This window comes from Coptis chinensis, chromosome 9, assembly GCF_015680905.1.
Source record: "Coptis chinensis isolate HL-2020 chromosome 9, ASM1568090v1, whole genome shotgun sequence".
Lineage (NCBI taxonomy): Eukaryota > Viridiplantae > Streptophyta > Magnoliopsida > Ranunculales > Ranunculaceae > Coptis > Coptis chinensis.
Window position 1 is genome coordinate 54,373,313 of NC_141464.1, and position 60,948 is coordinate 54,434,260.

Consider the following 60,948-nt stretch of genomic DNA (forward strand, 5'->3'; position numbering starts at 1 on the left):
TATCAATCACAGTAATCCCCCCAAAAGGCTTACTATCAGTCAACCAAATTGGCATCTACGATCATAGTAACGCCCCCAAAAGGCTTACTAATCAGCCAACTCAAAGGCATCTACGACAACAATAGCGCCCCCAAAAGGCTAGCTATCAACCAATCAGCTTGATGCCCTGTTAAAGATCAAGTTCAAATCACGCACTACGATGTCAGATCGTAAGCAAGGATGCTCAATGGGAAACAACCATAGTGACGCCCCCAAAAGGCTAGCTATCAACCATAGTGACGCTCCTAAAAGACTAACTATCAACAAAAACTCCCCCAAAAGGCGTACAAATCAACTTAACACTAACACCATGGTTAAGCTTGATTCAACTGTAATTACCACTCAAAGGCTAATTATCAGTCAAATCTAATTCACGGTACCTCCAAAAGGACTACAAATCAACTTAAAGCCTCTGATAGGGTTAAGCTTGATTCAACTATAATTACCACTCAAAGGCTAATTATCAGTCAAATCTAATCTACGAACTACGATCTACACACTATGAGCTACGACATACGATTTACGATCTACACACTACGAGCTACGATTTGCGCATTACGATGTAGGACCTACCACATCAACTCCCAACAAAGCTCTAAGCAACAAACGACATCCAGCCTACAAACACAAAAATTTTAATTCGCAACAATCTCCATTTTCAACAAAGTAAAACACATGGTCTCTTTTATTATCTTTCTTTACACCACTATTTTACAAATAGTGATATAAAGAAAATAGGCTATGTCAGTACCCTCCACTCTCAACCACTCATGGTAGACCACGTGTCCAGACTACAAGCAGGTCGTGCATGCGACCTAAGGTTAGGTCGTCCAAACGACCTAGGAAACGTAACCGCTGCAAGCTAGTCAACAACATCATTAATGACAGATCATTACTTTGTGACAGAAAGAGTAAAAGCAATCATCAAGACAGTGCAAAAGGGGGATCTACGCCTATAAAAGAAGGCGTCTTCTCCATTTTCAAGGAGAGGCTGACATTCTCTCCATCTCCAACTCAATCACTCAAGATGAACTACGTCTAACTTGATTCCAGTTCATCAGAGAACTGGATACGTAGGTAGCTCAGAACACCGACCTAAGTTCAGTCAAACATCTTATACAAACCCTATTCTCCGAGATTGTAAGGTCATGACTAAATTGTATCTCTAAAAACACCAATGAAATTTGGTGTTTTTCCATCTTCAGGAGAGACACATGTTAATGAAAACACCAACCAAACACCAAATCTACCAAAATTTGGTGTTTGGTTTGGTGCTGTATCAAATCTCTCTTGTGGTTTTTCCGGTTTTTCGAACACCGCATGGGCTTAGGCTAGACAGTAGGCTTCTATGGCATGGTTTTGCGAAAACCGCATGGGCTTGAGCTTCTATGGCGCGGTTTATCCAAAACCGCGAGTGTGATATGAATAAAAATGATAGAAATTAGAATGATCCAAAATGATAAAAATTAGAAATAAGAAATTAGAATGATCCAATTGTATCTAATAAGAATGATCCAAAATAATAAAAATGATAAAAATGATCCAAAATGATAAAAATGATAAAAACCCTATGATTATGTATCTAATAAGAATGAACTGTGCAATTGTTTGAAAATGAAAATGATACTAGAAAGGAATTATACTCCGCTCATGTTACATATTCTTATACATCTCATATTACATAAAATTTATTTATCTATCTTCTTACGCTCTTTACCACTCGATGACTCTCCTATTTCTATTTGGATCTTCCGAAGCTGCTCCTCTAAGTTCCTAACCTGAGAACTAAGATCTTCTCTGTCTTCACGAAGGTTAACTACCTCAGCCTGAAGTTTCTCATATCCCTGATGTTGTTGCGTGTACACCTGCTGAATATCCTCATACATTTTTTGAGTCTCGTCATACGCACGTTGGGATTGCTAATATGTTTGAGAATACGCCTCCTCTATTTCTTGGCTATAATGATACATAAATGTCCTCATCCTATCAAACATACGAATCTTGTTCTCATATCTTTCTTGAACTTCAGCTTGAAAATCCAAGAAAATACAGTGTGAGTACATATTATATATATATAATGAAGAAGATAAATAAAACAACTAAACTCACCAGGGTATACTGATCAATCTGCGGCTCTAACTCATAGAAACGAGCATCAGGCACCTCAGGAATGGAAATGTAAGTAGCTTCCCCATCAGGTCCACACACGACAAACATCTGAGGATTAGTGGCAGACACAGAAGCTGGATGATATGCATTCACAGGTTGTGGGTTGTAAATAAGCTGTGGCGTATAAGGAATACGTATCTCACGTCTCATCCCTTCTAGGCCCACAAACTCGAAGTTGCTAGCCCAACCAAAAAAACGGACCCATAGTCCACAATCTATAATACTGATCAGCAGTCTGCTCAACAACAAAAGAAGACACATCTGGCCAAGGACCACAACTGGCATGAACTTCATAAATTTGAGTTTTACTCCATGACTTAGCATCACTAACATCTGGTATGGGAGCACATGGAACTCCATAACGTCCATTCAACTGTCCAACATCATCCGTCCCCACAAGATTAAATCATACTGATCCGCGTCGCGGCAAAAACAACTCTGTGACGTGACAAAACACAAGCATGCTACACAACTGGATTGTCAAAGGCAGTAGACAAACGCCAAGGTCTCCACTCAATAGATAACAATGATCTAATATCAATCTGAGCACGAGCCATACACACATTATTTCTAATCTACCCCTTGTTACGAGTCAAGTGAGGCCCTGACCAATTTCCAAATCTAGGACGAGTATCAACAATCATGTCTATGTTAGGACAAAGACAACGGAATACTCATAAAACCAAATCTCCAAAAGTCTTGTGAATCCTGCAATCTGAGGACTTTTACTTCCAAATGTCTGTGAAAATTTGTCTAACGCCGCTATCAATGTGGCATATACTGAGCTACCAAGGTCATAATCTCTCATATTATGCAACTCAGAAACATAAACATAATATCCAAATCGTACTGTAGAATAACCATTTGGAAACAAAACATGCCCAATAAAAAACATAAAAAAAAGCCCTAACATACACATCAGCACCCTCACTACTAGGTAGAACAGTCAAAGCTAACTCCGCTCGTGTATTAGGATCTAAGAGAGGTTCTATGTATGCAGTCTTAATATGATATAGCTTAATACCAGAAGAATCATAAGCATCCGCATCCAAGCGAGGAAAAATCATAAGCATACTACCAATGTTCTTATAATTTGTATTAAAAGGTATTGGTTGGCCTATACCGATACTCAACCCAGAAATCTTGGTGAAGTCTAGTGGTGTGAACTCCAACTCCGCACAATAAAAATGAAATATATGAGTTGTATTCTATCATCTTTCTACTAAATCTATGAATGCTGTCCAATCAGCCTTCTCATAATCTACATCAACCAAAAGACCCAAAGGTCTACACAAAATACTATCTCTAATATGTACGAACTCATCCAAACTCTTAAGAACCTTCCACCACTCTCTAACACCAAGTAAAGCTGATTTAACTCGGTAGTCAATAACTTGCTGATATTATGAAAAAAAAAATGCATATAAGATAAATAATTAATTGGTCCAACTCAACTATAATTAATGCATAATATTCAAAATGTTTAATCAAAACTAATTAATTACCTGAGAATTAGCCACTACACTCGACACGTGTTTTGTATCACGTATAGAAGACACAACTTGCATATCAAGTGTTTCATCGGGATTAAATTGCCAATCGAAGTCGTTCAATTGATACTCAAGTACATAGAGATGTCTATTAGTCGGCGCGACATCCTCGGTTTCTTCTCCCCCACCGTCTTGTACATCCTCGGGTCACCGTCTTGTACTTCCTCGGGTTCTTCTACCTCTATATCATCGCCAATGTCGTTTGTGTACTGCCAATACTCATCATCATCACCGTCGAAAGTGTTGAAAAGGTCTATATAAAATTTTAAGAGTTTAGATAGGTTTTTATTTTTTTTTACTAAAGAGAGGGTTTATGAATTGAGAGAAAAGTTAAAAATGAATGAACTGCGTGGTTTTGGTCATGTTTATATAGACAACACACGCGGTGTTTCAAACACCGTGCGGTTTCTGGAAAATTGCGTGGGCTTGGGCTTCAAAGATGGGCTTCAGTGGCGCAGTTTTGAGAAAGCCTCGTGAGCTATATGGCGCGGTTTATCCAAAACCGCGTCATTTGATGTCAACTATTTGATATCGCTCCTGAAATTGGTTGGTGTTTTTTTAGTTTGCTATTTGGTTTGGTTAAAAAATTTGGTGTTTTCTTTATTTCTCTCCTAAAGATGCTCTAACAAGTGGTATCAAATGCGAGAAGCTGAAGGAGTGGCAACACATTAGCGAAAAATTGATTCATATACGAAGAAGCAATCGATTCATATATGAAGAAGCTTAAACTTGTGCAGTTTTGTGTTTTTTAATCGAGTAGAAGTCTAGCACAGGTCATTACAAATTAGTCAATATTTTTTAAGTAGTATTATCCTCCACTAGATGAGCCAATTAGGATCCCCCCAAACACAAGGTCAACTTAGTTTGACTGTTAACTTTTAAGTCAAATAGTTGAAAATGACACAATTGACCCCACCTAATTAAAATTAAACATTTGTTTTTTGAAAATAATGAGAGTATTTGTGTAATTTTCAGTTGCTTGACTTGAAATTTAACGGTCAATCCAAATTGACTATGTGTTTAGGGGAGAGACCCTAATTGACCATCTAGTAGAAAGAAATCCTAATTGGCTCGTCTAGGGGGTAATACTCTTTTTTTTTTTCTTCTAAGATATCACTTTTCATACTATAAAGTGTTTACTGTTGTACCTTACAAAAATGCATTTTCTGTGTGAAAAACTTCGTTTAATGTGTTTATCTGGTACGCCAAATTTCGGCAGACTTGCATGTTGATGAGGTCTTGAACCATTCAACCCGTCAAAGCTTGTTCAGGTCTTGAAAATCGTTTTTGTATCGATGAAAACAAATTGACGATGTGATTTTCGTCATTAACAACTTGTTTTTATGATAATCTTGATTACAAAAGACAAAACAGGTTTGGTTCAAGTTCACAATACAGACATGGGTAAGATACTGGCTCAAAGTTAAGATCTATATTCTATGCTTCTGTGATATTATGAATTTGAGAACAGCTAATCAAGGCAAGTGTGTTTGGGTTCTTGTCCTCAAGCATCTTCTTCCATTTTCTTATTAATACTTACACATAGTTCACTGCACTTAAATGAAAGCTCAATTAAATATGAACCATGGAGCTGTTTGTGTCCATACTATATATTAATATATGGAATGAGAGCATACACGTAAGAGATCATGTATATCATTTATTTGAATATTATCTCTAATAAATCTGTTCATACAAATAAGTCATTGCATGGCAAAGTTCCAGTGCAAATTACAATAAACATTACCTCTCTCTATATTAAAGTGAAGTACATATGAGATGGATTTGAAATTACTATGTAGCAATTTTCCAGTATTTTGTTCTGCAATGTAGATCCATATAGACGTATGACCAATAGAAAACAAATTAATGTTTTTGCATAGAAAGATATGACTTTTGCATAGAGACATATGACCAATAGGAAACAAATTAATGTTTTTGCATATAGAGACGTATGACCAATATGAAACAAATTAATGTTTTTGCGTAGAGACGTATGACCAATATGAAACAAATTAATGTTTTTGCGTAGAGACGTATGACCAATATGAAACATATTAATGTTTCTGCATAGAGGACGTATGACCAATATGAAACAAATTAATTCTATTCGAATAGATCCCAATTCTATTAGCAATAAAACAGATCAAATTAATGTCTTTTTCTTTTTCTATTTTCTATATATAATGCCCCGAGCAGGTCAGATTAGTGTGCAATGAACCTCTGAAGATAGTCTGTGGTATAGCTACCTTCCTCCACCTAGGTCTTTTGGCGTTGATTCTGAGAATATTAAGGTATGTATCAGATAAATTAGATGGGCCTTTCTCCTCCTTGAGATAACAGAAGTACAGAAGGTAGTGCACTGGGAAATAACTCAATGCCTTAGATTTTTTTGTTATAAAGTTCCATTGTATTTTTCAAAAAGGATTTTCAACCTTGCAGCTCAGAAAAGAGCAAGGAGAATGGGCTCAATATCATCAGACAAGATTCCAGCTATAGTTTTCTACAGAAAAGACTTGAGACCGGGAACACCTTCTTGGTGCGCTGTCAGAGATGAGATCCGCCAGGCACTTGAATTATATGGATGCTTTGAAGCAGCGTTCGGCGGTACTCAGCTTCACCCAGAAATGCTAGGTGAACTGGAAAAGTTGTTTGGTCTCTCTTCAGAGACCAAGAATAAATACACTCTCAATGACGTCTTCGAAGGTTATAATGGCTCCTATTCTAATATGCCTCTGTTGGAAAGCATTAGTTTTGATGATGTACCGGTTATTGAGCGACTTCAGAGCTTCACTGATCTCATGTGGCCTGAGGGCAATTCTAATTTCTGGTATAGTCACAATTTTAATCCTCACATTTTTGCCTTTTTATATCTTTTCATGATTCTTTCTAAGAACCTCTTGATACTTGATAGTACTCACTACTCAGTATACTTTCAAGACGAGTTGCAAGATACCCAACTCACGAATTGCAATATAATAATAAAACTTAAAGAAAATGTGCTAGGCAACCTTCCGGGCGTTCAGTCCACCTTCATTGAGTGAGTAACTCGTCAGTATCTTGATCCGCACAGCGAGCCCGACAAATACTCAAATCGTGTGGTGCAAAATACAAACGAGTTACCTCAAAATGCAAATGGGTTTGTTCCAATTGGCCAGAGTCCCACACTCACACTCACACTCACAATGTCACATATACATAGTTATTTACTGGTACAGTAGTAGTATAACAGTACTCATAGTGTGTTATTACTTGTGATTCAACTTGGTCATATGTTTCTTGGTTCAGTGATATTCTTTGTTCCTACGTAAGACAAGTATCTGAGTTGGAGCTGATGGTGAAGAGAATGATCTTCGAGAGCTTTGGTTTAGAACGTGACTTCAATGCCACTGAAAAATCAACAAGTTACCACCTTCGAGCCATGAGATACATGGCACCAAAGACGAACGAGCCTAATTTGGGGATAGACACGCATACAGATGCAAGTTTTCTAACCATACTCAACCAAAATCAAGTCCATGGACTGGAGGTACAAACCAAGAAAGGAGAATGGATTAGTGTCAAGCCAGCGCCTTCTTCCTATGTTGTCATGATCGGTGACGCCTGCATGGTGGGGTTGCATGCCATTATATCTTTGAATCAATCAAGTTTAATTGCATATTATATATCAATTAATGTTATTGAAAATTTTAAATTATTTGATGAATCAAGATTTATATGCGCTAATAGTTGGCAATGCTGTCTCACTAGGCATGGAGCAATTGTAGATTACACAATCCTATTCACCGCGTTATGATGAGAGGGGACGCTATAAGATACTCTATAGGATTGCTTTCATACGCCAAGGGTATAACACAAACTCCAGAGGAGCTGGTTGATGAAGAACACCCCTTGCTCTTTAAGCCATTCAATCATCTTGGGTATCACCAATTCATAGTGGGAGAAGACAGAAAAGGCCTAAAACACGCTTCTGCCATGAAAGCTTACTGTGGCGTATAAAGATCACCTTTCCACCCTAGAGAACAATTTTATATCTGATTTGTGTGTGCTATGTATGCTCTGTGGAAAATAATGGTCTCTATCGTGATTGTAAAACATGAATGCTGTACTTGCATCAACAATTATTTCTTCCTTTTATTTATTTTTATTTATCTATAATAAAAGGGTAAGGGTTTTATGAACTCTTCCTTCTATTCAGGATCCTGAGATAGTGAGATGTCAATACAAGTTCAGAAGCGCACCTTTCGGATATTTTTAATAGTGCTAGAAAAAGAACCAAGTACACTCAACCTTATTGGCTATTTCTATTGCCAAATTGTGTAAGTGTCATTCTGATGTTTGAATAAATAAAATATAAACATAAAAAAAAAAAAAAAAAAAAAAAAAGAATTCACAGTGGTATGTGATTGAAGAATAAATAAAGTCTAATAGGCTGATAGCTAATAAAGTTATCTGATAAGTAAAAAAGGAAGAGTGGTTCAAAAATCATACTGTAAAGCCTGTGGTCGTTAAGAACTAAATTAAGGGGGCGCTATAAAAAAACACTAACAATAACGACAAGATGCGTCCTCCCTTGTTTAGATTCTTAACATGCACCCAACCTTAGACAATTCCTGACATTACATAGGTGTCACACTAAAATCCTATTTAGTGTACTTCGAAGACACCAAATTAATGACATTTCCGAGATCTTCATAACACTGTTCGTGTTTCTTAAATTAGAGGGAGCAGCACCCAACTTTCTTAACAGCTGATACATCATCTTTGCCAACACTGATGGTCTGTCCCTTTGGTAATGCAGCTGGGTCATCCCTAATATCAAGAGCTTTCCGACTGACAACACGATAGATCTGAGTGAGCACTTCCGTGAAGGAATTCTCCACATTCAAAGATTCCAACGCAGAAGTCTCCATGAAGAAATTGTTCTCTCTTTCAGCAAAAGACTTGGCATCTTCAGTGGTCACAGCCCGTAGGTGGCGCAAGTCTGCCTTGTTCCCCACCAACATGATCACGATATTGGAGTCAGTGTGATCCCGAAGCTCTTTCAACCACCTCTCCACATTCTCAAAAGTAACATGGCGAGTTACGTCATATACAAGCAGTGCACCAACTGCTCCACGATAGTATGCACTTGTGATTGCACGATATCTTCAGTTTTAAGAAAAATAACAGAGTGAGAAATTAATCAAATATACATGGAAATATGTAGTTCTATACTGATTATATTCCACAATTAAAATTCAGCAGCAAAGCTATCAAAGACAAACATCAACCACAAATCTTATAGTAGGCACAGCGAACTAGCCGTTAAGCAACTAAATTGCTAGCAGCCCACGCTTTGATAAGGATCAGCACTAGGTTAACTAAAGCGGAAAAGTTGTCCCACAACCGAAAAAAGGAGCATTAGGGGCGAGAGGGGTCTTGTAAGTTTGATGTGATATAATTCTTATTAATGATTGTTGAGTGAACCAAGTTAGGGGTTTCAGAATGAAAAGAAGTAAATGTTTTGTGGGTACACCTAAAACCTTAACTGTCTGCGTGTCTGGTATGGCACCTAGAAGTAAAATCAAACAAATCTTCGTTTGACATCAGACTCTTACATATTGTATTCCAGTCATGAAATCGTCACTCTCACTCAAATGTAAAATAAATTTCGGTGTTGATGTCCACGAAACCTACCAATATACATGGCAAGCCCATATCAAGCACATCAAACTGTAACTTTTCCTAGAAAGTGTAGTGTTTGTTCTCTCCAATAACCTAGGGTCATCCCTACCTCTAATAAAAACACCACTAACATCCTAGGTCTCAAGTCTTCATTCCTCAAAACGTTAACAATAACAATAATTTAAAAAAAAAAAAGTGGCCCCACCTTTCTTGACCAGCAGTATCCCAAATCTGAGCTTTAACAACTTTATCATCAACATGAATACTTCTCGTCGCAAATTCCACACCAATGGTTGATTTCGACTCTAGACTGAATTCATTCCGACTAAATCTCGACAGTAGATTGGATTTACCGACACCGGAATCTCCTATTAATACTACTTTGAATAAATAATCGTAATCATCGTCTGCTCTATATGCCGCCATTTCAATCAAATCAATTAATTTATTTCGGTTTTTGGAATTTTGAAATGTAAAATATTGTAGCGATATTTTAGGAGGTGTTAATTAAACAAATTTTCACATTTGGGCTTGGGCTTGGGCTTGGGCGTTTTATATTTTTGGGCCTGGGTTAGGTTGTGCTAGTTTGCAGTTGTCATTAGCAATATGCCAATATGTCCACGTGGAAGTAGGGTTGTCAATGAATGGTTTCGATAGCCTGATACCCATAAAAAACAGTTTGGGTTTTGGTCATTTGGTTTGCCCTCCGCCGACCCAAAATTAAATCGAACCGAACCAATAAGATATTAGTTTGGTTTCGGGTTTGTCCTCCACCGAACCGATAAAAATGACATTTTAGTAATATTTATGATTAATTTTGTATATATATGTTTATCAATTGTGTGGTTGAAATTAATCGATTTAATTGATTTTATAGTTTTTGGTTCGGGTTGGTTTGGTTTATAATATATCTTATCGGTTTGGGTTCGGATTTTCCAGAATCCGGCCCAAACTGATCCATTGACAGCCCTAGTCACAAGTGTAAGTACAACTTGAAAGTTAAAACTTAGGGTCCACTTGTTTAGCCCGAAAACATGTCAAAACTTTGTTTTAGAAAGTTTTCCAGTGTTTGCATTATTATCATTGTCACCAAATTCGGTGTTTTTTTTTTTTAAAACGCATTTAAAACCCGAGATATTGGCAAGACGTCTTGTTCTAGTTTAAAACTTGAGTTTTTTTTTTAAAAAACGTGTTTTAAACTTAAAAACAGTTTAAAATGGGATTTTTATTATTTATTATTTTTAATAATAATCTAAAAGAAATTTATTACCTTTTTGAAGAGTGGGCTAACGATTGACTTATTGAGACAGTTCTATTTTGCTTTGGACTATTAATAATTAGAAATTTAAAAGTTATTAACTTATTTGTAGTACTTGATTATGTCATTATGGTTGGTAACTAGTAGTATCTTATTTAGAGTCATGTTTTGGTGCTAAATCTAAAACTTCTAGTATTTGGATGAGTAATTATAATTTGATACTTTCATGTATTTGAATTTTTTTTCATTTGTATTATTATTATTTTATTTTATGTGCCTATTTTTTTTTCCACTCTTATAAAAAATCAAACTCTTTATCTACTATATTCTTTATCATCGGTTTTTACCGTTTCTTTTATGTATCATACGTTTTAAACCCGTTTTACCGTTTTAAACCCGTTTTTTATGCCCGACATTTTTTTACACTTTTTTTTTTATGCTTTTTTCCCGACACGTTCCGTTTAAAACACGAACTAAGTTTTTTTTTTCAAGTACACCGTTTTAAACCCATACCGTGCTTGGTAACAATAATTATTATGGGTGCTTGGTTTAGTAGTTATAAGGTGGGTCCTGCTAAAAATATTTCTAAAATGTATTAAATTGTAGAGATAATTTTGCAATCTAAAACTAGCAACAAAACTTTCTAGAAACCCTGGGCTATCTTGTTCTCTGTCTTCTTCCTCTCCACTGATCTCCCATCTTGTTCTCTGAATATATTATAGCTAATATTATTTACAAACCAACCCACCAATGCATCACAATCACAATAATAAGTTAATAACAATGCCACGTAGGATATTTAAAAATAAAAAAGTGGCCACACATTTCTTGACTAGCAATATCTCAAATCTGAGCTTTATTAACACCGTTATCATCAACATGAATACTTCTCGTTGCAAATTCCACACCAATGGTTGATTTTGACTCGAAACTAAATTCATTCCGAGTAAATCTCAACAATAGATTAGATTTACCAACACTGGAATCTCCTATCATTAATCAATCGAAATTTTGATAAACGAAATTTGAGTAGGTACTATAATTGTTTTGTTGTGTTGTGAATTTGTGATTAGTTGGCAAATTCTGTTTGGGTTTTGGGCCACAAATTTGGTTGGGTATATCACACCAGCCAAATTTAAGAGCCTTCTAATAATCCCATTGGACTTGGCTATTAGGCTTTGTTGTGCTATCTTGCTCACCAGTTTTTTAAAAAAATTGAGTTTTCAATCACACTATCCAAAAACGATTTACAGTTAAGAAGGCCACAAGACTGATTTCAAAAATCATCTCTTGTGCTCGAAATATACACTAAAACTTCTTAGACATTAAATCTAATGAATTCTTAAACTTACACTTTTCAGTGTCCAAGACAAGTTTGTCCCGATTGCTCATCCTACCAGTTAGGAAGTCATGAGAGTGTCTGCTCTAGCGATGGACCAAATGTTGATGTTGGCCATACTGCATAAAGTAGCCCACATTATTGCTATCATTAGACAAAGTGCATTTGAAAAATATGTGTTGATTTTATGTTCCAAAGTCGCCCAATACACTGATACATTTTGAAGGTTAGAAATCATCTTCAATCCCATTGTCAATTTTCTCCAACACCTTAAAAACATTATCTTGCATTTTATTTGAATTGAGTAAACTAATACCACTAAAGCACCGTTAGATGAGAAAGGAGCGAGAGAAGTTGATATAACGATCATGCTAACTGTAAAGAAGGACATAATGTGATAGTAGCAGTAAAACAAGCACTACCTTTTGGAGCTAAATACAACTCTTCTCTGCTTTTGTTGAGGTTTGCTAACACATTTTGTGTGTTAACAGTCACATGAAAGTTGTTTTCTTTTTGTATAACAATCATGATATGTAGATTGGTTATTTTAATTACAAGTTACAAGTGTAGGCGGTAAAATTATGGGTGAGATTAAATATTAGGAACGGACCAAAAGCCCATTGTACGTTGTGATTTTTAATTGTAACGTTTTACAACATTGACATTTTAATTTGGACTATTGTAGATACCAAAGTGACTCTTTTTAGGACTCATCTTAATATTACACTAAATATGTTTATAACTAAGCAGGGCCGATCCAGGATTCACCAATAGGTAGGGGGAATGGTGCACAACAACCTCTGAAGGTTCTAGAAGAATCCAAGTCAGCAAGTCAGCTTGAGTCAACATTAGTTGGTTAGAAGTTTGTTAGAAGTTGTTAGAAGTTTGTTAGTAGTTTGTAACTAATTGTTCCACGTAGGCAGAGTTTGTTGTAACTAACTCAGATGAGTATAAATACAAGTGTAATAGAGAACACTAATTCATTCAATAAATTTTAGATTCATTTCAATAATTCTTCAGGGGTAGCACTAATTCTCACTATTATTTCTTTTTTGGGGGTGATAAGTAATTACCATTGTATTTATGGTTTTTGAGCAAAGTTAAGGGGGCTACAACCCAGGTCATCCAACTCATAGATCCACCCTGTAGATGTGTCGGTTTCTACCTACGACCTGATGTTGAGGTTGAGGGGGAATGACTGCACTCTTGCTTGGGATAAGAGTTGCATGTGGAGTTATATATCCCTCACATGAGGAGAGAAACTGAAGTTTTGTTTGCGTGAAGAAATCGGAGCGCGCACGCGCTCAGATTGGTCTTGCCCAAGGCGTGCATGCGCCGATGCCGTGAACAACTTCCAGTACTTTCGGTATCCCGCCGACATTGGCCTTTTAAAAGCTACCGCCTTCATGCCTATATTTGCATTCTAATTCACTACAGTAACCGCAAATTTGGAAGGGCAGTATATAAACAGAAATAAGATTTTAGAAAACCTAAGCAACACAATTGAAACCCAATTTTGAGAGCTATTAAAATTGAGAGATAATCTTTACAGAGAGACAAACCTGTAAAGAGAGATGAGTGATCTAGTAAGGTGAGAGACTGAAAAGGAGTGATTGTAATCGTCATTCCCGCTTTATAAAAGGATTAACTCTTGTGGAAGTAGGCACCATTGGCCGAACCATGGTATATATTTATGTTGTGGTATGTGTTTTACTTATTTACATTATTATCTATTGTTAATAGTTGTTTAGAGAGTTGGGCATGTTATTTTGGTTGTAGGGAATATTTAGAATTGTCAGGAGATTGTTGTTGGTTCAAATACAAGTTATCTGTGTAGTGGGAAAATCGATTGGTATCATATTAAACCCCAACAAGTGGTATCAGAGCCAGGTTAGATTAACCTAGGGTGTTATCCAAATCTTGGTCGGAAGGTGTTTGACGAAATTCCTGAGAGAAGATTTGAGTTTTGGGGGGTAGCACTAATTCTCATTACTATTTCTTTTTTGGGGGTGATAAGTAATTACCATTGTATTTATGGTTTTTTAGCAAAGTTAGGGGGGCTACAGCCTGGGGCAGCCAACTCATAGATCCACCCTGTAGATGTGTCGGTTTCTACCTATGACTTGATGTTGAGGTTGAAGGGGAATGATTACACTCTTGCTTGGGATAAGAGTTGCCTGTTGGAGTTATCCCTCACATGAGGAGAGAAACTGAAGTTTTGTTTGCGTGAAGAAATTGGAGCGCGCGCGCACTTAGATTAGTCTTTCCCAAGGCGCGCATGCACCCATGCCGTGAACAACTTCTAGTACTTTCAGGGCGCGTGCGCTTGACATTGACCTTGCCGAGAGCGCGCCCGCTCCCATACCTATATTTGCATTCTAATTCGCTACAGTAACCGCAATTTGGAAGGGCAGTATATAAACATAAATAAGGTTTTGGAAAACCTAAGCAACACAATTGAAACCCAATTTTGAGAGCTATCAAAACTGAGAGATAACCTTTATAAAGAGACAAGCCTGTAAAGAGAGAGGAGTGATCTAGTAAGATGAGAGACTGAAAAGGAGTGATTGTAATCGTCCTTCCCTCTTTATAAAATGATTAGTTCTTGTAGAAGTAGGCACCATTGGCCAAACCACGATATATCTTTATGTTGTGGTATGTGTTTTACTTCTTTACATTATTATTTGTTGTTAATAGTTGTTTAGAGAGTTGGGCATGTTAGTTTGGTTGTAGGGAATATTTAGAATTGTCAGGAGATTGTTGTTGGTTCAAATACAAGTTATCTGTGTAGTGGAGAAATCAATTGGTATCGTATTAAACCTCAACAAGTGGTATCAGAGCCAGGTTAGATTTTTTTTTTTTTTTTTTTATTTTTTTTTTATTTTTTTTATTAGCAAGCTTGTTTTAAATGAGATCAGTAACTCTTTGATGCTGGCGGGGTTCGATCCCCAGACCTCTGGTATCATCACCCAAAGGTTTTACCGACTTTGCTAGTCGGCACCTGCAAACCAGGTTAGATTAACCTAAGGTGTTATCCAAATCTTGGTCAGAAGGTGTTTGACGAAGTTCCTGAGAGAATGTTTGAGTTTAAATAACTTGTAGAAATGGACCATTCCGTAAACACTCGCATGATGAGTTTGAATAGAGCTAACTACACCATCTGGAAAGCCAAGATGGAAGACCTGCTCTATTGCAAGGACTTGGCACAACCTATTGAAAATGGAGGGGAAAAACTGGAAGAGATTCCTTTGGTTGAGTGGAGCAAGCTTGATAGAAAAATAATAGGGTACATTAGACAGTGGATTGATGATAGTGTCTTTCACCATGTATCCCAAGAGACTATTGCTTTTGGCTTGTGGAAGAAACTCGAAGACATCTATAAGAGGAAGTTGGCCATAAACAAAGTGTTGCTCATTAAGAAGTTTGTCAACACGAAGTACAAATAAGGTTCTTCAATGTCTGAGCATCTTAATGAACTGCAAAATATCATCAATCAGCTGCATTTGATATAGATTAATATGGGTAACGAAGTTGAGGCTTTGTTCCTATTAACCTCTATACCTGAAAGTTGGGAGACGTTAGTAGTTTCTCTTAATGGAGCCACAAAGGATGGAGTTATTTCCATGGAGATGGCTACCAGGGCATTGTTAAATGAGGAGACAAGAAGGGGTTCTAGAAGCAGCTCCTCTCACTCAGATATACTTGTTACAGAGAAACGGGGGAGAGGTAAGAGCAGAAAACCATCTCATTTTAGAGGTGATGACATAACCAAATCTAGGGGTGAAACTAGAACTTCTAAGGTAGAGAGGCAATGTTACTATTGTGCCACCAAGGGTCACTTCAGGTATGAGTGCAAAACATTGAAGAGAGATGAGAAGAATAATTGTGTACATGAAGACATGGTACAGAGGAACGGAAACATAGGCAGAGATACTACCGCACTAGTCGACGATCTAGTGGAAATTGTGTCAGAATGTGGTATATGCTGTCTTAGTACCTCATGCCAAGATATAGAGTGGGTGATAGATACAGGAGCATCCTATCACATCACACCGCACAGGGGATTTTTCACTACCTACAACTGTGGTGAGTTTGGTGAAGTAAAGATGGGTAACACTGGAGTCTCAAAGATTGTAGGCATTGGTGATGTTCATGTAGAAACCAATGTCGGCTACACCATGACACTCAAAGATGTAAGACATGTCCCTGACATTCGGCTAAACCTAATTTCGGCTGGGAAGTTAGATAATGATGGCTTTGTAAACTCGTTTGGTAATGGGGTATGGAAACTGAGCAGAGGTTCCATTATAGCAGCCAGAGGGAAAAAAATTTGCTCTCTTTACAAAACACATGCTAGTTTGTGTAAAACAGAAGTGAATGCGGCCGAAGAAGAAGCTTCCTCCGAACTATGTCACAAGAGACTGTGTCGTATGGGCGAAAAAGGCATAGAAGTTCTTGCCAAGCAAAAAGCCTTGCCAGATATCAAAAGTACACATTTAAATAGATGTACTCATTGTTTGGTAGGAAAGCAACACATGGTGTCTTTCCAAAGATTCCCGTCTCACAGAAAGGGCAACGTCCTTGAACTAGTGCACATAGATTTATGTGGTCCTATAAAAGTAAAGTCCCACGGGGGAGCTTTATACTTCGTGACCTTCATTGATGACGCATCGAGAAAGGTATGGGCATATAGTCTAAAGACCAAGGATGAAGTACTTGGCGTGTTTGAGACTTTCCATAGCATGGTGGAAAGAAAGACAGGGAAACCTTTGAAGTGTATTCGCTCATATAATGGGGGTGAGTACATAGGGCCGTTTGAAGAGTATTACAAGAGTCATGGGATTCGTTATGAGTAGACCATTCCCAAGACATCGCAACAGAATGGAATAGCAGAGAAAATGAACCGGACCATTGTAGAGAGGATGAGATGCATGCTGTCTCACTCTAAGCTACCTAGAAGCTACTGGGTAGAAGCAATGCGTACAGCCGTGCATGTGATCAACCTATCGCCATCAAAGCCTCTGAATAGTGATTATCTAGAGAGAGTATGGTCAGGCAGAGATGTTGATTATGGATACTTGAGGGTATTTGGATGCAGGGCATTTGTTCGTATTCCAAAGGATGAGAGATCCAAGCTTGATGATAAAGCCAAACAGTGCATTTTTCTGGGTTATGGGGATGAGAAGTTTGGCTACAAACTCTATGATCCGATTAACAAGAAGGTAATCCGAAGTCGAGATGTTGTGTTCTTGGAATACCAAATCATAGCAAATTTCGAGGAGGGTGAGAAGCTACATGCTTTCACTAATGATTTTGATGATTGAGAACCAGAAGTTCCTACTGTGGAACGTGCAGAAGGCATTGAGAATGCAGAGACCCATGAGTTTGAAGCTCATGATGAGAATCCTATTGCTCATGATGGGATAGAACCTATTGGTATAGAAGATGTAGATGAAGTGATGAACCACCACCGGATAGCAACCTATTGGGGTATAGAAGATTCAACCGTATCCACCACATAATGATATTTTACTATTTGATGGTGGAGAACTTATATATTATCAAGAGGCTCTTGAAGGTACAGACAAAGCGAAGTGGTTGAAGGCCATGCATGATGAGATAGATTCTTTGCATAAGAATCACACTTATGAGTTAGTTGAGAAACCAAAAGGAAGAAAATTTCTCAAAAATAAGTGGATCTACAAAGTCAAGCATGAGGAGAACAATCCACACACAAGGCACAAAGCTCGCTTTGTAGTGAAGGGATTTGGTCAAAGGAAAGGTATTGACTTTGATGAAATTTTCTCTCCTGTAGTGAAGATGACTTCTATCCGGGTGGTATTGGGTATGACCACAAGTATGAACCTAGAGGTTGAGCAACTAGATGTTAAGAAAACTTTTCTTCATGGAGACCTTGAAGAAAATGTCTACATGGACTAACCATAGGGGTTTGAGGTCAAAGCTAGGCAAGGACCACCTAGTATGCAAGCTGATAAAGAGCTTATATGGGTTACATAAAGTTTGATTCCTTTATGGCGAAGCAAGGATACAAGAAGTCTGCTTCTGATCATTGTGTGTTTGTTCAAAAATTTCCAGACAGGGATTTCATAGTGCTATTGTTGTATGTGGATGATATATTAATAGTTGGCCTAAACATCAACAAGATATCCAAGTTGAAGAAATACTTGAGTAAGTCCTTTAAGATGAAGGATTTGTATCAAGCAAAGCAGATACTTGAGATGCGGATCACTCGTGACAGAAAGAGTGGGTTGTGGCTTTCTCAAGAAAGCTATATTGAGAAAGTGTTGAAGGGATTCAACATGGATCGCGAAGCCAGTCAGTTGTCCGCTTGGTGGCCAGTTCCGCATGACCAAGGAGATGTGTCCAAAGGGTGAGCATGAGCAGAGTCGATGGAAAAGAGTCCTTATGCATCCGCAGTGGGCAGCTTGATGTATGCAATGGTGTGTACAAGACCAGATATTACTTTCGCCGTTGGTGTTGTAAGCTGATTTCTGTCAAATCTGGGTAAGGAGCATTGGGAAGGTGTTAAGTGGATATTGAGATATCTCAAGGGCACTTCCAAATCGTGTTTGTGTTTTGGTGGAAGTCAGCCCTTACTTGAAGGCTACACTGATGCAGACATGGCAGGTGATGTTGACTCGATGAAGTCCACCTCCGGTTATCTGGTTACTTTTACAGGGGGAGCAGTTTCTTGGCAATCTAAGTTGCAAAAATGTGTTGCCCTCTCCATTACAAAAGCCGAGTATATTGTAGCCACTGAGTATTGCAAATAGATGCTATAGATGAAGAGGTTCTTCGATGAACTAGGGATAAATCATAAACAATTTATAGTTCTATGTGACAGTCAGAGCGCCATCCATTTGAGTAAGAATCCGAGTTTTTATTCTAGATCCAAGCACATACATGTGCGTTATCATTGGATTAGAGAAGTACTCGAAGACAAGCATTTGTGTATCAAGAAGATCCATACCGACAAGAACGGGTCGGATATGATGACCAAAGTTTTACCGAAAGGTAAGTTTGATGTTTGTTGTGCTACCGCCAGAATAATAGCACACTCCTCCTATTGATTTGGAAATTACATGGAGGTATCCCCCCTCACTATTTGGGAGGGGGAGATTGTTGGAGTTATCCCTCACATGAGGAGAGAAATTGAAGTTCTGTTTGCGTGAAGAAGTCGAAGCGTGCGCACGCTCAGATTGGTCTTGCCCAAGGTGTGCACGCCCATGCTGTGAACAACTTCCAGTACTTTTAAGGCGCGCGCGCTCGACATTGGCCTTGTTGAGAATGCGCCCGCACCCATGCCTATATTTGCATTCTAATTCGCTACAGTAACCGCGAATTTGGAAGGGTAGTATATAAACAGAAATAAGGTTTTGGAAAACCTAAGCAACACAATTGAAACCCAATTTTGAGAGCTATCAAAATTGAGAGATAACCTTTATGGATAGACAAGCCTATAAAGAGAGAGGAGTAATCTAGTAAGGTGAGAGACAAAAAGGAGTGATTGTAATCGTCCTCTTCCCGCTTTATAAAAGGATTAGCTCTTGTAGAAGTAGGCACCATTGGCCGAACCATGGTATATCTTTGTGTTGTGGTATGTATTTTACTTTTTTATATTATTATCTGTTGTTAATAGTTGTTTAGAAAGTTGGGCATGTTAGTTTGGTTGTAGGAAATATTTAGAATTGTCTGGAGATTTTTGTTGGTTTAAATACAAGTTATCTGTGTAGTGGGGAAATTGATTGGTATCGTATTACACCCTAACATTGCCTATGTATCAAGTTTCTTGGGTAAACTTGAATTAAACCTTACATAGTTCATCTCTCTCTACTTATAGATGTTTGGTCTGACTTTCCTTATTGCTTCAGGCCGTTGTCAAGTGTAGATTCATATGTGCTGTCTTGATGATTCGTCATTACTTCTATTGTTACAAAGTAAATGTCTCATTCATTGGTGCGTTGACTGAGTTTCAGGATCATGGTAGATAATTTGTTTCCATGTATGGCTATATTTGATATTTGGGATGACCCGAGTTTGGGTCGTGGTTACGTCCTGGTGACGTGGTACGACCTGGTGATGTACGAGCTGTGAAGATACAACCTGATGGATTGGACACGTGTGATGTAGTGAACGTCTGAGAACGGAGGGTACTTACACACCCCTAGAATTAAGTTAAGTGATGATAATTAGAGAAGGTTTTGAGTGTTTGTTAATGGTTGTTCTTCTTGGTCTAAGATGCCTACGTATTCAGTTATGAGTAAGGATTCGGAATCAAGCCAATATATGTAATTATAGGGTTGGCTTTTATAGATGTGCATATATGGTGAGAGTCATGATGATAGTAGGGGATGAGTCATTCATATATGGTTGAAGGCATGACGAAATAGTACAATTGGTGGAGAAGCATGATTGTCGCAGTTGGTGGAAGATTGTGATGATTGTAGTTAGTGAGACTGTGGTACGCTGCAATGTAAAGATAGCAGGTGATGATGTCATATTGTTATGTAGGTAGGCTTTGTTGAGGACGTTCGAGGTTTGGAGGCGTGCATGAAGCTAGGGTAGGCCGATTAAGTGCTCAGGACGTCTTCTATTGGTAGAGCATCTTATAGTATAGGACGTAGAGTCTATACTTAGAGAATTATTGGTAACTTATTCCCTGCCATGTGTCACTTTGTGATTGGTTGATGAGTATGGATGTACTTATAATTACTAAAAGAATGATAAGTTGTTGACTAAGCTAGGTAACCTGGCAGCGCCATGGTGTCACGGACACGCCCCGAAGCATGTACTAAGAGGGGTTCGTGTGGCGTACATGATCGTGCAGCTCGACCATGCACAAACTTGATAAGCATTCGGTGCTTGAGTAACTCACGGATAATCAAGACTGAGAGTTACCGTACCCCATTTGCCCATAGTCGAATCCTCGAATATGTCCGAGAAGACACTAAGCACACTTGTCTCATGTCTTGAGAATGGATAGTCGATACTTCATTGGGACGAGGGACATTACAATGCACGACCAAGCAGCACAGCGTAGCACAATGCACGCTAGGACGTGGTATTTGGAACCTCGCTACCCCAACAAATTGAAACCACGTAGTCAGGCTCCAACTGAGCTATGCCTCTAGACCCGTCTTAGAGTCATTGAGGATTTATGACGCACCCTTGAGTGTCATCATGAACTGGCCCTAAGGGTGTCAAAATGGCCCGACTCTTGTAGGCCCTCATTAAGCCTTCACTAGGCCTTCAACATTTATAACATAGATTTATTGATATTTTATGAATTGATTTAGTTAGTCCTAATTGACAAATGTAACTTTAACAAGTTTTTTAGTAGCTTGAAATTTTACAAGTAATTGGGCTGAGAGCCCAATTTTCCCAAAATATTTTCGCCCTAAATCCACTTCAATTTTAATTTCGCCGTAAGTCCTATGTAAATTTAGATTTGCATATGAAAAAATTACACAAGCAAATTTAAATTTACATATGTAATTTATGTAAAGTTAAATTTACATATGCGTATGTACATTTATATTTTCATATGCAAATTTAAATTTACATAAGAAAATGAAACTATGTAAATTTATATTTGCATATGTAAATTTATATCATCGTATGCAAATTTAAATTTATATATGAAAATGAAACTATATATATTTAAATTTTCAAATGCAAATTTAAATTTACATAGGACTTATGGCAAAATTAAAATTGAAAATGTGTCCTTGAGCCAAAATTATAAGTAAAAAATGATGACGTCAGCCCGGTTTGGGACTTATGGCGAAATGAAAAATCAATGTGGACTTATTGCGAAATTATTATTGGGCTTTGTCCTTAGGCCATAATCTATGGAAATTTTGATTGTGAAGTAAGTACAATTTTATCATTTTTAACAATTTTTTATATTTATTTTGTTAAATAAATATTCAAATATATGGCATAGTACTCGGCGCTCCAAGCCCGACCCTCTCGAGAGGGTTGAGGGGCGGGTAAGGGCTTTGAGATTTAAGCATTGGCCTAACCGGGCCGGCTCTCAAAACGTGAAGGTTTTGGTGTTTGAGGGTCGGGCCGGACCCGACCTAGCCCATTTGACACCCCTAACTACTTCTGGTATTACACCTAAGAAGTTCCTAGCTAATGCTCCGGAGAACATGAGGAATGATTGGAACTCATCCCTCCCTAATATAGTCAATAAGGATTTTTCACTAAAACCGAAAAAGAACATAAATCCAGGTGTAAACTTCCTCCATGCATAATTTCTAGGTGCTCCAATTTGAGTGCTCTTCATATTGATTTGGGGGGTCTTGAAATGCTCTAAAAAATAGGTAAGAATTGGGAGCAACCGACTTAAGGTTTGACTAGAAGTTGATTTTTGTCGGCCGTAATGTTTTGGCTGGTTTGGAACTTCAATTTGACATATATAAGTTCATATTTGTCACCCCGTGACACCAATGAAGTATTCATTAGACACATGGCCTTTATCAGGAGCTGCAAAAGCAAAGAAGATTATGCATAGGTGTATTGCAAACAAGGTTTGAACATTAGGGAATCAACTCCTCTATCTCCAAATAAACCCTAATACAATTGTCACAACTACGTTAAGTGGAAAAAAATAATAATGGTACACTATAATGTTAACCTGTTTTGTTTCAATATCGGACAATATATATGTTCTCTGTATGGAATGAGGTCTATGGGTCAATTTAAGGCTCATTGTTGCATGTCGACATCAGACCTTATAAACAGACAATTACATAAGTACTGAAGGATTAAATCTGGGATGTAGCATGTCGTATTCTGGATATTTTTCCAGCAAATTCAGCCAACATGATGTAAAATCATTGAGAGATAAACTCTCTGAACCATCACTATAATTTAGGAATACGTGGCCATGGATATGATCAAGCCCTCCCCCCCCCCCTACCCTTCATTTTCAAAAAAATTAGGGTCACTCTCCCATTTTCACGTGCCGTCCAAGTCAACACGTCTTGATTGTTATCTCGAAAGTCAACTGTAGTGAAAAGACCACACTACCCTTATCCACGAGTAATGACGCAAATAACCGCTTGACTTTGAGTCATCAAGTAAGACACGTATCACAATCTACGACGAAAATATCAACGGTCAGAAGTGATCCAAAGAAAAAGACATTCACTACCCCTGATATTTTAATTACTCATTTGCCACCATACTATTTACCATGGTTTGAATAGATAGACACGTGTCATCATCTTGTGAAATAATCCAACAATCATGATAAGTTACTAAAGAAGTTACAAAATAGTGAAAATAGATAGACACGTGGCGTCATCCAAGGCATTCTATCCAACGGATCAAAGCTAAATAGCAGTGTTATGTCCAATCACTTGTATAAAGAGCTAAGACTATTTTTTTTAATAGGAAGATGCTCCATTGTTGTTGGAACATCACTGATCTAGTGTTTGAGCATGTTTGAGTGACAACAACACTTAAATATGGTTATATAACTGTATTTTCAAAGTTGTAGGCGTTTTAATTTGTCAAAGGTGATGTAGTTTTATATACGCTTTTCGGTAGAACCATACAAGCGTCATCAACTTCAAAGTGTTATCAATTGCAAAGCATCATCTTTATCTTAGATCCGAAGGTAATCAAGTGAAATTCACCATTTATTAATACTTTTAAACTTGTTTGCTTCGAAAACCTTATGATGAACTTATAAAAGTTAGGGCTTTGTAGTACATGAGAAACAGTTGGTTCCTTCTAAAAGTCCATACGTAATTTGACATGGCTATAACATTGTTATGGTTTTGTAGTACATGGAAAAAGTTGGGTCTTTTTAAAAGTTGCATATGTAATTTAACACGAATATAACATTAACGTGGGAGGTTTACCTTAATTTTTGTTTTTCAGGGGGGGGTGGTCTACCTAATTATATGTTTAATGATAGCCCAAATTGATTTGTTGTTAAAATAGTTGTTTAATAGTGATTTTGTTCTTCATTCTGTACAGTCATGGTCAATGATGAAGTGAGAAACTTGTTGATTCATTATAAGAGCCCAAAACTATAGTTTTAACCCCTTAATAATATTACATTTAATTTAGACCAATTATGTGTATAATAAATAAGAGTTAGTACTGTTTACGTACTTTTGTATATTTCAGGTATTGGAGTCAAATATATGAAGAAATATATCACTTTTGCAAGAGAAATGAGCAAAGGTTGGTTGCTAAGAAGTTTTATAACTAAAAGCCAAGATTCAAGAAGAAAAAACCTTTTTAAAACCCGGTCAAAGCTGAAAAGTCAAAGTCAACGCGGGCAGAAATAGAGCATAAAAGTCAATAGAACTTCCGCAGGCCGTATCTTTGGACTCAAACCTCGGAATTGGGCCTATTATATGTCAAAACGACCGGCTCGAAAAGATCTTTCTAAAGGTCTAAGCCTTGATCCAATTAGAGAAGTAAAAGTGGACGAAAATAGTATTGCAATAATTTCCAATAGAGAAACCCTTTTTGGACTTGGTTTAATGGCCCAAAACATGGCTCCAAAGCCCATGCACGAAATTGTAGACCTAGCCCTCTCCTATATAAAGAGGACTAAAGTATAACTATCTACAACCTAGTTTTAACTTAGTTAATTATTCAATACTTAGTTTTTAATATAGTTTTTAAGTCTTAAACCCTCTTCCATTAGATTAATAAAGCCAAGTTATTATTATTATGATGTCTTCTTTCTATTCTTCTATTAATGATAGTCTAATGAATCTTAGCTAAACCTCCATTAGAGGGGTTTGATGAAGCTTTGATGAAGACTTGATGTGTTAGTTATATATAATTATTGTTTATTCAAGAGTTTCACTCTAGAGATTAGTTTATTTACCATGAGAATGGATTAAATTGTCCTCTCATGCTAATTATTATTTGGTTAGAGATGTCATGAATAGTTAGGGATCAAATACTTAATCTTTATTGGTTAGGATTGCAATAATCTACACTAGCATATTAGGAATCAATCAAGGTGAAATCAAATCCCCCTAATCTCTTATTCCCATAAAATCTTCGTATTAAATTGCTTTAGTATAAACTAGATCATTAAACCTTCGAAATTAGTTATTTTTATCATATTAGTTTAATTACAATCCATTACTCTCATTGATATTGTTAGAATTGTTAAAACTATCGAAACTTAACGTCTAAACAACTAGGAGTGGAACGAATTCTCTACTCCACATATTGCATAATAAACGAGAGTAAAACTTTGATTATAGAGTAAATTCATGCGTTTTCTTATTCCTAGCATAATTAGTTAAGTCTAGGTAAACGATTGTTTTTATGTTTATCAATTCACTATGGGGGTTTCTTTAAGACACCTCATAGAAGGTTAATAGTGTCAAAAAATGATTTCACTGGTAAAAAGGAAGTTTGGATGATGAATGTAGATGGTGATAAACTAAATATGTTGGACATACAATCAGACTTGAAGGATTTATTGGTGGATGTCAACATGGAAGAAGTCAAGCTGGCTTACATTGCTGGTGGTAAAGTAGTTCATGTAATGACTGATGCTGATTTATTAAAGCTGAGATGTGGAGACAGTTAGTTACCAATCTGGATGGGTACTGTGATATTTATGTTGAAAATAAAGTTTATGACATGACTGAAGACATTGCCATACCTGGAGTAGAAGTTGAATACCCCATAGTTGAAGAGACCATAGATGCACAAAGTTGGTAGTCATTCTTAGTTGACATTAGCACACATGAAAAGAGAACTTAAAAGGGCATACAATGAAGCTTTGAAAGCAAAAAGAAAAGAAGTTGTGCAAGAAGAAGTTGGTAGGAAAGGAAAAAGGAAGCAATCCACACAAGCAAAGAAACAACCAACTAAGTATGCCAAGTCTGGAGAGACAAGTAAGAAGAGAAAGGGTGGGAGAAATGTCAAAGGAAAGGGTGTTATTGTTGATGAAGATGACCCTTTTTGGGTACCCTTGTTATTTTGGATGGATGGCTAGATTGGAAACTCTGCAAGATTGTTACATTTTGGGCATGTAATGACTTCTTTTATGTTATTTTGGTCTTTTTTGGATGGTACTTGGACAATGTTTGGTTTTGGACCTAATATATTATGAATGACTTATATATTTCTAATTATGTCATGTTTTATCTTATGTTTTAGGGAATACTACCTACATATTTCTGTGTTTGCTTATGATAATAAACTTAACCCCAATTAATAACAGTCAACAAACCACAATTTTCAAACCACAATTGATTGATTAATAGCTATGAAGACAACACAACAAAATAATACATCAAGTCCATGCACATTAACATGCTAAATTTTTTTTATATGTTCCTTTCCTTTAAGAAGAATCTTAGCATTAAATGCTTCAGATAAATCTTGTATTACTAACTCAATATTCAATTTCAAATTGGAATTGGACTTAGAAGACGATGACTCCTTTGCCTCTTCTTCAAAAACCAACTTCTTTGGTTCAGACTTCTCCTTCTTACAACCTGCAATTGCAACTTCCAACCATTTAAACTCATCACACCTTGGGCATTTCAGAAACTTCTCTCCTTTGCTTCTTAGTTGAGTTGAAGTCATCACGTCCCTAATAGTAGTACACATCTTGCACGGAGACCACTTCCAAGGACAAGTATATGACCAATGGTCCTCTGCTGTACATACAAAGCATCCAGTGCCTTTCTTGACTGCAGCTGGTGGAGTACCAAGATCGTTGGCTTTGTCACTTGAATTTCCCATTAAATCATCTAGCCATTGTGCCAATTCACATTTCTGACATTTGATAAACATTTTTTTTTGTTATTGTCTTCAAGCAAGTCACATTCGTTGTTGCAATTCTTACAAATTACGTGCATCCAAGGGCATTGAGCTGTTTTATGTGTCTTTTGGCCACACAATAAACATGAACAATCCTGAAACATTATAAACATAATTTAGACATATCACCCCACTGTTATAACATTAATTAGTAATAGCCCCCCAAAGTTCAAATTCACGATAAACTAAAACGGTCTAATGTCTTACCTTTCAAAAGCAACAGTAAGAAAATAAAATATTAAGTACCTTGTAAATCGGAATGCAGTTGGAGTTTGACTTGTGACTACCACCCATCTTCAATTTGATGAAGTTTGTTTTTTATAGTATTATTAGACTTTTTTTTTTGGTAAACTTGTTTTAAATGAGATCAGTAGCTTTTTGATGCTAGCGGAGTTCGATCCTCAGACCTTTGGTATCATCACCCAAAGGTTTTACCAACTTTGCTAGTCGACACCAGCAAAAGTGAAATGCTAGACGGTTAGTTTTCATTTATCTTCGATCTGTTGGATAGAATGCCTTGGATGACACCTATCTATTTTCACTATTTTGTAACTTCTTTAATAACTTATCATGACCGTTGGATTATTTCACAAGATGGCGACTCGTGTCTATCTATTCAAACCATGGTAAATAGTACGGTGGCAAATGAGTTATTAAAAGATCAGGAGTAGTGAGTGTCTTTTTCTTTGGATCACTTCTGATCGTTGATATTTTCGTTGTAGATCGCAACACGTGGTCAAAGGGTTATTTGCGTCATTATTCGTGGCTAAGGGTAGTGTAGTCTTTTTACTATAGTTGACTTTCGAGATAACGATCAAAATGTGTTGACTTGGACGGCACCTGAAAATATGAGGGGGGTATTTTTGGTATCACTAGTTGTAACTAACCCTAAATATTTTGTGAGACCTCTAATTAAACTTGAATGAAGTTCCATTGATTTATATGATTTGCGAAAATATTTTCACCCAAAGTTTAGGCGGTCTGTCTCCTTTGCAGCTTTGTCCCCCACATAGATGGTTGGATAGTTTTGATCCATACACATCAATTTTGTCAGAATCGCAAACATTTCGATGAAAGTTTTGGCTTTCAAGAATTTGAGAAGGACTATACAATAGTCTAGCTCTGTGTCTGACAAGTACACTCTAATTACCGGAATTCCTTCAAAAGTTCCCAAAATTTGGTTAAAGTTCACATTTTCTAGCTTGATGTCAAGATTTCGATAATTCCGAAAGTCATTTCAAAGATACTTCTCAGGAAATCGTGATAGATATCAGAAGTTCCTATGCAAATTGGAAATGATCACGAGAGAAATAGAAGCAAGAATGACGCCTGCGCAGTCTCCATCAAACATTAGGAGGAAATATGCAGAGACATGCTGATAGATATCTTTCAGACTTTCAGTAGTAACTCACTTTGCCCATACATAGACATCACTCATTCACTCTTTTTACTGTTCGTGTAGTACATGAGCACGTAAAAGTATTCTTTCTGTCCACACTCAACCATGTATTGACTCGTCAACATTACCCAATCAAAATGTACTCCTTACAAGTTACAAATCCAGGCAAGGAATGACTAATGTCACCTTTCTAACTCAGTTCCTGAACATGGATACTATTGACAAAAACTTAACTCCTCTTTCTGTTTTCAAGTCAGAGTACAGTACTACTCTATTTTTGCATATGTACGGCTATAAAAATATTCTTCTTAAACCAAAACAGAAACGATCTACTTAAAAAGTTCATTAGTCTTCTCTACCTTTTCTACTAACTGATTCAAAAGTTTAATGAGTTGCACTGTGCAACTCAATCTTACTTAACTTTTGATACCTAAAGTGGTTGGGTCCAATAATTATTGATATAATTGACCATCCTAGGTGTTAGACTGTTGAAGGCCATGGGAAACTATACATTTATTTATACTTGAGCATCATATGGCATAAATCGGACCACCATACACAATAGGATCATTGGTCATTTAAAACAAGAATGGCATTGGTCATTTACCAAAAAAAAAAAATAGGTATCGAAATTTAGATCTGGGATACGAAATTACTTCCCATGAATGTCATTCTTTCTGTCCACACAAAAAATCAAAATCAAAATCCCATACTTTGTAGAACTGAGTGGCTAGTGCTTCACTGCATCAGCAAGCAAGGTCTCTCACCTCAAAATCTGCTGCCTGTTTTTACCACATAAATATAATTATAAGACCCTGAGTCCCTGACTACCCCACTACCATACATCAAGAATGTTTGGTCTTGTCTAAGCCGGACCTACATACCATCAAAGATGTGATCCAACAAGAAGTTGGACATATATATATATATATATATATATATATATATATATATATCAGGTTATATTCATGTGCATGCATGACATTTCAATCCTTCAGTTCTTGTACGAGGTACTGAATTTCACCACCATCAAACTTCCTTTGCTTCAAGAACAAGCTAAGTTGCATGACCCTAAAGGACAAGCGGTAGCAGAATCATAAGAAGACAACATGACTAAGATGAGCTAGTATAGATTTGAGTAATAATGCGCGTATTACACCAATTGGTAGCATTTGTAATCTATCAGGCGTTACACTTAATTTCCCTAAAATCAGGATAATATGCTTCATATATATTCCATTAATCAATTAAACCAAGCAAAGATTGTTTGTCCAGAATCCAGATCTTATATCATATAAAAACACACATAAAATTCCAATTAAAAACGGAAAGCCAAAGACACTATCAACCAAATCAAGACTGGATTCTGGAGATTCCATTTGGCTTTTCTCTTTCAGTTTAGCACACCTGCAACCAAAGAACAAAAGAAACGTATATCAAATTGGTTGGGTACATCAGGACATGATTCAAAATTGCCTTTCAGATCTTTTTTTTTTTTTTCGATAATCAAATTGCCTTTCAGATCAGCTATTGATCTATGTAATTTATTAATAAAGATCAACTCGTATATTAAAATGCACATACTTTTACAAAACGTTCTGAAATACATTAACTTTCAAAGATTTGTACGTACGTATATTTTAAAAAATCAATAAACAAATTTTGTTTGCCAGATCTAAATTTCGTAAACAATCAAAAATTTAATTCAAATGGTTGCACAAAAACTAGCTAGTTTAATGTTTCCAAAGTAGATCATATATACAAGGAAGGCTTTGATTAATTGATCTTGGTGATCGAACCTACAAGTCAATATGCAGAAAAATTGAGTCGGCAACTCGGCATGTAATAATGTAAGATGTAGCATTTTATGCATGAAGTCAAATAAATATGTTTGATGTGCACACCAGATAATAAACAGCGCCTGGTTGGAGGGATTGCAAAGTGACACCCCATTCATTGGTGAGAACAGGTTGACCAGAAGAGTGAATGAGTACCACATCATTTCCAAATGCCTCGCGCACATTGAACGGTTCAATTGCCACCTCAAATGCCACATTGTTAATATACACCGTTGATTTCGCCACAGCTGCCGGAGCACTCATTGCACCAACTCCTGCAACCATACAATCATTTTTTATATATCAGAAAAACTGATTACGTGCTTCAATTGTCAAATTTTGCAACCATGCATACGTCCTATCTTTTGATACGGTTGACAAAATTGAAAAAGTCTAAAACACCGTCACAATTTGCTCGTCACAGAGCATATATTCTCGTTCTTTAGGCCACTACTCCATAGTCCACTCTATTTACATCCCCTCACCTCTCGTATCATCACCCAAAAGTTTTACCGACTTTGCTAGTCCGTACTTTACCTATACTTGCATTAATGTCTTATTAAACATAAGAGAGAAAAATGTTCATAAATTTGAGATTAATTACTAACCTTGTATTTGATTAATGTTGATAGAACCAACAACACTTGTAGAAGCAGAGGGTACTGTGTTAAAAGTTGTGGTACTAGCAGTGGTACCATTTGTTGTTGTTGTAGTAGTAGTGCTACTACTAATAGTGTAACTTAGCTGCTGCTCTAGGTTCAACTTCTCCTCTTCTTGTTCTCTCTTTGAAGCACCATGAGTACTCAATAATTCACTAAGAAGAATGCCAGCTGTACAAGGACCAATTACTTGTTCATGAGGAATTTGGACGATATTTGATAATTCAGGGAAGCATAAGCCATGTGATATCAAATTGTTGTTACTAGTTTGTTGCATTGGATAGAAAAAAGGGTCAGCTAAGACATCTCCATGACTTTGAAAATAGGTCTGGTTCACAGAAGCAGTAGGAGAATTTGATGCATCAAGAGAGCTAAGACCGCCTATTGGTAATAACTTATTAGTCCTTTTAGGTGGAGATTTTTCAGATGAGGATGAAGAAGATGATGGTGCAATAAAAGTAGTGGCAGAAACTGGGGAAGAATGATGAGTGTGCGATTTTGAAGTATGGAGATGCCTTTGCTTATGCTTGCTTCTTGATTTCCTGTTTTGGAACCAGTAAAAGACATTGGCATCGCCGACTTGTCCATATTCTTGTAACTGTACCCTTATCCTCCTTATTTCCTCCCTCGGAGGATTAACCATTCCGGAGTTGAATATAGCTTCGAGTATGCGTATTTGTTCCGGTTTAGGGTTCCACCTAGGCTTTGGGTCCGGGCTTCGCTCTTCGCTACCTGGAATGAATTGAACAACAGTATTAGAGTGACAATTTTGTAAACAACTCGTGATTCTTTTTTCATTGTTTAGATACATGTATACTTCTGTGTGCAAATAGGACTGTTTTTGTTGATTAAGATTGAAGAAAACCCATGATGGTGTTATATACTTATATAATTGTATAGAACTACATGACTAACAGCTTATGAGTTACCATGAAGAATGGAAAAATCTAACAATTTGAAAACCATTTCTGACTGAAATTCAAGTGTTTTTTCACACTCATGATCCAAGAAGTGGAAGGTGTGGGCAATTGGTAGACAAGGGTACCCCACACTTTCCAAACTTGACAAGGGTTTCAGGCTCAAATATTATGAAAAAGAATCGAGTGAAATCAAAAGAAAGGGAAACATAAATGTTGATTGCTGTGATTGTATCTTAACATATAATCATTACCTGATGCATATGGCGCTGCTCTTGGGCATGATGAAATATGCGCTGGAGGGTTGATGTCATGTTGCCATTGGTGGTGAGGGTTGCAAGGTTTGGATTTGAACATGCTAGGCCAGTGTCTGTTTGATGAGGCCATGGTGATGATAGAAAAACCAACAGGAAAAAACTTAACTATATAACTAGGTATCAAAGTAGCCAACCAGTTCAATTACAAGGAACAAAATGCCTTTTTTTAGTTTGCAGATGCTAAGGAAATCTAGCTAGGCTTGGTACTGAAACCTCAAGGCAGACTTAGAACCTCTTCTTATAGCCTCTTCACCTACCCCTGTAAAATAAGTACATATATCAATTAATAAAAAGTTAAAACAAACCTTCCCATCCCCCAAAGAAATTAAATAAAATAGAAACCAAAATAGATATATAAAAACTGCTAAGTACAACAAAAATCTCCTGTTAACAATAGTGAATAATCAAAACCATATAGAAAAAAAAAAAAAAAAAAAAAAAAAAAAAAACGGAAAAGGATATAAAGAACAACCCCCATTCCTTCCTTACACTTTTGCATTAAAACGCAAACACTAGTGCCCACTACTTCAAAGTCCAAGTTAACCCAAAGCATGCTAAGTAAAGAATCCATGGACAAGCATACATGTCGGCTCTTAATCAGAATTCATATCAGAAAGCATTAAATTCTTGGTTCAGACTTCAGAAGCAAGAGTTTGAGAGTGAAATATATAGAATGAAGTCATGAACTATGAAGAGAAGAGAAAGATTGAACGCTTTAAAAAGGTGAGTTTGTGTAGGTCAGTTATCTTTTGTTTTTTAACTTTTCTGATTTCTATGAAGATGATTCTCTTATTGCTTTTGCTTGCAGTGTGTATTAAAGTGATAGATTATTCTAATAGAGAGGTTGTTGTAGAAATAAATAAGGGTGTTTGAAAGTCAAGAAGGTATGAATTGAGGTTTGTTTTGGAAGTGGTGGTGGACAGTAATTGCAACTTTGGCTTGAAATTTTGTAGGCTTTGGATTGACTCGAGGGTTCTATTCAACTAAACTCAGTCTTTCACTTTTCTAAATTAAAATTGTTAATGAACTTAAATAATTAGATAAGCTCGCTAGAGTTGATTTTGATGTGTTATAAGAAGGAATAATTGTTTGGAAGGGGGATGTCTTTCACATAGAGGTCTTTCCCAAGCACCTATCTTATAGTTCACAACTTTGAAGTGCATTTTTTGAATTTCGATCAATGTATGGTATATAATATTTGATCAAAATTTAGCTAGCTTCCTTAGACAATGTAGTACGAAATTAAGAATTTCATGTTTTTTGTGGACGTATTTAGAGGTTTAGGCCGACCTCCACCTGCATTAGTTGAGCTCTTAAAAACAAGGTGCCATTCCTGTCCTCAACAAAAGATGAAATTTCTAAGCTATGGCCAATATAAACAAGAATTTGATGTTGATATATTCCTATATACCATACATGTCCACAATATGGCCAATATAATTCTTCCCATAGTTAGCTAGATTCGTATACCTATCATCTTATATATGCTATGCTATAATATTGACAATCATCAACACCAACAAATCTGATATCAATAATGTGAATCTGTTATCAATGGAATTTCTAATGGCAAGGCCCATGACGTAGCAGCTAGTATAGTGGGCGCCAAAATTCAAAGCTATTGGATATTTTCCACCTTGTACTGTGAACTCGAAATCAGCCTAATATCCAAGTGTGCCAACAATCATGCAATTTCGTTTATATGTTTCACATTTTCTAGATTCCTATGAAGCATTGCCTCAAAACTAGATTTGAATTAATTCGTAGAAGGGTAACAATATGCAATACCATTGGTATGGTTAAATTGTAGTGTGATTTACATATATGCTATAAACATTGTAGTTTGTAAACAATTACTATATATTCAGGTTAGGACAAAGAGAAGTGCATCTTTTAGAAGAAAAATTGCATTAAGGAGTGCATCCTCAAATTTTCTTTTTGTGAATTATGATTCTTAGGTATCTCAATAGTATCCAGCTCCAAGAGAGGTGGATATGTTTGCCAAAAAAGAACACTTAAAAAGGGTATACCAATGATGTTATTCTTACACCCAAATACTGAACCTTTGCAAACAGAGGAAAATATCTAACTAAGATCCCTTTTGATCCAATCGGACTTAAAATGGGTCTGTTAATTTGTACCTTTTACTAAGTAGAAATTAAAGAAGACAATATATGGAAGTATAGAAACTGAAGAAAGGTAGGGTCTCTGAATGGCATTTAGTGAATAACATATAACAAGATCTGTCTCATTTTAATTGAATAAAACAACAGAAACTCCAGTAAAAGTTGAAAGCAATTAAGTTAGAGAGATGAGTTCAGATTGCCAGCAAAGAAGCAGTTTCAGTTTCACACACTTGCACTTTGAGTTTGAGCTGTGAATGGTGATCAAAGCATACTACAAAAACTTCTCTTTCTTTCTTCAACTCCCCGTGCAAAGAGACAATTAAATTGAGCTACGTGGTGTCGGTGCAACTCCGACATGAAATACTCTCATCATTTCTCTCGTGTGTGCCATCTCATCACTCACTCAATTATTTAAATCCACTTTGTCCCACCCCCATTTCCTGCAGCACTTAAATTACTCATACTTTCTCTCCCCCTCAATGTGTCCAAGACTCCAAGCAATGCTTACTCTAAGAGTTCCTATGGTAAAAAATGTAAATGATTCAGACGATTTTGCTAAAAGCAATAATACCACTAAGCAAATTAATTCCATATATTTGCTTGGACACGCATAGTACCAACAGATGTATATGTTTCTTATAAAACATTAATCAATTTCATCTTGTTCTCTAATACCGGTTGTGTCTGTAGGCAATTGGATTTTGACTGGTGAATGGTGATATGATGTTACGCCGGCCGGTCACCATAAAAAAAAAGATGTTACACCGGCGGAAGACAATTTGGGGTCTAGGCGAAACTGCAAAAGTACAAAAAAATAAAAGGCCCCTTCTAGTAGTCTAGGCTTCCAATGTAGGCTACAGTATACATTTTTTTGTATTTTTAAAGGATAAATGAGCCCTTTCACAGGGTTGCTCATCAAATGGGTGTTAATTGTGCATTATATGAATGAATTAATGAGTAGAAAACACAACCGTCTAATGGGCTTAGGAGATAAAAACTAAAGTACTCAAACCAAAATTGGGCTCTAAAATTACTGAGCCCCCCTTGTGATGAGGCCATCATAGAATTTTGGAATTCCGTCAAATATGTCAAATATTTCGTTCTTAATACCAAGCTTGGTGATTAATAGGCGCATAGGCACTATAAGCTACTTGACCGATACGATTAGTAGAAAAAATCTCGATTTAAGTGGGATCAATTAATAGCCCGATTTATGCCGATTAATTGGGCAATTTAGTACAAATAGGTGTTAAAAAAGCTGCAATTAATAGGTCTAGGGGTTTGTTGTTTTATGTTTTTCTCAAAACATGATTTGTATATATAAAGTTATAGAACAAAAGGCATATGATATAGAAAATCCAACTTAAACCAACTTTTCCATGATATAATTTTAGGAGTCATTGATGCTTTTGTGTTTTTCATATTTTATATGTTTTTTATTTGACTTATGTTGACCAATAAACTATGTAATGAGGTTATGATTACATTTTGGTGATTGTTGGATATGTTTTTTATTTTCATTTCACTTCAATATGCATTTAGCTAATAATTATTTGTGACATGTGTTATAGGTTATCTATGGGAATGTAAAATCTTATTTAGAATTATTATCCAATTAGTTTCCGATTAATTCCCGATATATTCCGATTACTAGGCCTAATCGTTATGCGCTTCTTAACCGATTAGCTACCGTTTAACGCTTAAACTGCACAGGGTGCTAGATAAAAAAAGTGGTAGTTGGAAGAGCACCTCGAGATTTAGGCAATTAAAAAAAAAAAAAAAAAACAACAACAACAATAGGGTAGGGAATCGGGTCGGGTAGACTCTGAATCCAACCCGATTACCGAATACATCGGGTTCGGGCCAATTTTTATATCCGTTTATGTATTCGGGTCGGATTTGGGTTCGGATTCGGATATAATTTTTGGGTTTTTTTTTTGAATTTTTAGTCGGATTCGGATATTAAATTTTGGATATAATCGGGATTTAGGTTTGGGTTCGGATACTGTGAAATTATTCGGATTCGGATATAGCCATATCCAATTCGAACCCGACCTAATCCCTGTCCTAAACAACCCTCGAAAATTACAAATATTCTAGCTGAAATTCCAATTTTTGGATCTATTGGAATTCCGGCAATTCAAAAATCCATAACTATGGGTGAGGCCCTCACTCCTATACGGTGGCAAGCCCTGATGTTATCTTTCGGGCCAGCCGGTAAGTTGGTTGGTTTTTTTCTTATTTTCTTGAAGTCTGTTGTAAGCCTGTGGCATCGGTGAAACTCTTTAAGTGGGTTGCTCATTTAGCACTTTTCATAGTTCAAGGAATTTTTCCTGGAAAACCATAACATTGAGTCGTTGATAGGGAATGTGTGCGTCACGCACTCACACCATATTCAAAGAGATGACGTTTCTGCAACTCTTGAAAAATAGGTTCACAGGTGTATTGTGTAAGCACACGTGGGGGCTAGCCAATAGGACAGGTCTTGATCCATCAGATTATTATCAAATGATTGCAACCATCAAATGATTTTTGCAACCATCCAATCCATAGACTTTTAAGATCACATCTGATTCTCTGAACATCGAAGTTTTGCTTGCTTACTTGGTGTTTTCTGCTTGACCATTGAAGATGATATACTTTTAGGCCTGGGCTACCACGAGAATATTCTCATAGATGAAGGTTTTGAGACTTTAGATGTGTGATATAACTGTTTGAAAATCAAAAACGAAAAAAAAAATGAATTTGTTTTTAATTTTTCAGACCGTTGGATTACACATCAGTCTTGAATCTTATTCTTATTCTTATGAGGATATCCTCGGATTAGACGAACTCTATACTTTTAATTGCTCTAAGTTGACACGAGTGATGAGTCCAGTGAGGGAGAGAGGGTTAGTTAAACTTGGTATTAATGCAAAAGTTTATGGTGAATTAGCAAGTCATAGGCAAACAACTTGGTATACTAGGTTTGTAGGATCATTCTGGTCAAATATTCATTGGTCCCATTCCATTGAAAAATCTAATCAATCAAATTCCAAATTACACTACAGATGTGATTTGGGATGCTAGCATCATAGTCATTGTCCCTTAGACGATAGGTCACAACTAGCTGCACACCATCAATTTTCTATGGAAACCACCACTTGTTGGGAGTGTAACCCATTTAACAGAGCTAAAGAAAACCTGAACTACTGATGACCAGCTGAGGCTCAATTGTTGTTTGGGCTGGTCACTGGTGGTCGCTAAGGTCAGGGTCTCCGGGATAACCTATCCTATGGCCACCATGCGTGACACTACTCGTTAGTTATTACGTATTACTATATGAATGAAGGGATCCATTTCCACACACCACATTGAAATAAAAGTTAAACGATACACGAACCCAGATTGTGCATTTTCAATAACTAAAAGATTTTCCTTTGTGCATTTTCAGCTAGTCTTGGATTGTGCTTTTGGTCTCTTTATTTAAAGCTCTCACCTCTGGCTTCTCTGTGTATGTCTCCCTCTCTTACTTTTAGAGAAGTAAAGAAGAGTGGGATGGGCTGGCGGGGGAGAGATGCAGCACAAAGTGCGGAACACGATTCCATCACAAATCCTGAACTGAAGTGGACTTGCGTACGGTGACACAGACTTGATATTAATGCTATGTCTTCTTTAATTTTCTTCCTCCCCAAACGTGCGCATTGGGTGTTACTATGGCCAATCCCCCTTAGCCATCATTCTCTTCGAAGTTTTCTAAACCTTGTCCTCCATCCCATTCAAATCTTGTAATGCAATTATGCAACTAATATTTTGTACTAACTTATCAATCCTATTGCAACTTAAAAACCCTGTTCCATCATAAAATCTCTATTTATTATTTCCACGACCGTGAGAAAATTTGTTTAGTTATTTTCATATATATCGACCTTTCGGGGGACTTAAACCCTCACAAATTCGAAAGTAGATGAGTTTTTTTTTCATATGATAAAACACATTTCCTCCAAGGCTATTTGGACGCTTTTTTTTAGCTTTACCCTGTTAAACCATGCTTGTTAACATGGTATTGTGTACAACATTTTTTCTTTCCGAATGAATCATGTATACTGGAGGCTTACCTTGTACTTGAACGTAACATGAAATTAGCGAATTTGGGTTCTTGGTTACAAACCATAGTACGCTCTCCACTTCATTTAATTTGCAAAAAAAAGGGAACATATAGTAAACAATCATCAAGTCATGAAGATAAGCATATTTCAATTGGCTAGCTTTAGTGTAACACCCATCCATATAACTACAAAACATGCAAACCTCATATTCTACCAGAAACCCTAAATGAGGCGAAGTGTTAAACAATCACATGGACGACAATAAATGTACCAAATGCAATTTGTGCATGAGAGAAAGTGGGGGTATGTGTGTGAAGCGCAATATACGCTTACAAGTATCACTTAATGCAAAATGTGTGCATGAAATAAATACACAACATGCTTGCTTGAATGCATATATTGGTGCACATGCAACCTATATTTTATGCCAAATATGGTGATGTATAAAGATTTTACACAACTTATACTACTCTTTTTCACACAGCAAATTTAAGAGGTCTTGAATTCGAATGTCTTTGTTGAAAGTTTAGAACTTATAACTACTTATTGGGGATAAAATTCTTGATAGATTAATTGGTCCTCCAAATAATACATTCTTAATTTTATAAACATCGATCGAAAACAACGGCACTTGGACCGCATCAAGGTGTATTATTTTGTTGACTCAATATGAACCGGAGATAAGATTATCACGAACATACAGAATTAGATCCATAGTTGATATCTTATTGTAAAATAAAAGAAATGTATATATAAAACAACCACAATTTCACCTATATATATATATATATATATATATATATATATATATATATATATATATATATATATAGCCCGGTTTTATAAGAACCTTAAATAAGGACCAAATCTAAAACAACTACAACTTCACCTACAAAATAATTTAAAATCTAATCTTTTGTGCATATAATCTACTAACTATAAAAAATATCTCTACAAAAATTCAACTCGTTTGACAATTTTTATTTAAGTTAGAAAATATCAAACGAGTTGAATTTTTGTAGAGATGTTCTTTATGGTTAGTAGATTATATACACAAAAGATTAGGTTTTAAATCATTTTGCAGGTGAAGTTGTGGTTATTTTAGATTTAGTAATTATTTAAAGTCCTTCTAGGAGCCGGGCTATATATATATGGTATAGGTTCCGTTTACAACACTTTTTATACAACATTTTATACAATACCCTTTGAAAATATGAATTAAGCCTTGATTCCTTGTAGATATGATCTCCACACCATGGAGAACATCTCCACAAAAATTCAGCTCATTTGAAAACTCCTAACCATGAGAAAAATTGCTCTCAACCAATGAATTTTTATCAACGGTCTAGAAATATCGATTTTGTAACTTTTTTTTGGCAAACTTAGAAATGTTCAAAGGATCCAATTTTTTGTGGAGATTATATCCATGGTGAGAACATCTTATCTACAAAAAATTAGCCCTTAAAACATCTTGAAGGGTCCGGTGGGGGTATTGTATAAAACGTTGTATAAAAAGTGTTGTAAACGGAACCTACCACTAGATACTTATATATATATATATATATATATATGGGTCTTAGAATTACATATTTATTTTAAGTTAAAATAAATACATAAGTAAAACTTCACCTAGAAAATGAATTCAAACCTAATTTTTTTGTGGATATCATCTACTCACCATAAACATCATCTCTACAAAATTTCAACTCATTTGGAAATTTCTAATTTAGGCAAAAGATGATCACAAAAATACTATTTTCTAGACCGTTAGATTTCTTTTTAAAGATGACAACAATTTTTAGCTAGGTTAGAGATTTCCAAATGAGCTCAAATTTTGTGGAGATAATATTTATGGTATGTAGGTAATACCCACAAAAAATTAGAGTTGAATTCATTTTTTAGGTGATGTTTTACTTACGAACTTATTTTAACTTTTAAATAAGTATGTATTTCTAAGATCGGGATGTATATATATATATTATCTAAAAAGTAGATACTTATGTTAACTTAAAATAAGTACGTAAGTAAAACTTCACATATAAAATAAATTTAAACCTAATTTTTTGTAGTTATGAAGTACTCACCATAAAGATCATCTCCACAAAATTTCAATTCATTTGGAAATCTCTAACATAGATAAGAATTGTTGTCATCTTTAAAAATAAATCTAACGGTCCAGAAATATCGAGTTTTTGCAATAATATTTTGTCAATGTTGGAGGTTTCCAAATTAGCTGAAATTTTATGGAGGTGATATTTTTAGTGAGTATATCATATCCACAAAACATTAGAGTTGAATTCATTTTCTAAGTGAAATTTTACCTACGTATTTATTTTAAATTAACTTAAGTACCTACTTTTTAGAGAAGGATTGTATATATTTAGTTCTAAAAAGTAACTACTTAAGTTGGCATAAAATAAGTACATAGGTAAATTACTAATTTTTTGTGGATATGATATACTTAATATTAAGTTCATCTCTACAAAATTTCAGCTCATTTGGAAATCTCTAACATTGGCAAAAAATGATTGCAAAAACTCGACATTTTTAGATCGTTAGATTTCTTTTTAAATATGATAATAATTTTTATTTATTTTAGAAGTTACCGAATGAGTTGAAATTTTGTGGAGATGATCTTTATGGTGAGTGTTTAATACCCACAAAAATTAGGTTTGAATTCATTTTTTATGTGAAGTTTTACTTACGAACTTATTTTAAGTTAATTTAAGAGCATCTCTAGGTGGTAGTATAACCTGTCAAATTCTTCAAATTTGAAAGAATACTTTGGAATTTTCCGGAATTCAAACTCTAAGTGGTAGTAAATTCGGTCGTATAACATGTTCGTTCGCATTCTTGTTCGCAAATTAGGCAATTTGGATCGGATGCGGATGCAGAGCGACATTGGTAATATCGCGCGCTATTGCAAATGTCGCCCCAATTTTTTATTATTTTTTTTTTACTTTGACCAAAGATCATGCACACCAAGAGATCTTGCCGCCCACTACTAATGTCGCACGAGTTATTTTTTTTTACTTTTTTAATTTGGTGCGACAGTGGGAATGTCGCAAGAGTTTTTTTTTTCAACTTGGGGGCGACAGTGGATAATGTCGCACGATAATATCAAGGTAGCCATATTCCAAATTTGTGAATGATATTTGCGACCACCTAGAGTTGGTTGAAATTTGCAACCAGCTTTTTCAAAAAAATTCTTCAAATATGAAGAGTATGCTACCACCACCTAAAAATGCTCTAAGTAGTTACTTTTTAGAGAAGGAATATACATATAGAAAAGGAATATATATAGTTACTTTTTATCTATCTATCTATCTATCTAGATAGATAGATAAAAAAAAAAATGCCTATATTTCCACAAACAATTCAACCAAAAAAAGAATAAAATAAAGAAAAATAAATTTTAACTCCCAAAAAAAGATTTTTTGACATAATCATCCAAACATTTGTTTAAGTCAATAGATAGATAATCATATGAATTTTTTTTCTCCATTCAAAATTAAGTAAACTAAAGTGATAAAAAATGAAATTTTGTGACAAGAAAGAGAGTGAAGAGATTAAGAATGACGAAAATGAATATTTTGGGCGCCCAACTTTTTTTTCGGGTGTTGGGTTTTATTTTATTTATTTTTCTTTATCTTTTTTTTTGGTTTGTTTAATTTGTTTTTGAAAATATAGGCAAATTTTTTGTTATTTATTTCATTATTTGTTACTATTTCGAGTGTTAGTTATTTAATTAGATAAATAATTAGTTATTTTTTAGTTTTCTATTTTTATTTTTTTATTATTGGAAAGAGAAATATAATTTGGATGCCACATAATATATAGAGTCCCTGTAGCGTTATTAAGGGAGTTTATAGAGAGAGAGAGATGAAACTAGGTGCTTACTAGTCTGAACTAAATCAGTATCCAATAGTGTTTTTTTTTATGTTCTTTTCTTCACGCATACATCCTCTTAGGAACTTGAGGAAAATAATATTTTTTTTTATAATGTGAGGAAAAAAATAGGATATTGTCACTGGGCTTAGGTTTAGATTGACTCGGTTCAAATATTTATATAGATAGGGTCAAAACTGTTGCAAGGATAAATACTTGCTTCAGGATACTAAATTAAGAAGTTGACTGGAATGTTTAAGTTCTCATTTTGAAATCAGATAACATTAGAGTATTAGACGCATATTCCAGTTCGAGGTGAACCCAATTCAAATAAGAATCAGAAACTAGCTAATGACTGCTTTTGAAGCAAAACTTATGTTATGTGGCTTATGTGCTACCAGTATTTCTAAAAGATACGCATGTTTTGCAAATTTTGTAAGTATACGGAATTCTGATAAAAGCCTAATATGTTATATGTATCAACGGCCGTACAGGTAACAGGTGTAATGATAGACTTTCCTGAAAGTACAATTAATCTCCAGTTCTCATTTAGTTTCTCTCTACTTCACAACAATCAGCAGATAAAAACATATACATATATGCACAACATACAATTTGTTCATCTTCACAAATTTATTAGCTTTTGTACTCCAGTCAGCTTGGGCTCAACGAGCGTTGCTGTGTCCCAGGAGAAATGCAGTATCATCTCCTGATTTCGCAGTTACAGGGCATTAGGGAACAAGATAAACTCTCATTTTAGTTGAAAAGCCGAGACTTCACGAATAGACATTGGACGCCAAGGAACATTGTAATCTCTACTGGCTGCCCAGTTTCCTCCAAGTACATAAGGTTGTGAAAGCTGAAATGCTTGAATTAAGAATGTACTACACACCTTAGTTAGCTACTAATCTTTCTACAAAACGAGTTATTACCTGTGCGGCAGTGAATAGACACTAATAGTCTTATACTCTGCACTTTCAGTACACAGTATTTTCGTTGAAGAATTTAACAATGTCAATACATATGAAAGATCAAAAGAAAACAATTCTTCCCCAGATGACATCCACTTACATAATTATAATTTTTCATTATTGCCATATTGTTTCTTTTTAAATACAACGAGAAATGTATCATTTGCGATTAGCATAACAATGAATATTCTATAGTAACACGTACAAAGAATGTAACTATAATAATCATAATTATCAATGAAACTATACTCTCCGGAAAGGTGCAAAGCTACAAAACTTTATAAGTTGGCAGACTCAGTCTTTGGGCTTTTTGCTCATAGTTTTCCGCTTGCCGGCATCCAGGTATCTCTTTCTCAATCGAATGGATTTTGGCGTCACCTGCACCACCCATACAAGACAATACTGATAATAAGACTTGTTTTCTGGGAATAATTGCAATAATACCTACGAAAGCACAACTAAAACAAATATCTCACCTCAATCATCTCATCAGAAGCAACATAGCCAATAGCTTCTTCAAGTGTCATCTGCAATTAAAAGTTCTCAGTTGTTAACAAATTTCCCTTATTCTATCCAATCTTACAGGGATTCATTATCAGCACCAAGTAGAAATAATGTCAATCCTAGTCTTTACTTTGGATCGAGAAACCAATAGTTATACACTTATACTGCTCACATATAAGCAGAACACAAGTACCATACATCCACCATACTAGATACCAACACAAGTTTGCGGTGCAGGTTTGGTTGGACACGTTCCATCTTTAAAGGTTTTGTTTCATAGTTGTAAAGCTAACAGTAGCGCGTAGAAACGCCTACCATGTTATTATAGAATATTTTAGCACACAGACATGCACATAAATGTCTCGTAGCTTCCAATTATGCGTCATATACATGGGCACGTAAATAACAAAATCATCCCTGCCTGACAAACATTCTATTCAAGGTTACTGTTCTCCCTTAATGCAGGGCCACATAATGAGACTAATATTTCACTACAAAAATGCCCTTACTCCACCTCCCCAGAACATTTATTTCAAAAGTACACATCTGAGACAGGAACAGGGGAGGGTGGCCTATCCTTCCATGAAAGGTTTCATAGTTGTAATGCTAACAGTACTCTACTAAATTAATGTTAACCCACTTGTCTCACATTGTGGGTTAACATTAATTTAGTAGTGGCGGGGTCTTCACACTGTATCGAACCAGTGTGTCCATGGTTAGGCTTGATCAATGATCCCTTTGACGTGCATTGTGGTTGTGCAACAAGCTAAAGCTTTCAAAGCAATCGGTGTCCAATATTTAATGCCCAACTAATGAATCGTGATAAGCTAGGAAGCATGGACACAGATCGGACGCGACTTAGGCTACACGTGCACATCTATGTTACATGGACACACCATATTTCAAAAATAATGTGTCGGATACGTATCCACGTGTCTGTATCGGACATACACGGACACATATTGTGTGTGATATACCTTAGTTTTTGATATTTCGCCGTGTCAGACACTCCGTATCCATGTCGGATATGGACACACGTGTCCGTGTCAATGTAACTTAGGTGCACATCTAAAGAAGTAGGATGCAGACACAACAAGGGCACAATAGTTAAAATATTATTGGTGATTTTATTATATATCAATGAGTAATAGAAGTCAAATATATCCTAACACATTGACAAATAGAAAACTACACAAAACTCAAATGTCATAGTCATAAATCGTGCTCCTAACATATGTAGCCAAGAGGGTAGGGACATGAACCTTACCTCATTTAACAAGACTAAACCCAATGTAGCTCAAGCGTCTTCGTGCAACTATTATTTTCTTCTTTCGTGAATAATGTGTAGTCCAATTCTTGTGTTGAGACTTAGTTTTATCTCAACTTTCCTATTGAACAATGGACTTCAATTCACAAATTGTGTTGTCAATGTCGGTGATACTATTATGCCTAGCCTTACCTTTTAGCTGCGTGTTCTTTTCTCCTACAGTCAAATTACTTGCAAGTACCAACCAAATAGAGAAAAACCCTCTGAGATGAACTAAGAGCCTCACATAAAAAAAAGCTTGAAGTGAAGATAACATACCAGACGGGGTGGAGTTAATTTTATATTCTCGTCATTATTAGCAGAACGGATGTTAGTCAGTTGCTTTTGTCTGACAGGGTTGATCTATGATAAGACAATTTAAAACGTTAGACAATTTGCCTTTCTCAAAACAATTTTGCTAAAAGAGATTACTCACATCGAGGTCTGTATCTCGTGAATGCTCTCCAACAATCATACCATCGTAAGTCTGAAAACATATTGATAAAACAGGTCCATCAGCCATATACATTTATAAATATTACCGACCTATTTGTATAGCTCCTCCCGAAGAAGCAATGTTTTAAAACACAGAATTAAGAAATTGCCAAGAATACCCTATTGATCATGGATAAGGAATCAACCAACTGATCCACATAGTTTTCCTCTAAGAGATTAAAAGTGCTCTTATCTTACAAGCCCATCCCAGTTACGCTTAAACGTCTACAAGTTTTACTCTTAAATGATGGATTAACACATGCCCAATTAAAAAGAATCTCCTTCACTTCCCCTACTATACAACTCCCTTTCCTTTTGCTCAATGAAAACTCAAGGTTATGACTCATCCAATAGGGGCGTCCAGACATCAACGTTATGGTCCAGATGGCGAAAAAAGGTAAGGCTTATGGCTGGAACTAAATTTTTGCAGTACTCAGCACGATGCCGCAGATCATATAAGCTAGTTAAAAAGGAGAAACAGATGGTGCATCCAAATGCTCAATGAAGAGATACCAACCTCCATTCCAGGGGATACAAAAAGTGTTCCACGAGCTTCTAAACTCACAAGTGCATGTGCAGTAATGGCACCATAGCCCACTGATACCTGTCCAACATAGCATAACAAAGATATAACCAAAAATTAAGAATACAGTTGCAATATTGGCAAAAAAATTCATCAACGAGAACATATTTTCCAAGCAACACATAATTCCTTCTTAAAGCTACAGCACCGATAGAATCTCACTTCAACACAAAAATAAATCTCGGTTGTTCAGAAGACCAAAAACTGTTTAACACACACGAAGGACAACTCCGATCCCAATTACTTTGATGACCTGCACACATCCTCCAAGCAATCTATCATACTTCTGCTGTTTATAAGCACATGTATGTTTAATAAACATTACCGAGCCAAAAAAATAATAATCATTGCGAGTCCTCGAACCAAACAGTGTCTTCATCTAAAGTTCTAGACCTATTTACCAACTGGGCAACTGGCCAACAGGAATTTAAGAACTTCAACAAATATGAGTTAGCATATGATACATTCATACATCAAGTGCAAAGAGGAAAGTATGTTAGGCACTTAAAGCGCTTATCCACTTTGGTCCTTGTTAGGCACTTATCCACTTTGGTCCTTGTTAGGCACTTATCCACTTTGGTCCTTGACATGAAACTATAAAACAGCAATTGCAGAATAGAACATACCAGAACTCCTTTCCTGACATTGCCCAGAGGACCACAATGTTTTGCATACTCTGAAAAGTAAAATATTAAATAAATGATTGAAAGTTTATCACGAACCGATATCTAACTGCAGTAAATAAAAACAGATATACCGTCAGAGAAATCAGAGCATGTACAATTATAAAAGTAAAAGAGATGACATTATCCATCGTATTAATCGGTGACTACAAAAATCTCATCGAAAGTGAAAATCCTCACTCTGCTTTCTATAAAAATAGTGACAATAAGTTTCCCATCCTGAAGAGCTAAAACATTTTCAGAATCATATAACTAATAAGTGTAAGGATATTGATGCTGGTCCTGTAGGCTATGACTTTCTAACAACTTTGCGAAAAAGTGAACTTAAGATTCAATAGCATGTTGTGGCCAGCTAATTTAATCAATGAAATGACTACTTAAACTAAACCAAGTAAACAACCATATCCAGTTTATGAGCATTGGTGTTCTATTATTCCATGTTGATCCTAAGTTCCTCTTTGCGGAATCTTGGGTGACTATCCTACAAAATACAACAGGAAGATCCTAAGTGGAAAGGAAATAAGAAAGATGTGTTACTTCAGAGCACAACAAGATATTTGATTGTATCAAACTCAATTCGCAAAGCATCATTGACTTGTTGGGTTGGCATAAGTTCCGTTCCATTCTATTGCCATGCTAGGATATAAACTTTCAGGTGATCACAAACAGTCACCAATCTCTACATTGCTGCATACAATATAACCACATAATGAACATGGTCGGTAATATGGTTCAGGATGCAATCAAACTTGCTTAGCGTGCCTAGAAATCTTAACTCCAAGATGTTGATAAGGGGATTAGTTATACTCACACGATGGGACTGTTTTAACTCTCAACTATGAGACGGATTTACAAAGGAATCTAATTCATATTTCCAAGTAAGAACCTTCTGGTTTCAAGTTATCCCTCTGCAATGTAAAGATATAATAAGTGATCTTTAAGGGTATTAGAACAGGGGTATCACATAATGTGTTAGATATAGTGATTAGTAAGACATAGAATTGGTAATCGGGTTGGTAGTGAAACCACACAGAGACTTCAAGAGCTGAAAGGATATCCTTGGAACAAGATGAATTTTCATGCAAGAAAATCACGAAGTAACGGAATTCGAGATGGAGTTTCTCATGTAAGGATGATACAAAATTGAATTATAAATCCAAATAAATAATCATATTTTACCACAAACTAAATCCATTCTTACTATAAACATCCAATTGAATTCATGGAAAGAGAAAGTGTGTCTTATATGGAACTATTCTTGAACACGATGGCAACAAATCGTACTCCAGCGCAAATAAAAATGAGATGTATATGTAGCAAGATAAACATACTTAGGAAAGCTCGGTGCATAAATCCTGTGCCACGTGTATCACTGCTAAACACACTCCTATAGCCAACCAAGCCTCTGAAAACAAATACCAAAAATAATCAAACAAACAAACAAACAAATAAATTGTTATGCTTAGTTATCTAGATTTAACTTTTTTTCCCCTTTTTAACAATTAACTTGATTCAACTATTCAAGTGCCACAGAAACAACTGTGGAGCAACTCCCTAAACTTAATGAGATCAATGAATATGGCAAAAGAAAGGTGAAAACATAACCAAGTCCTACCTTGACGGACAATTCAAAGACATTCTAGTCCTCCCAATATCCCCTGGGACAGGACCCATGTCAAGAACCTCAGCTCGCCTGTGTGATAGTGCTTCCATGACAAGCCCCACATGCTCTTCATTCACCTAAATTTCATTTATCAATTGTCATAATTCTGTGTTCTAGTGAACTAAAAATATAGAATTCCTCTTTCGAATAAATATATATACCTCAACTGTGACTTCTTCCAATGGCTCAAGCTTTTGACCTTTCTCCAGTTTATACCTGATTAAATGGTTGAAAAATAAGAAGAAAAAGGGAGGGAGAGAGAGAGAGAGAGAGAGAGAGAAAAAAAAGCAGAGAGACATATTACACCATTCCAATCCGTAAGTAAATGTATACCAAATGAACAATTTTTGTATAAACATAATTTAGTAATCAACACAAGAAAAGCAATCAAATGAGAGGAGAAATAAAAAGAGGCAAAAATACTGGTCTGTGTAAAAAAAAAATTGAAGGCCAGAAAAGAGTTGGATCCTATAAGTTCCTGTTACCTACCCACCCAAGTTATTCACCAAGATATAATTCAGCTACGAAAAATTCTGGGGTACTATACACTTATACGAAACATTAAAATTTGTCAACACCATTTTGTTACATAAATGGTGTTTCTAATACATCCGATGTAGCCAATATTCTCCTTCGGGGTAATTCCATCAAAACAAATTTTCTTTTTATCGATAAAATATACTGAATTGATGTATGATACATTACACAAAAACCAAGAACTGTAGCCAAAGCTCTTGTTCAAGGACCACCCAAAACTCATGTACACCCAAGTACCCCCACCTGAAAGAAGAAAGGATAGAACCAAAACAAAAGATTAAAAAACAAAAAAGAGACCAAATCCTAAGTACCACCACCAAGGCACTACATCTAAGACAGCAACGAGCAAAACACAACAGCCACCACCAGTAGACACCTCCTCACCCCAACTGGAATTACCCCCCATCTTCTACTCCATCTCCCATTCTTCCTCCCCTCCTGAGAATTCAAAGTTGATTTTGGCATCATCTCCATCCTCACCAATCTCATCTAGATCATTGTAGTATCAGCTACGGTCCATCAAACTGAATGGAACAACGTGTTTTGTCTTCTATATCTGTGTCTCAAAGACAATTATTGCACTGAGGAGGGAGAAGATGCAGAGGGGAGTAGGACAATTAGCGAGGTGGTGGGCAACAACCGAACAAGTTGGCAGTAGGACTATGTCTATACTGGTGACAACAAGAATACAGAGGGGAAGGAAGCTTCTATTGAGATTCCCTTGGGTAGCTGTACTTAGGGGGAGCACAGCGGAGGTCAGGGGTGTGGTATATTAGTAATCTAGTTTAGGTGGTGTAGGGGGCTATGGGGCATAAGACATTACAGTAATGCCTTCAGGTTGATGTAATCCGTTGGTCGTATCAAAAATACACATTGTCTAACCTAAAAAAATAGTTAAAAAAAAATGATATCACCCATCCAACTTTCAAGATCCCTAGCCTGCCTCTCGTCCAACAGTCGCAATACTTGGGTATACGTTTGCCCCATACTCCAGCAGATCCTCTTTCCCTTCTAAATGGTACCAGTTATCGAGTTCTTGTTGTATTCATCATTCTCGTTACAACCAATTCCTTACCTTTCATAGCAACACCCATGTCCATTTCTTACACTCTCTCCTCCACCGTATCTTTTTTGTCCAAATCCACAGCCTCCAACATCTTCCTAATCTTATTTTCCTTGGCTTCCCTTGTTGGTCCTCTTTGGAACTTCCTAGCCTTCATATATTTCCAGAAATCCCTCACTACTTCCTCTCTCCTCATTGCCTCCTAGTCTTTAGCCTCTGAGAATGGCCTCCAAGCTCTCCACCATCGAGCAACCAGGGCAGCCCATTCAGTACCGATCTCCATAGGTCTAATCCCTGTCAAAATTTTCACCCAAGGAATGCTGATGGTCTCCTTAGCCAATACCTCTCCTAGATCAGATTCCGGACTCTAACTTCACAAGAACTTTAGCTGCTTCAATGCCCTCCAACAGAAGTAATAGATACTAATCAACATCCACCACCTCCCCAACCACACTAGCTGACCATCTGGATAAGCAAATGCACACCACCTCCATCAAAACAATTCTAGCTGACCATCTCTTGTATTTTGAACATGCCTCCAATTTTCATTGATTATGACATCTTCTGTCCATCCTCTATGGCATCCACATTGTTAGAGAATATATAGCAGCATACATATTCTCCACCAAAATATTTGCTTCAAACTAATATATCACACAACCGTCGAAGTGGGGATGATCAAAATATATCTATAAAGATTATTTGTATATACAATTTAAAAAGCACGAGCCAAGGAATGAAATCGTATTTTGTTGATATAAGTGTTCTTTCAATATTTTATTTAGAATACACATTTTGTTGATATACAAATTCTATCACTACTAAAACAACAGAATGCTGCTGTATGACATGATATTATCAAGTATCTTGAGAAGTGAGAAGACTCTATTCACTGCATCTTGCTAAAATACTCACATGACTTTAGGCGGTGAAACAGAAAGCTCAAACCCTTCACGCCTCATGTTCTCAATTAAGATACCTATACTTCACAGAATGTATATCAGCAGAGCCAGTTAGATTTTGGAAGCATAAACATAAACAGATATTCAAAAGAAACTAACCCAATTGAAGCTCGCCCCTCCCTTGTACTTCATACGTATCAGACATTGCTGGAAGGACATTAATGGCAAGATTTGTCTCTGCTTCTGCCATCAGTCGATCACCAATTTTTCCTCCCGTCAGCTGTACAGTTATTGGAACTAGTAAATGTGGATAGAAGGTAAGTAATATGTACAGTTATTGGAACTGTACATGTGGATAGAAGGTAAGTAATATGTACTAAGACAATGTCCGAATCTCACGTGTGATAATGAGTAAATGGATTATTTTTCCACACCTAACCACCAAAAAAAAAATGCATTCTAGGGTTCCAATTTTATGGTTTTTTAGTACACAATTGGTTTATGGAATATTGTTTGGTTGTCAATTTGATCATTTTGGTATTGGTTATTTTTAGGTTTAATTTTAATTACAGATTTCAGATATTTTATTACTCAAATTGAATTAGAAGTCTAGCTTCTAAATTTATCAGTTGTCTAAGTCTATATATTGAGTTGTTAGGCGTTTGGCCATACTTGGTTGATTGATTAATAAACATTGGGTTTGTCTGAGGGAAAAGTTTTCTATGTCTGTGTGTTCTTGTTTAATTGATTGCAGGGTGATTACAAGCGATAAATTTTTATCTCCCTTTTCAATTTTAATGTTACTTGTTATCTTGGATTCCGGTATCTTAAACCCATGAAATTGAGAAGGGAGATGACAATTTATTGCTTGTAATCACCCTGTAATTAATTTAAGAATATAACACACACAAAAAAATACTTGTTATCGATAAAAAGGAATGAAAATAACAAGTAAAATAATGAAAACCAAAGTTGGGGGAAAAAAAAAAGTTGTCATCTGCCCCATTACATGAGTTCCATCACGGCCAGCCAATGGAGAGTCATTAACACCAAAAGTCATGGAAATGGTTGGTGGATCCAACTCAACAATGGGCAACGCAGTCATCACCTGATAAATGATAAGAGGCCAGTTTAGAATCAAAGCTACAAGTACCACTATTTCAACAGAGATTATACAAATAAGAAATAACAGCAGGACAACCAAAGACGACAAGCAGCAAAGACTTAAATTTAAACCAGAGAAACCAAAGAATAGCAAGCAAATAAGAATATGTCAAAAGTCAAAACATAAGACGTGGCCTTTCACAATATATCTCACGGGGATATAATATACTAGATTACTATTAAGCTACAAGCCTAAAACTTAACATACACATCCTTGAAATAGATACTCTCTTTTTTATCAGTAAAATATTTTACAATAGTGTCTGCACAAGAACTTTCTTCCTAGAACTTATATGCACCACAGGGAAAACCCCAACTGAAATCACTTTAAATGAAATATATTTCTTATTTTCAACCATTATTCTCTCCAACACTCCTCATATAACTAGTAACCGCCCGTCCTCTTCAGTTCTTGTCTACATAATTCTAAATTTAAATTTAGTGAAATTTTAAAACTATACTTTAGAGAATTAGTCCCTCTTTTCTAAGGGAGAACTAAGTTTCTTTCTTCATATCTTTTTCTCAATTTTCACAGCATATAATTTCTTATCTACGTTTAGTGTCAATTGTCAAATGAAAGAAATAAGCTCCACTTCTCAGTTTCAATAGTCAATATTGAATGCTAAACGTTTAATATTTGAAATCAGGTAGGTGTCTTCTTTCTGGAGTCGCAACTAGAATTTTACAGGCAAAATGCAAGATTAGGTCTTCAAAAGTCATTAATTCTTAAAATGTCATATTTTCTGTAATGATTAGCCAGGAATATAGAATTTCTAATCAAACATTAATTACATATGAAATTCTATGATGCACGGATACGGGTACAGGTACCGATACGGCGACACCGGTATGGGGTACCATATGGCTTTTCTGAAATATTAGAATACGGGTATGGCTAATTATTAGGAATATTTTAAAATGTGTATTCTAAAAATTCTCTTAGTAGTTCTTTGAGTAAAATAAGTCAGGAACATGTGAAAAACTATTATAACACATGCCACATTCAATATAACTTGAAGCCTCAAGAAACAGTTTACATTTTCAATGGAGCAGAACTATTGGATCAGGTCTATTTCAGGGATTCCAGCTGGAATCCATTTAGAGAGGTTCAATCTCTTTCGAGAAAGAAGAGAGATTTGGAAATTTTGGTCATTCAAGTAAAAGAATTTTGCTAAATCTCCTCTGCCAGCCTCTCTTTCAAAATTTGTTGGGATTTTTTATTTTTGGGGTAACGAACAAGTATCCTAGAAGTATCCGGTACCCATATCGGTATCGTACCCGACCGATACGGGTGCAATGACATTTTACGAGTATCCGTGCATCATAGATGAAATTTCTGAAAGGGGGGGGTCAAGGGATATTCTAGAAGGCTGAAGCAAAGATTGGAAGCCTCGAGCCTCGTTTGAAAAGTCAACTATAACTGTACAAAGAGAAAAATGTGATACAAAGAAAGATTGATTATGTCAGATAAGAACGTCAAAAAAGCTGCTAAGGATAGGCAACAACTGGTGCAAGTGATTTCAGATGAAATTTCAGTCACATTTGCCAAGTGCAAAACAAATCAAATTTTCTAATTTTAACATAAACAAAGCGCTACTTGCCTCCACATTTGACACAGTGTGACCGATTGATGGATTTGACAATCCAGCCATTGATATAATATCACCAGCCCCGGCACTCTCAATCAAAACCATGCTTGTACCCTTCTTTTTCATAAGTTTAATAACCTAAGCACATTAAAAAGAGAGAGAGAGAGAGAGAGAGAGCTAAGTTAATTCACATAATGAAATATAAACAACAGATTAAAAAGGAAGACATGAAAGGAGATATTCAAAACCTTGATAAGCAGACAAATGGTAACATAGACAAACCTTTCCTTCCTCAATTTTCTCAACTCCAGAACCCTTATGGCGAAGACCATGTACTCTATCGCCAACGCGAATAATTCCAGAAGAGATGCGTCCGGTCAATATTCGCCCAAGATAGAAGTCACGCTCCATCATGGAAACCTGCAAAGGACTGTCAAACATCTCACATAATATGGTCTTTCCTTTATCTATTATGAAATTACTCTTTTTTCTTATTTGAAAAAATAAATATTCTCTTTTATGGATGACATTCTTCATTCTTAAAGTTCTCAAATATATAAGAAATGGTAAAGGCATAGTAATAATGGATAAATTAAAGATAGTCATATAGACATAGGAAATTATGTCATTCCCCAGGTTTACACTTTTGCTAAATGGAAAAAAAGAGTAAACAAGCAATTTGAGATACTAATCATACTATTTATTGCAACTTCTGCATGTTATCTATTTGGAAGAGATAAGATGTACTTTATGACCAAAAGATAAGTACCCTATATGTTCTTATCTCAGTTGCATAAGTACGGGTACGTGAGTCAGTGTGAATCCATATACCCATGCAAATGAAATTCATATACAATACCCAAACAAACAAAAGACACAGATTGTTATCATGATTAAAAAGAAGGTGCTTAAATGACAACGGGACTAGTTGGAAGGTTGGAAGACAACCTCAATGCCATTGAAGCTCCACCCAGATGTCCCAAGAGTTTGGAGCATAATAGGAAGCCAGCAGGATGGAAGATAATGAAGAGGCTGGATGTGGAAGAAGATTTAATGGTGGTAGGAAGTCGGGCCTCACCAAACGGAGAAAGTAAAAGGGACAGCAAAGGTAATTGGGACCGGTGGTATGGTGGGTGCAAGCAGAGAAGGCATTGTGGGCAATGAAGAGGAATTCCAGATTTTGGTGAGCAGTGGGGAGTGAATACCACACAGAGTAGAGAGAAGACTGAGAGTGTTATGGTGGCTCGGAGGACAGCCGGGATATTGATAACTATGACGATGACAAGACAAAATTAGATAATCGTATAATTCAATTAAAAGCAGACACCAGTTTTTCATTTTGGCTCCAATAACACTAAATTGCACTCAAACTGAACTTATAGAAGATATGTAAAAAGTTTCCAGTGGCAAAACATACATACTACACTCCACGCGGAAATGTCAAATAAATTTTGTGCAAAACAAGCCCAAGTAGAGCAGAACTAATAAAGAATGTATCTGCAACCTATTTATAAGGAACAGCAATACCAACCAGCATCTGAAAAGGCGCATCAATGTCTGCTGTTGGTGGAGGAACATGATTTACAATGGCATCTAGCAACGGCGACATATTCCTTGCAGTATCAGGAGGGTCCTTGGTGAATGAGGGTGACGCCCACCCTTCCTTTGCAGAAGCATAAAGAACTGGAAAATCTAATTGTTCCTCTGTTTCAAAAGATAGAAAGCCTAATCAGTCATTTGACAAATAACATAATCGAAAACTCTAACCAGTCGACATTGTCTGCACCTGTAGCACCAAGATTTGCAAAGAGATCAAACACCAGACTTTCCACTTCATCACATCTCTCTTCAGAAACTGTGTCAACAGAACAATGAGCAACTGAAGGAGATATTTCTGTTTACACTAACAAAATTCTTTTCTAGCTAACACAATATTTTATTATTGTGATCCACAACACAAAAACAGGACAGATGAAAGAAGAGATGATGTAACAAAACTTGAAAAAAACAGGAAAAAAAAATGCATACCAGAGTGCATTCAATAAAATGTACTTTTGGCTAAAACAAAAATAAAAATTAAGTATAAAAAGAGGAAGGAAAATAAAAGAACATATCCACTCCCCCTTTCTTCTTTTATAACTTCCATAGACAATAATGGAGAGAAAAAATGCAGTTTGTTTAGGATATGATTTCTTAATTGCATACTACTTCAAGCAATGGACTTGAATTCGCTTTTCTCTATTGCTGATAAAGATTATCAATTGATAAGAAGCAATTCTACCTGCGGGTCTGTCTACTTTGTTCAAGAGAAGAATCGGTCGCAGTCCATATTTTAAAGCTTTTGCAAGAACAAACTTGGTTTGTGCAAGGGGTCCTTCACCAGCATCAACAACTAATATTGCTCCTTCGACCATACCAACAACACGCTCAACCTGCAAAAGAACCAAATTGTCCTTCCAAAATAAATAACAGAGAGTGCCTCTTACGACTTACAAACACAAAAACAGAACAGGCATTGCTGGTCCAAGAACAAAAATCTGTCTGAAAAAAAACCGTACTTCACCACCAAAATCTGCATGCCCAGGAGTATCAACCATGTTTAATTCGTTATCATTCCATGGGATGGAAGTAACCTATAAACAAAAACAGGAAAGGTTACGGTCTCTTGCAATGGATAACATGGTGAACACTAGAAGCATGGATGTAAGACGAACTAGCACAACTTTAGAAATAAATATCAAAATAAATGTAAGAGAAAGAAGGAAATCGGATTCTTATTGCCTGGACAAATATCAAAACCCTTGATGAAGTCAATCAGAATACTTATTGCAAAAGTATCAAACTATACCCCAAAAGTAGAAATCACAGCTTGACATCTATTAGAGACGGTACCTTCACACAATTCAAATCTTCAAAACTTATAGTACATAAAGTAGAGCAAACTGAACATCAGTCAGTAGGGTGTAATGCTAATTACCTTTTCTTGATTTAAAGAAAAGGCTGTAAGGCTAACTTTTATTTATTTATTTATATTTTTTGCTTTGTACAAATTCCTTAATAAAATAATAAAAAACAACCAAGAGATAATACAATAATAAAAAGACTTAGAAGAGAAGATACCTTCCTTGCTCGGGTACCACACTCTCTTACACAACCGTCTTCCACAAGAGGTAGCGTATCAAGTCTTTCCATAAGCAAGGCTAAAAAGTCCATTTCCTAATCGTTCAAATCCATGCGTAGCGTTAGGAAGGCTACCAAGATATGCCATCCGCAGATCTAACCATGCATTCCATAATGGCTTTCCTTTAAGTCCAGAAAGACCAAACAAAATAGGATAAGCAGAAGAGAGGGATCCACCTTCCAACCACTGATCTTCCCAAAAGAGAATCATGTCTCCTGTCCCAAACTTGTATCTAATCCTCTGAAGAAAATAGGGAGAACATTCAGAATAGGTTTTCCACCCATAAGGTGTTACAGCCAGACCACTCTACCACCAAAATGACCTTCACTGAAACTGGAAACGATCACTCTCCTCCCAAAGACTATCTCTCTCTCCTCTCCAAAGTCGGCACCTCCACAACCACTTAACGAGAAAAATTGAAACTAATGCAACGGGTGTCAATGAATTACCAGAAACGACTTGACCACTAACTCACTCCCACGAGACAAAATTGTCCTCGAGGAATGCGAAGAATATTTGAAACCACTCACGAACCATCACACGGATGGAGACCCAAATGCCCATGATATGGTAAGAACGGAATCGAAAGGCAAAAAAAAAATGATTCTATGCGCAGACATGAAAGCTCTAATGATAGAAGCATTCTAGCCAGAACGATTCCCTCGTCTGAGAATTGCCATTCACAAACGAAACGGAGAGAACCTAAACATAAATGAAGAAGCTAGCGTAACCCAAGGCTCTCCTCTCTCCCCCTTTTTTAGCCAACGCCATCACTTTTGGTCAAAGCAAAAAAATCTAATGAATAAAAGGAAAGGAGATCAGGAAGATACGCGGACGACTTTACTACTTTAATGAAAGCACCCAACTTGCAAAGACAAGAACCCCATCTTTCTTCGCTAAACAAAGAATCTCCCACTTAACCAAATGATACCTATGGAGATCTTCCAAATCATCTGAAAGAAAGTTCCTCATGATACCTTCGATCATATTTGCAACACAACTGGGCACGACAAACAAGGACATAAAATAAACAGGAAGACTAAGGAGTTCTTTTGATAAGAACCATGAACCCACCCTTAGCTAAGTATCTATACTTCCACCCTACCAACTTCCGTTGGAAACTCTCAATGGCTAGGTCCCAAATGGATATAGAGCCAAGAGGGAGACCCAAATAGGTGCATGGGAATGTGTCAGCCTCACAACCTAAAAAAGGAGCCAAACTCCCAAGGTCCTGCACATCACCCACACCATACATCTTACTCTTAGATAAATTCACTCTGAGGCCCAACACAGCCTCAAAACAACAAATAATACCACTTAACCACCTAACTTGCCCCACCCCAGAACCCTATAAGACATGAACCCTATCCTGACCAACACTAAAGCTTTCAAGGCTACCAAAAGAGTCCACTCTATCAATCATTCTCCTAACACCTCCATAACCAAGATATACAACAGAGGAGATAGAGGATCTCCTTGCCTAATACCTCTAGAACTTTTGAAAAACCCCGCAGGGAAAACAATTCACCAAGACCGGAAAGGGGACCGACGAGATGCACTTCCAAATTTGTCTCCTCCACTTCAACACAATACCCATCCTACACAAAATATAGTCAAGAAACTTCCAATAAACATGACTGTAGGCCTTAGTGAAATCAACCTTGCAAAAAATGCCAGGAAAAACCACCCCTCCTCAAATCTTCAATGACCTCATTCCTAATAAGAATGTCATCAAGAATCTGTCTATATTGGATAAAAGCCCCTTGCTCTTGCGATATCACCTTATACAAGACCTGTTTGAGCCTCATTAATGAAACCTTAAAGATAATCTTATAAGTCGTTCCTACCAAACTGATAGGCCTTAAGTCTCTAATGTCATCTGCGTCTATAACTTTAGGTATGAGGGCGATGAAAGTGGTGTTAAGGTGGGGCGCCGAAAAGCCTGATTCAAAAAATAAGAAAAATCCGCTATTATGCTCATAAAATCCTCACCAACAGTTCCCTTACACTTCTTGTAGAACTCAACGGGGAACCCATCGGGACCAGGTACCTTATTCCCCGCCATACTACTAATGGCTTACTTTAGAATGGTTACACAAAGACTTCCTTTGTGTGTGTTTTTTCAGATAGTAACCACTTTAGCTTTAGTCTTTAGGTTACTATCTGAAAAAAACCCCTTCCCCAGTGAAGGTGGGATTTGATCAGGTTGAGATGCAGAGATACAAACCCTGAATTCTGCCCGCAGCCAGAGCTCAATCAGAAGATTTGAGGACAAAATATTAGCCACTACTCCAAAATTTACAGTTACTATTAGAGTTTAAACCACCATTGAAAAATCCAATCTTCCATAAGTAAAAGTACCCAAGCTAGTAGAAACCGAAAAGGGGTTAAAAATTATTACGCTTTACTTCTATATACCATAGAAGAGAGTCTAATACATGTGTGGTATCAGCACCATACTCCATCCTCAAGTTTCAAAACGACAAAAGATCTAAACTTTAGTTATAAAATCCATCAAATATTCCACTCTACATAACTAAAACTACATAAAACTAGTACAACCCATAAAAAATAATAAAAAGTTACCTTAGAAGAGATAGTGATACCACGTTCACGTTCAAGACTAATAGAATCCATAGCACGTTCATGAGGAATATCAGCACCACACTGTCTAAGTAATCTATCCATAAGTGTTGTTTTACCATGATCAACATGTGCTATTACTGCCACGTTACGTATTCTACCCGGGTCTAAATATCTATCTAATAATGGCTTTGTAGTAGAAGCAGGTGAAGCTGAGAAAGAACGTGATGTAATACGATGGAGGAATGACATTGGGACACGTGTTGTTGTGGATGAGAAGAGTGAACGTAGTAGTGGGTTTGCTGCTGCCATTTTTTAGGCGGAATCTGGTTTTTGGTTTTCTTTGGAAGAGAAAGGGAGTGTCTTTATGTGTGGAGATTGGATGTTGTGCAACTGGTTGTAGAGATTGGATTTGTGAAGCGGACATTGTTTTACGGTTTTACCATTGAATTGCATACTTATTTGTGTTTCAAGGATCTCGAGTTTCGTTTTACGGTGGATGAATGCGGTTTGTGGAATTTAATCTTTGTAACCGGTTGTAGGTTAGTACATAAAACAGTGAAAATTTTCGATGAAACACCCTAATAAATATGTACCGATATTTGATACTTTTTCTGAGAATGTAGATTTGTTGACATTTGCAACTGCCTTTCCAGTCGCAATGTAGACTATCGAGTAGGTCAAATAATGATTTATGACCATCAAAGACCATTAATACTGAGCAGTGGAAAATGCTCCCAGTGACCCACATCAGCCCCTTTTTTAATCTAAGACTGACACATCAGTTTTTTCTTAAAAAAAATGTAAATATACGCCCTTTTTTGCAGATTTCAATTGTTCGTAACCCAAACAAAGATAAAAAAACAAAACTCTTCACGGACGGAAAAAAAAACAAACAAACAAAACCTACCACTTCATGAAATATGAAGCAAGAGCTCATTAATGGAACCATCATCTATATTTCAGATTGGATCCAATGCTAGCACTATTTCTTCTAAAGCAGAACTCTCTCAGCATCAAAGTTGTCCATGAAGTTCTCTTTCATTTTAGTACCGTGTTTCAGATCAAAGGCTTAATGTGAATCTTGAAGCAATCTTACACGAATTGTCCATATTGATATCATTTCCAAGTACGTTGACATATTGTATTGATGCTTGAAATTCTTAATCTGAAATGAATCTAAACTTAGTTTCAAGTTGTACATTGTAGCTACGCATTTTGAAATGTAATCAAAATCATCCAAGATAAAATTCAACCTTGAATATCTGACACAAGCACTTGCAAAGATGCCCCAAAGCATATGCATATTTTTCCAGAATATTAGAATTTCCAAGTTTAAAGGAAAAACCAAGTTGAATGGTGGTTTTCATGCCACTTTTTTCTTTTTCTTTTTTTCCCTTTTATGTCACAATTTCTAAAAATCATAATTTCAGTGTGACAGGGTAATTTTGAGCATAAGAGGACAACCAAGTTGATAAAACTATTAGCTTCTTCTGTTTCTGTAAATTCAGTCTTTGTTAGTGGTGTTACCATCTTTGAGTTGGTTCTTCGCAACCCGATTGATGCATTTGTTTAGGCTAAATTTTCCTCTCAGTAATCGCATTCTAAGCACTCTCCTCATGA

The 60,948-nt window shown here is 36.3% G+C and overlaps 4 protein-coding genes across 8 annotated transcripts; 1 reads left to right on the plus strand and 3 right to left on the minus strand.

The window, feature by feature from the left end:
• Positions 1-5,899: 5,899 nt before the first annotated feature.
• Positions 5,900-7,961, plus strand: LOC147476733 (deoxypodophyllotoxin synthase-like). Of its 3 annotated transcripts, none has more exons than XM_086583976.1 (4): positions 5,900-6,052; positions 6,201-6,588; positions 7,047-7,368; positions 7,509-7,961. In XM_086583976.1, exons 2-4 carry the CDS (start codon positions 6,221-6,223, stop codon positions 7,755-7,757), a joined length of 939 nt encoding a protein of 312 aa, XP_086440102.1. In that variant the 5' UTR covers positions 5,900-6,052; positions 6,201-6,220; the 3' UTR covers positions 7,758-7,961. The 3 variants fall into 3 exon arrangements, with proteins under 3 accessions (XP_086440102.1, XP_086440101.1, XP_086440103.1); XM_086583977.1 differs by having other exon boundaries at positions 5,964-6,112; XM_086583975.1 differs by having other exon boundaries at positions 5,900-6,588.
• A 230-nt stretch (positions 7,962-8,191) lies between these two features.
• Positions 8,192-9,903, minus strand: LOC147476734 (ras-related protein RABA1f-like). The gene is made up of 2 exons (XM_086583978.1): positions 9,631-9,903; positions 8,192-8,906 (listed from the first exon to the last, which is right to left on the minus strand). Exons 1-2 carry the CDS (start codon positions 9,849-9,851, stop codon positions 8,477-8,479), a joined length of 651 nt encoding a protein of 216 aa, XP_086440104.1. The 5' UTR covers positions 9,852-9,903; the 3' UTR covers positions 8,192-8,476.
• A 19,564-nt stretch (positions 9,904-29,467) lies between these two features.
• Positions 29,468-32,633, minus strand: HB-3 (homeobox-3). The gene is made up of 5 exons (XM_086582657.1): positions 32,489-32,633; positions 31,937-32,258; positions 30,715-31,497; positions 30,173-30,381; positions 29,468-29,675 (listed from the first exon to the last, which is right to left on the minus strand). Exons 2-5 carry the CDS (start codon positions 32,067-32,069, stop codon positions 29,667-29,669), a joined length of 1,134 nt encoding a protein of 377 aa, XP_086438783.1. The 5' UTR covers positions 32,070-32,258; positions 32,489-32,633; the 3' UTR covers positions 29,468-29,666.
• A 10,535-nt stretch (positions 32,634-43,168) lies between these two features.
• On the minus strand, positions 43,169-59,721 carry EMB2785 (elongation factor family protein). 3 transcript variants are annotated; one of them, XR_015207377.1, is made up of 19 exons: positions 59,329-59,721; positions 56,120-56,194; positions 55,843-55,993; positions 55,348-55,416; positions 55,093-55,265; positions 53,844-53,981; positions 53,574-53,699; positions 51,818-51,916; positions 50,968-51,088; positions 50,822-50,885; positions 48,468-48,522; positions 48,259-48,383; positions 47,975-48,048; positions 46,587-46,636; positions 45,895-45,981; positions 45,319-45,369; positions 44,844-45,245; positions 43,549-43,599; positions 43,169-43,450 (listed from the first exon to the last, which is right to left on the minus strand). XR_015207377.1 is itself a non-coding variant. In XM_086581955.1 (19 exons), the coding sequence occupies exons 1-19, from the start codon at positions 59,635-59,637 to the stop codon at positions 43,367-43,369; spliced, it is 1,986 nt and encodes a 661-aa protein (XP_086438081.1). In that variant the 5' UTR covers positions 59,638-59,721; the 3' UTR covers positions 43,169-43,366. The 3 variants fall into 3 exon arrangements, 2 of the variants coding, with proteins under 2 accessions (XP_086438081.1, XP_086438082.1); XM_086581955.1 differs by having other exon boundaries at positions 45,162-45,245; XM_086581956.1 differs by lacking the exon at positions 59,329-59,721 and adding an exon at positions 56,682-56,882 and having other exon boundaries at positions 45,162-45,245.
• Between the last annotated feature and the right edge of the window lie 1,227 nt (positions 59,722-60,948).

Bases quoted from the DNA above. Each gene is read 5' to 3' on its own strand.
- LOC147476733 (XM_086583975.1), top strand. From the start codon at position 6,221: ATGGGCTCAATATCATCAGACAAGATTCCAGCTATAGTTTTCTACAGA. The intron at 6,589-7,046 runs GTATAGTCACAA...TTCTTGGTTCAG, and splicing joins GAGGGCAATTCTAATTTCTG to TGATATTCTTTGTTCCTACG. The intron at 7,369-7,508 runs GTGGGGTTGCAT...CTGTCTCACTAG, and splicing joins TGATCGGTGACGCCTGCATG to GCATGGAGCAATTGTAGATT.
- LOC147476734 (XM_086583978.1), bottom strand. From the start codon at position 9,851: ATGGCGGCATATAGAGCAGACGATGATTACGATTATTTATTCAAAGTA. The intron at 8,907-9,630 runs GTGGGGCCACTT...TTAAAACTGAAG, and splicing joins GATACTGCTGGTCAAGAAAG to ATATCGTGCAATCACAAGTG.
- HB-3 (XM_086582657.1), bottom strand. From the start codon at position 32,069: ATGGCCTCATCAAACAGACACTGGCCTAGCATGTTCAAATCCAAACCT. The intron at 31,498-31,936 runs GTAATGATTATA...AATTCATTCCAG, and splicing joins AGCAGCGCCATATGCATCAG to GTAGCGAAGAGCGAAGCCCG. The intron at 30,382-30,714 runs GTTAGTAATTAA...GTATGGTTGCAG, and splicing joins CAACATTAATCAAATACAAG to GAGTTGGTGCAATGAGTGCT.
- EMB2785 (XM_086581955.1), bottom strand. From the start codon at position 59,637: ATGGCAGCAGCAAACCCACTACTACGTTCACTCTTCTCATCCACAACA. The intron at 56,195-59,328 runs GTAACTTTTTAT...TTTTGTTTATAG, and splicing joins GTATCACTATCTCTTCTAAG to GTTACTTCCATCCCATGGAA. The intron at 53,982-55,092 runs GTTGGTATTGCT...AGTCCTTTGCAG, and splicing joins ATGCGCCTTTTCAGATGCTG to GTTTCCATGATGGAGCGTGA.